Below are 71,697 nucleotides of genomic sequence, written 5' to 3'. Positions count from 1 at the left end.
GGGCAGGATTTAGTGCCTTGGCCTCGATCCCAGAACTGTCAATCAAGCAGCCCCTTCACTGGCTTGTGGCTAGTCTGATCCAATGGTGGCCACCTTTTCCCAACATTCTCCGGTCACCATAAGACCAGAAAGTCCCTAACTATCTAGCATATGCAACCAAGGTCCTTACTTAGTGTGGAAGTATTTGGGAGCCCTGTTGCCAGAGTAGGAGTTTTTCTCTCACCAACAGGCTAACCTCAGGGTTCTCGTAAACTATCTCAGGAGCAATTCTGCTCAGATATGTTCCCTCTCATTTCCTGTATTTCTTGGCATAACAGGAAACTACCCTTGACAAGGTGTTTGGGAGCTGATGATTGTCTTTCTGAATCTGCCCAACTTTGAAATGACCCCCGTTCAGGACCGGAGAATGTAGCCCCACTGACAGAATGCTCGTGTAGCGCGCATACAGCACTGGCTTAGCTTGTTCCAACTGGTCAAAGCCATTGTTCATCCCTCTGTGATGCCTGTTATGTGGCCATCCAAGAGTGAGAGGCAACTTCAGTTATTTCTGGTGAGATGGGTTTAAGCCTCAAATCACTGGAAACTCACTCTCTCAAAGCAACAACAGGAACGCCTCATTCCTCTCTATTGTATGATTCTGATGTCTCCATCTTTCTGTAAAACAATGAGGAATGGACGGTTCAGTTCATGAGTTTCAGAGATGACTGATGCAAATCATATACAAATATATCATGTCTGCTAAGGCTTGGGATAAAAAAAGAAGACTGCCCCCTCTAGCCTGTACAGCCTTCTCCTGTTACTTTTTGGTTGAATGTTCTCTTGCCTGCTCCCTATAATCCTGTGACTGGCCTTGAGGAAGTTGCAGACCCAGGGTTGTACTGAACTTGTAAGTGTGGGAAGGAGGCAATTCTGGCTGAAAGCACACCAACAGCCTACTGGGGACAACGGGGGCCTTCCGTGAACACATTTCTGCTCCGACATGGTCAGAACAGGGGTGTGGGCATCACTAGTGAGAGGTGCAAACCTCATTCCCTGCAAATAACCTGAGGCCACAGAAACTACTGTGATGTGCAGGGGCCTCTGGAGGTGACACAGGTATGCCGGCCTCCTCAAGCAGGAAGACCTCTTTGCCAATCTGTTTGCCTCTTACTTAGGGACAGTATGCAGGTTCATTGCCCATTCAGAAAGAAATACAGTGAACTTTTCATCTTTATTGCTACTGTGATACCAGTCCGGATAGAGAAACGTGACTTCCCCTCGTGAATGGCCCATCTGTGACATCATGCAGCCCATCTCCAGATGACTCCTGGACGTTTGGTACCCTAGGGCTCCTCTGGGTCCATCATGCAAATGAGGTCCTGGATCACACCTGGTATGCTCCTGGGCATTGCTTTCTTCTCACAGGCCCTCTCTTTGGCTCTCCTATTGCTAAACCACATCTGAAAGCAGAGGAGCACAGGGAATGTCTCAGCAGGCAGAGGGCTTTGATGGAAAGGACACATGCAGTCCCTGGCTTTCAAAACCACATAGCAGAAGGTGGGTCACAGTGCTCAGACTCCTTGGGCTGCATCATGCAAGATGCCTTCAGTGTTGAGAACACGACTGCCGTCTGTATAACCCGGCTTCCGCACACAAACCTGAAAAGGACAGCAGCTGTCGCTAGTTCCTACGGTCACAGCATGCCTGTTCCTTCAGATCCCACATAAACAGCAGCAGTTATGTGCTGAGTTCTGGAACTGACTGAGCAGGCCACATGGATATCGAATAGGAAATCCAAAATGCACTTTTACTGGCTTCATATTCACCCACGTGTTTGGGCCTCTCCTCGATTCAATATTGCTGGTTCTGATAATTTCCTTCGTTAGACAAGATTTTGAAGACATTTACCCTGCCCTCTTCCAGTGCTATAGCGACAATTTTGGTCGTGGGGTCAGGTGGAGGCAACATCTGAACTAAAATCAATCCTCCAAGTTAAACTGGAGTGCCGCTCTCATGCAAATTCATGAAGGAGAAGGAGTCACCACTGCCTGGGCTGCTAAGCTCGGTTTGGGTCAGTCTGGCCTTTCCACACCTGGGTCACTCTTGGAAAGGGTTCTATGGGCAAATTATTCACTTGTCCCAATAGTTAGTGATTATTCTTCCTGTAGTTAGCTCTGTGGGACTGATTGATTTTTAGCAACTTAATGAAGCTGAAGGCTTTAATGGCCCTGTTTGATCCTCCATCAACATGAATATCTCCAAGAGCGTCCTTGCCATCACAGGACTCCACTAAAGTATAGTGGACTAATGGACTGTGTAATGGACAATGGTGTAGGAGGAATTTAAGAGAAATGAATGCCTAAACATATTTGCATGCTCAGGCATGGGTCCTACTGGTATACAATTACAGAGTCTGTGCTGTGTCAATACCTTGGATTCACACAGAGAATGTTAGCAGCACATTGTTGCTTTGCTCTTCAGTTTCTTCCTGGAAATCAGGTACCCTCCGAACTAGTAAATAGCTCTAGCTAGACTGTAGGAACTGCGTTCTGATCATGAAGCCATCAGAGGAAGAGAGCAAGCACACACCTCCTGGCAAACACCCAGGACAACTCAGCCCAAGAACCGAACGAAGCACGATGTAGCTGGACTGCTCGGCACCAGGCTTTCTCAGATCTACTGACCTGTACCTCTGCTCCAGGCACATTCATGTTCCTGGCAAGTCTCCCTCCATTTAGAGAAAGCCAGAAAGATCATTAGTCCACATCAAGAGAAAGTAACAGGACAGGCATGGTGTGTGCTCCTCTCCCTGCTCCTCACAGGCAATGCCACCCACTGCTTCTGCCTCTGCCTGTTCAGATTGGGGACCGCTATCATCCTCATCATACTCTGGACCATAGTGGTAGCCCTTGGAATAGTCATAGCCCTGGGGTTCCATGGCTGCTGCTCTTCAGAAGCCCAGAGCCTGATGTCGATGGTCTATTTGGCTGCAGCATGCCTGGCGGCATTCAGCAGGTTGGGGAACACTGGCTAAGGTCCTCCTCTTTTAAGACTGCTATTGGCCCTCTGTGTGCTTCCTTTCCCAGGGGTGGGCCTCTGAAGTGTGGATGGGGTTTACTGCTTGACGTCTGGAATCATGGGTTATGTGGGAGCAGGCTGTACCTGTGCACTGAATCATTCTTTTAGGACACCTGGTCAAGGTAGTCCTGGAGACTACTCTTGGATCTCACAGACGACATTTGGAATGGGATTATGGGAGAGCTTGCCAGCTGACTTTAGCTTGCACTGTGGGGAAGAGTGCAAAATGTCACATGAGGATTGAGACTAAGGTGAAGTACTAGGGAATTTCTCATGATCCATGACTCCACATTTCAGGGTCTGTATGATTATCAGATGATTTTGAGTGGATGTGGATATCAGCTCTGTACATCTGTCCTGCAAGAGTCTTCAAGGACTAAAACACAAGCCAGTCACAGACCTCCACCTACAGCAGTGCCATCTTGCTTTTTTTGTAGTGTTTTGACCAACATGAGAGTGCATGTTACCCAATGCTGCCAGTGAGAAAGGTAACATACTCCAGATCGCTGGTAAAGATTCTTAGTCGGAGACATTGTTAAAGAAACACTAGAGTATTTCTCACATCTGCAGATGGCATCCTGCGTTGGCAAATGCCCTCTTGCTGTAGTTATGTAGATAAACACCTCAGGGCTGAAGGTATATTGACATGATATTTTTATAGAGTAGGCACTATAGACCCTTTAAGGGAACAGAGGAAGTTTTGTGTAGTTCTCAGGGCGGAGGGACTGCTCTGATTGAATGTGTTTCAGGATCCTGTGGATAATGGTGGTGTGTTACTAGGACCTGAGCCAGTAAATGTAACATTTTCCTGTGGTTTGTGTCCTTGTTTTTAATTTGTGACAGTCTCTCATGTATCCCAGCCTATCCTGAAGACTATGTGTCCCATCATTACCTTTACAACACAGTGATCTAGTGTGTGTAGTTTCCCAGCGTCTCAGCCCCCCAAATAACACGGGTGTTTATAGAGATCCCTGCTCATGATCAGTTAATTGATTAAAACGGCAGATAATAGACGTGTCCACCTGGCTGTGTATAGAGCTGTTCATGGCAGGACAGCCCTCAGGGATTATAAATATATTGGAGATCAGATCTCCGGACTTATCAATATGCACTCCAATCATCCCGAGAACTGTGAAAGCCTTGTCAATGAGCTGCAGACATAAACTGAATGAACCAGGTCAGTTTTCTTCTGGAGGAAGTAGCCAGCTTTTATCGAAGCAGGGACACAGCATTGCCACTTTTGGCTGAAACGGCTTCTGAGAAAGATCCAGGAGTTGGGATGGGACCATTGCATGGGGATATACCGTCAGCACTCTCTGGTTGTCGAAGAGTAACATTGGTCCATCAGAGCCTCTGCCAGATGTGGCACTGTCCTCAATAAAGCCAAGTCCCCAAAGAATCTCACTGGAAACAGGCCACGGACCCTTCGGGAGGAAGCGCTGTGTGGGTTTTGGATAGCCGGATGAAGCACTATTTACAAAATTTCCTCAATGATCAGCAGAAAGGTTTCCTTCTCCTCCAGTGTCAATGGAAGCTCTATCCCTCAGACAGATTCCTGGGGAGCTTTGGCATTTTGATGAGACTTGGAGAACCCTTTTGAGCACCCGATTAGCTGGTTTCCCACCCAGCTCTGCCGTATTTTATGAAAGGGCCTTTTCAGAGACACACTCAAAATGGTCCCCTGCACAGCACTGTGTGGTACAGCAAAGGGACCCCTTATCTAAAAGGTAGGAAGTTCAGTTAGACTCTGATTTAGGCCGGTGGTCCCCTAGAGCTTGCCTGAACAGGACTGGGTCTGCTGCTGGATACACATGTGCTGCAGTCTCCTCCGGGAGAGGGAGGAAAACTCCAGGAGATGTAAGACATTCCAAATGGAGGTGAAATGTCTCATGACACGGGAGAGCTAGTTACAACACAGGAAGGAAAGAGCTCAGGCCCTTCCTTTGGGCTTAGTAGACATTTGTCCACATTTCCTCCTGTCTCCACATAGAGAGTGTCAAGGGCACATCTCCATTCCACACTGTGGACTACAGCAGGGGAAGCCGAAGCCAGCGCTTGTCATTTCATGGAGTTTGGGCCCTATGAAATGGCTGACGGCACCAGAAGAGGCAGCCTGGAAGTCAAGTATTCTGAAGATAACAGTTTGTACTTGGAAGATGGGTGGCAGGTTCCCAAAAGGAACTCTCAAAGTTAATCTTTTGCTGAAATGTCAATCCAAGAGCCCGGGATCCTTCCTCTGTGTATCTCGGGGTCCCAAGTGAACCCAAGTCTCTTACTCCCTGTGCTTCCAAGGTTCTTCCCCTCCATGAGAACTTGGTGATTATCTTAGGGAAAAAGTGGTTGTAAAACGCCATGAGGAAGTCAGGTGGGAGCTGTGGCCCTGGTTTGAATGTCAGCTGCAGCTGCAGCAGGAGCAGCAGGTGGTGGTGGGTGGTCAGGAAGAAAGAGGAAGCCTCACTGGTGTGGGGTCTTTCTCCCATGGAAGGTGGAAGGAAGATGGAAGCTTTTTGGGTGTCGGGGTCCCCAAGACCACCTGAAGCCCCTGGAAACTACTGCTCCCCTCCCCCCGTCCTCCGACCACACCCTTCCAAGGCTGAGAACAGCTCTCAGAGTTTTCCAATCCCCTGTGTGATTAGGAGATAAGCCCTGGGCTCAACGGGCTGACACAGCCTGAGGGAAGAGTTCTGCTCAGACTTCATTCCTCCCTCCTGACCCTCTTCCAGCCTTCCGTGTGCAACGGCTACTTAGATCATCCGACATTTTGGCCCTGCCCGCCTTTCACATCACCAAATACAAAATGTCTCCTGACCAGCTCAGAGTACATGTCTTTTGCGGTTGGTGTTTGTTAGTGGAGAGACTCACAAGTGGACAACGTGCAGTAATTGCTGAATGGCTTCTCCTAAGACCTAATGAGTGGAACGAATGCATAGTGAAAGGCAGATTTATAGGGGCAGCTCTAGGGAAGGTTTCCTGACCTTACAGGATGGGGTCTGTGAAGTACCAAGGCTGGGCTGGGGTAGAGCTTTCTTTAAGGGGAGTGAAGGGAGTTGTGATGTGTTGGTGAGGTACTGGGGTCATAGCCTTATTTAGGGAATTTGGGGCCCTGTGGGTGGATCTTAGGTACACTGGCCACGTTGGAATCTGGAACTAGGGGCTTGCTTTCTCCAGTGCTTTGTGTGGGCTTTTGGAAAGCCGGGCTTTTGCGCGGGCTTTCGTGAATTCTGGCTTATGGGGGGTCTTTTCCAAAGCCTGGCTTCGGGGCAAGGCTTTTCGATAGCCTGGCTTTTGGGCGGGCTTGTCGATATCCTGGCTTTTGGGCGGCCTTTTTGATAGCCTGGGTTTTGCGCGGGCTTTTGTAAGTCTGGGTTTTGTGCGGGCTTTTCCAAAGGCTGGCTTTTGCGCATGCTTTTGTAAGCCTGCGTTTTGGGCGGGCTTTTCGAAAGCCTGGCTTTTGCGCGGGCTTTTTAAAATGCTGGCCTTTGCGCGGGATTTTCAAAAGCTGCAAAGCTGGACTTTTCAAAATCCTAGCCTTTCCACGGATTTTTCAAACCCCTGGCTTTCGTGTGGGCATTTAGAAAACTTGGCTTTTGGAAAGCCAGGCTTTTGCAAGCATAGTCTGCTGATCAGGAGAGAAGGGCGGGGACCTCTAAGTCCGCGCCATCTTACATCTGTCCCTAAACCTCCTGCCTAATACCCAGGTCTAAATATGATATCTCTATCATTCTCCTTGTTCACAAGGTATGGACCAGTGTGGAAGATCCTTGATATGTGGTTGAACAGAGTGTTACAAGTTCTCCGTACTGACTGATTGCGCCGGAACATTGCTAGGGGCTCATCCTTGTTTATACACCCAGAGCTGCTAAGAAGGAAAGCACCACACCCACACCCCAAACCACCAAATCTCCTGTACTGAGGGTTCTTCAAGGCCAGTGACAAAATACAGACAGAGGCCTATCTGTCATGTTATTTGCTGAGCAGGTCAGGGTGGGACCATATGCTCCCCACCGAGACCTAATGGAAGAAAGGAGACAGAAACCTCCCTCTGGCCTTCATGGACAGATTCTCCTCTGCCTTTGAGCAACAGGACCTCTGGCCAGCATGGCTCCACTAGTGCCGTGAAGGTCCACAGATAGGGCGGGCAGCACATATAATGTCCCATTCCTTCTGCCTATCGAACCATTATTATGCATTAATAGCCCCATGGATATTTCCAACACTGTCTGGGGGGGGATAGAGAGCTTATTGGAGTGTGGCTGCTCCTCCGCCTTTTGGCTAAGATCAAGTGTGGAGTGTGGTTGGGAACAGCCATGTCTAGAAACAAACTGGCCTCTCACAGGGGATTTCCCTTTCCCCTCTTATAATAACTTGTTCCCTCATTGGCAGTGATTGTACCTTGCCAGTGTCCCTTCATCGACCAAGGCCTCCCTGTCACTCTGCCTATGTGTCCCGTCTGAGAGTGACTTCTATCCTTCAAATATTTATACCCATATTTTTATAATACCAAAGACACTGGAGCCAACATACTTAGAATCCACGTCTTTATTGCTCAAATAACTGTAGGGAAGTAAAGGTAGTCATGGCCATTATGGGTGGCTCAGAAGAAGCCTTCCTCATGTGGCTCTGGGACAGGCGTTGGCACTCAAGTGCTGCTCCAAAATCTTCAGGAAGAGTTGTTCTGGGGAAATGGTTGCAGAGTGCAGAGAAGCAGCACTCTCCTGCTTCTCTGGAAAAGAGATCTTCTCATCCGGAACCAATTCTATAAGCAGGAGACAGAGATGCTTTAGTACAGCGAACAGTATCATCTTTAATGTACCTATCCTGGAGGCCTATACACCCACTTCATTTCAATAACAGTTGGGACAGTATTCTGAACATATCCCAAGGCCTGGTGTGTGCTAGGCCCATGCTCTTGCACTGAGCCACCCCCACCCCCACCCTGAAGAATCACTACATCTTTTGAATGCCCAGAAACTAATTGTTCATTGGTCTAACCCCAGGAGGAGTTGAAGGGATTCCTTGGGTGTATTGATGATTGAGTATGCTGGAGGTAACAGGGTTCATTCTTACGGAAAGAATGAAAAGATCCTCCCAAGAAGCCCCTTAGAATATGGGACACCACACCCAGTCTTTCAACCACGGAAGGGAACCAAAACATTGGCTCTCCTCTATCATTGATATTTTTGATGCATTTCTTCAGGAAAGGATTCACATGTAGCTCATGGGTGTGGTTCCTGGTCCTTGCTGTGGAAAAGTAAGAAAAACTCTTCACCCTGCCCCCTCCACTTAACAACCTTAGGAAGGCCAGAGGCAGTCTGCTGAGGTTCCAATGTATTGGCCTTATTTGAGCTCCCAGAACACATATTTTATGAGACAAAGGGCACCTCTTCCTGCTTGGTGCTTCCCTTCTGGGTTCCCAGAATAATGACTATAGGTTTTTCCCCTTGTCCCGAAGGACAGACAAAGGCCCTTAGCCTCTTAGCTTTTTGTTGGGCTCAGTTGGCATTTTCTGCATGAGAAAATGGAGGCCTGGTATCATCTTGAACGTAGCCTGGCTGTGTAGTCGTCTCGCAGCCTTGGGAGGCAACTCAGAGTCTTGTTCTTCTGCTACAATTCTAGAAAGCAACAGCCCTAGTGTGTCCTCTTTTTGGGATTCTTACCTGCACATCACATTCCTCCACTCCCATCCATCGTGCGATGTCCTTCCTAAAGGGAAAAAGTTCCAACATTTAGGCATTGTGGTGGAAATCAAGTATGTAAGGACAGGTCTTATTTGGTTTTATATATTTCAGTCCACACTGGTGAGCACGCACGTGTTTCTTACAGTCACTATTCGTAACCTTCAACCTAGCTTTAGCAATGGGTTCCTTTCAAGGACCAAATTTAAGAGTATCCCCAGAAACACAGATGCCTCTTTGGTGTAGTGAAAATGTAAAAGTCAGTAAAGAGCGCATGCGGGATGAAAAGCAATGGCGGAGGTGTAACCCGAGGTGGAATCCCTCCTGCTGTTCCCGGCCACGCCTCAGACTTCTCACCCATAGGTCTGCAAAGTCATTTAGAACACCAAGCATTGTCTAAATCTCCCGATCTTGAACAGGGCAACAAAACACATTTGTTTCCAGTCCGCATAGCTTCCATATCCCTATTCCCTGATCTAACTGCGGGCGGACCGTCCTAATTGCAGGCAGACGATCGTAATTGCAGGGCGGGTACTAATTGCATGGGGACAGTACAGGACCAGTGCCATGATTTCTACATGAAATCAGACAGGGCCAAAGGACCAGGATTCACTACCTATAAATGAGGCGCCAAGCAGGCCCATCCGCTTACCTTGTTCGCAAGCTGGGGTAGCGAGTCTCTTGGAACAGGCGCTCCAGATCACGCAGCTGAGACGGGGTGAACCTCGTGCGACTGTACCGCGGGTGAGCCAAGTTGTTCCCAGCCTGTTGACCCCTGCTGCCCTCAGGAATGGCTGCCTCTTGCTGAGGCTGCTCTTGATCATTGGGGTGTTGGTCACCTTCTTGCTGGACGTTGTTGTCCTCGGGGCCGTAAGCACCATCACCAGCATATCTTGCTTCCATTTCTTCTTCCTTCTCGTCTCCCTCCTCTCCTACTCCTGTGGCGTCCTGAGCGAGACTGAGCTCAGCAGGCTCTTCTTGAGGAAGGTTGCCTCCAGCCAACTGGCCCTGCGCGGGTTGGCCCTGATCAAGCCCACCCTGAACAAGCCCGCCCACTAAACGCTGTGATTGGTCTCCTACCTCTCTAGCCTCTGAGACCACTGCAGTCCCACCTGAAAGACAGAAAGAAGACACAGAGATAAAGATCTTAGCCTCATGGCCCAGGGATCTCTGGAAAGCCCGGAGAGGGACCACAAGCAGAGCTGGGTAACCGAACTGAAGTGCATGTCCACTGCTCTTTCTACCACCGTTTCTCCCCGAATTTCACCAAAGTCCAGTCAGAACCAGTTTACTGACCATGCTGTTGCTCCGGGTCCACCTCAGCTCCCAGACTCAGAGACTTTTGGAAACTTTGGCAGCTGTCTTGAGGAGTGTCCATGGCGAAAATCACTGGATCTGACCTTGCTCCCTAAGAAGCTTCCAACCTGGTGTCCACACGTTCCGGCACCAAAATATATAGATCTGCCCCGATCCTTGACCCGGAAGGCGCCTCACCCACATTACAGTGTGTCCAGAGATACATTCTAGCCTGGCTTCCGGCACAGTCTCAGTGGCTGTGGGCTTGTTCCGTGAGGTCCACAAGCCGAAGCAGTATATGCTACGAAGAGCAGAGTGCTTTAAAAATGGAACGCAGCCAGTGTGTGCGCGGGTGCTGATCGCGTGGCTCTAAATTGCTGCTTAGCGAACACTTGTAGCCCTGGTTAAGCCCGAAAGGTTCAGATCCATTCAGAGGGAATAACACAAAGACATGCTCAAGCTCAGCAGGCCACTGGGCCCTACCGAATAATTTTATTAAATTATTAAATAAATTAAAATTTATTAAGTTATACAAATGCCCTTCAAACCAAATGGCAAGGACACCCCCGCTAATAAAGTGGTACAAATTAGACTCCATCTTGTATGACCCACATCGTGTACTACGATCTTACTTTCCCTGGGTTGACCGTGCTGCCCTGAATAGCTCTGTGTGGTGCCAAATATTCCAGAAGGTCAGGGCAAGATCGTCCTGAGAGACTGTGTTCCCAACAGGGCTGAATCCCTCCAGTGTTCACCATTTCATTCTCATGGAGTGTTTGCGTGGGAAGAGACCTTTCTGTGCCTAGCTGTGTTTGACCCAAGGACTCGGGGTGTCCCAACGATCTGCCTTGGGTACTGGCTCCAAAGTTGTTGTCTCACAGGTATGAAGGTCAAAGGCACGTGGAGTAAGGAATTCTGGGTACAAGCTTTACCAAGAAAGAGAGAAATTGAGGAAAATTGTGAGAAATCCCCAGAGTGGGTGATGTTCCCCAAATTTAAAAATGCCATTGAGCTCTGTCATCTAGTGGGTTTTGTTTGTAATTGGACCATGTCCGTGCCTGGACAATGACTGAGGTAATTGTTAGGACATGGGTTAGTTCTCTAGGATGGCATAGACTGAGACACTGGACGATCCATTTGGTCAGGCCCAGGCAGGAAAACGATCGAGCTCTGTTCTCCTATTGCCTGTGTAGTTAGGGTGGCTGCACCAATCCTCCCGGTCCCAGGCCCTGTTTGTGGTCTTTGTTGGTATTGACTGATCAACATTAGTCACCAAGTGGCCTTGCAACCTCTGAAATGTCAGGTCCTCCAGTCTCCTTTTATTACTCCTCTCTCTTCTCTCAGCTACCAAGAAGCTGCTCTGATTGTGGGTCCCTTTCTCCGTGCCTCTCTGAGCATTGTGATGGCTTTCTAGAAACGGGGAGAGGGGCTTGCTTAGAGGGTCTCTACTTACTCTCATGATTTGCTGCTGTATAAGCCGGGCTCCATTAGGAAACAGAGTGCCATGTGTGCCTTCCTTTAGGACTTGGTGGGCTGGCTGGCCTGCTGACACTAGCTGCAAGCCTGGTTCTTCTTCTTCTTCTTGTCAGGCTGTAGCTCTCCCACTGAGCTGGCTCAATCTTTGTTTGTCATCCTTAGTGGTTCTGGTTTGACTGTTTCACTCTAACAGTCCTTGTAGCCCTAGCATCTCTCCAACATATGTGAGCAACTTGCAAATTTGAACGTGGGTGCTTTGCTCTCACTCCCAACAGAGACCTAGCCACTGCATCGGTATCAACCCTGGTTTCTGAGATAAACTTTCCAAGATGCTGCTCCCAGGGTTTGGAGGGAACAGGTAAGCAATCATGTATTCAGAGTGTCCCCAAGTCTGTTCATTGCCATTCCTTTCTGTAGAGGTCACAGGACACTGACACTGGACTTAATGTTTTATTGCTGGCACTTTCCTCCCTGGGCTTAGCACAGGAGTTATGCAGAGGTTTGGTTCACTGATGGTGGACTCAGTATGCTGTCCAGCACAGATATCCTATGGTGTCGACAATGGGACTGTCTAACATAGGTAAACACCAGGACCTGCTCTGCTTCAAGCTGTTATCTATATGAGGCTGAAAACCAGCACCTATCTCTGCCTTTCCTGTTGATCCTCCTGGCCTTGTTCCTGTTGGACCCAGGGGAGGCTCTGTACTCTATTAACTCCCTAGGAAGTCCAATGCTAACCTGCAGTCTGCTGTTTAATCCCCCTTATTCCTGCTGGAAGAGGAAACCTATGCCCATGTGCACCTTTTACAATGGAACAGCTGAGGTGTGTATGAGCTCAATTTACTGTCACAAGTGATTTTAAGTAATCTTCTGGGACTGACTCTGGAACTACATGAATTAATGAAGTCTTGTGTCTATTCCTTGTTTGGTTATATATTCAAAGCCTTAGTTCAGTGCTTATCAACCTTACTAATGCCATGACTTCATTAGTGACCTCGTTTGATACAGTTCCTCATGTTGTGGTGACCCCTAACCATAAAATTATTTTTGTCGCTACTCCATAACTGTAATTCTCCTACTGTTGTGAAGGATAATGTAAATATCTGTGTTTTACAATGGTCTTAGTTGACCTCTGTGAAAGGGCTGTTAGACTCCCAAAGGGATTGTGCCCTATACAGGTTGAGAACTGCTGCTTTAAGATAAGAAATGTGATTTTGGAGTTCCGAGCCAACTCAGCTCATCCTAGTTATTAAATGACTAGCCTACCTGAGCAGCGTTTTTTCCTGAGGGATTACCTTGTCAGCATATGCATATGCCCACACCCAGGCTTATACACAGACACATTCACATGTAATCACACATGCAGAAACATCTGTAGTCAAAACTATCCCATCCCATTGACCCATCCTCTAGACAGAAGATACTCTTCAGAATGTAAGAGTCATTCCAGAAAAATAGAATTTATAAAAGGAAAGTGGTTATAACCTAGTTATAGCCAGGAGCTGAAACGGAGTGAATTGTAAGTCTATTTTATTGACAAGCACGAGTTTAAAAACAAAACGAAAACAAAAATTTGATTCACTGCCTATCTAAAAGCCAAGACAATGCTAAGTTTACAGTAAGAGCACTAATTTAAGAGAATTCAAACTAGCAATTTTAGAAAAAAGCAAGTCACCAGCTTCAAGAAAAAGCATAATTGATGAAGAATGAATTCTTTGATAAATTTTATCCGTACTATGACATAATATCACAAACAGAAAGAATAATAATTGAGGAAGTTTTCCCAGATTTGAGCCATCTTCCACAAATCCATGGTGAGCATTAGTAGGGACTCTTGATATTTTATGACCTGGCTGTGTCCAGGTTGGCTCTCCTATGAGGCCTTTGTGGCTCACGGTACAGTAAACAGTGACCCCTGAACTTCCCAGTTAGTCACAGCTCACTATGTCATTTTTCTTTTCTCTACTTGGCACTCCATGACCATCAAGTGAAAACCAGGTCTTTCTAGAATCTTCCTAACCCCTTGACATAAAAGCCATGTGCTGCCATCTAGTGCACACAAGCTGCAACTGCAGCTTAAGTAGCAGCTGTGTGTGGGAGCTCTGTCTCTGTCTCTCTCTTCTCTCTGTCTTTGTCTCTCTGTGTCTCTGTGTCTTTTTTTGTCCTTGTCTATCTCTCTGTGCCTCTGTCTGTGTCTGTCTCTCTGTATCTGTCTGTCTGTCTGTATGTATGTCTGTCTGTCTCTTTGGGGTGTGTGTGTGTGTGTGTGTGTGTGTGTGTGCGCGCGCGCGCGTGCACGTGTATGTAGAGGAAAAATGAAATAGTAAGCCCCTCTCTGAACCAGGAAAGGAGTGGGCAGATCAGGTCCGGGATCCTACTTTTCAATCACCCGCATGTCTTTGGAGTGTTCTTACTTAATTAACTCTTCTGGTATGCTCTCTCCCAGCCACAGGCCCTGGAGCGGTCTTACTTAATCCCTTTGGCATGCTGTATCCAGGCCATAGGTCCAGCCCCTGGTCACAGGTCTCATCCGTCAGTAAGAAATCTTCTTAGTATATTTGTGAAAGACATGTGATTGAAAGAGACATGAGTGAATATAGAGGGAGGTCAGGACTAGGAGGTAGGTGGGCAGACATCTAGGAGGATAATACAGTCATGAAGGAAAGGGTGGAGTGGTGGAAGTGAGTCCAGAAAAGGATGCCTCTGATAGAAATGAAAAGGGTCTGGGGACAAGCTGGGGCAAATAGGTGTATTTCCTCTAACTAAAAGGAAATAGGGCTGGAGAGATAGGTGTACAAATGATGTGCCCCAAGGAGAAAGTTGGGGCTGGAGGCACCCAGCAGGGTCCCAGAGAAAGGCTGCTGAGTAGTCAGAAGACAATACAGGGGGATGGGGATTTCCTGTGACTGTGAGTGATTATGTGAACCAGTACAGGAGTGACACAGGCTACAGGTGTGACTGGAGGACCATGGCTGGTGATTTCTCATGTCAGGTCAGTCTTGTCAACCAGAGTTCAGTGTGCAGAAGGAAACTCAGGCCCTTATATAATCTCCAGAACCCTAAATCTACCTCTGTGAGCCTCAAAGACCAGGAAAGATGTTTCCTAGTGCTAATCGTTTTTGGTATGTGGACAGCTGACCATATAACACCCCCATGCTCACAGAGAAAGACCTGTTCTTCCTGGATGCAAGCTTAGACTGGTATACCAAGCTCCATGATAGGCCCTTGGTGTGATGGTATGAGGATTTGACTTCTTTAATGACGTCCATCAAGACAACTCACCAGTAGAGACTGATTGTGAAAGTTCAACATGTTTCAGTTTGGCAGTGATACTCACTGAGGAATTATGTCTAACCGGAAATCTAGAGAAGGCCTTGATGTCCATCATCAGGGGATTGATTCCATAGATAAAGTTCTCACTGAAGCTAGATGATCTTGCAGACCATAAGCTATCATGCTCTCACCCGTGCAGTCAGGATGATCTTCCCCCAAGCTCCAACCCAACTCACTTGCTCCCCTGCTCAGACACTGCCCACAGTTGCCCATTGCCCTTCTGCCCACTGCCCAATGATGCCCTTCCCTGACTCGTTTTCCATTTGAATTTGTTACCAGACATTGTCCTTGCCCCGCCTTTGCTCTTTCTGACTTTCTTCCTGGCATGTGCCTCTTTTAAACTCAACTCTGGGGCCCTATCCTGTGCACATTGCCTGCTTTTTCCCTCCTGTGTGTGATTCAAACCTGCTGCTGGCACATCCTATTACTGTGTTGGGGATCCCTGAGGACCTCTGAGAAGTATAGGTCTGTCTGGTACTGGATGTGTTCCTGTGGGCAGAGATTGCTGGGAGCAAGGAAGCATTTAGGCAGGTAACTTGGCCCCCACCCCAGGTAAGACAGAGGGCAGTCCACCAGTACCAGCACCAAACCTGCTAAGGCTGAGAGGGTGGGCATTTGGCTTGCTTCCAGATAACAGCAGTGTGCCAACATTTTGCTATGTGAATGAATGCCTGAGAGGCTGAAGGAGGGTTGGTGGCAAGATGAAGGCATGGATACTTACAAGAACCCTAGCATCGTCTTCTTACCAAGCTTCCAGGAGTCCCTGTGCACTGTTCTCCCAGCCTACAGCTTGCATTACCGCTGGGAAACTCTGGGGTCCCCAGCCACATGGACTCTTTAACTCCTTTTCTAGCCCCATGTCACTATCCTGGAGCAGCAGAGGCCTCCACAAGTCCCAGCTGTAGCCGCCCCCAACAACAGTCACCCGGATCAGGATGCTTTGTACTTTGGGATACCAAATCCACAAACCCTTCCTTCTCCCACACCCCCCACACTCCCGAGATGGGCTATTGTTATTTTGGTTTCTTGTCTTGCCCTCCCCCCAGGAATAAAGTGGACATTCAGTGAAGGGAATATAAAACAAAGCAAGAGGAACTTTTATTTTCCAAACGGAACACTTTAAACAGCCGAGTGGACAACTGAGTGGGGAAATAGAAAGAGGATGACAACCAATTGGGAGATGTTGGTAGTGTTTCAGCTGTAAGTTCTCAGCAGGCTTCCATGTGACTAGCCAAGCCACCAAATAGTGTCCCAACAGCACATTCTCAGAGTCTCAGTTTACCAACTGGGAGCCATCGTTTTCAGAACACATCTGCAGAGAGTGAGCCACTGTGTAGCCGAAGTGCTAGATCTCCTATCTCTAGCACTTCTGAGAGGCTGCAGGGATTGCCCTGCTTGTGACTGAAGCAACAAGTCTCAGAGGCCGTGGCTGTGATGGTGGATCTCAAATCAAGCAGTGTCTCTCAGAGCAGGAATGGGAACAGGAAGAACACCTTGGTTTGTCTCCAGTGGGCCTGTCTCTAGCAGGCCTCAGGAGCAATCTTCCTTCTCTGATGACCCTCTAGGAGGCAAGATCCCAGTTGGTGCCGAGAGCTTGAGGAGAACTGGATTCCATGTATGAGATGGATTCCGAAGTTTCTCCAGACTAGAGGCAGGAGCCAGCTGACAGTCAGGCTTTAGCCAAAAACCTGTGTGGCTTTTTATTTTTAAACAGATGTGGGGACGGGCTCATATCGGTTAGAAGAGAAGCATCAAAGGTGTGTTGTGTGTTCCTTTTCACTTTTGTTCCCCAGCCAGGTGAGGGGCTTGGTTTGGTTTGGTTTGTTCCTGATTGTCACAATCGTCCCCTAGGACCTTCCAATTGACTGTCCCTGTGAGCTGTCTAACAGCCTGTTACTGTTTGGTGACTGCTGCCCAGAAGGTAAGGCCACTGGGCCCTAGCCAGTGGTCTCCAGCCTCAGTCAGCTACTTCTTCAGCTGCAGCTGTTGCTGTAGAACTCCCATCTCCTGCCATCGGGATCACCGTTAGGTGTCCCTTTTATTCATATCAACCCCAGCCAGCCAAGCCACCTGCCTGGGCCTGCTCTCTACTCCAGTCTTTGAAAAGTTCTCTGCCTGTTTAACTCAGGATTTGGAGCAGGATTTCTGGCTCCTGATTAGGTGTCGAAGGTCTCTGCACTGCCTCTTCACTGCAAGAAAAGGCAATTTTTGCCCTTGCTCTGCTCAAGGGCCTTGATTGCAGGGCCTTCACCAGTTGGGTGACTTTTTCCGAGGAGACATAAGCCAACTATAGGGATTCACAGATTCACCTATGGTAAACCAAATATGTGGTTTACCTACTGAACCAACCGGTCAGTGTATTCTGGTTTTCAAATAGGAGAAGACGTGAGGTTACAAAAGCATGAGTCACTCAGATGTAGCTGTATCATTGAAAGTCCCACTGTAGCATGAGTGACAGCTCATGAGAGCTGTGTCCCTGGAGCTCTTTGTATAATTTGCAGGTACCTGTTCTGGAGAGTCCCCTCCCCCCAGAATTTCATTTACATATTTTACAACCCTTGGAAGGGTTCTTGTGATTGGCTTCCTGAGTACCTTTTTTTTTTTTTTTTTTTGAGAACAGGGTTTCTCTGTGTCACCCTGCCTGCCCTGGAACTCAGGGCTGGCATCAAACTCAGAGACCGGCCTGCCCCTGCCTCCCCAGTGCTGGGATTAAAGACATTCACCACCATGCGCCTCAGCTTTCTGAGTCTTTTCAGAGCCTCTGACCTCTCTGAATGTTTCCTCTGAATGTTTCAATTCAGAGTAAATAGACAGCAGCGACATAACTCTGGAGGTGCAAACATGCTCCCTTGAAAATCAAAAACAAACTGGGGAACAGCGTGCACAAAGGTGTATTCTACCACACCAGCCCAGAAAAATCTAACTCCCACTATGCAGTAACTTTTGTTGGGAACCTCCAGACCACTTTGTCTGCCTTCTCCCATCAACTGTGAACAGACTCAGGCTTCTCCTTAGAGGCACTGGAACCTACCATGTGTTGATTTCCTACCATTGGACCCACGGTGGTGAAGAGAATGCAGACTAGCCAACAGGCCCCCACATAATCTTTACCCCGCTAGAAGACACTTGGCTGAGCACTCGGGCTCCTGGGGCACACTTCTGGGCTGCCTTCTCAATGAAGCCTCCTTGGATATGAGCTTCTTGCACTTCATCATCCCGCTAGCCCTGCAAAGAACCAAGCAGGTCCCACCTACTTTCTCAACCTCCCACAGGAAGATATCCCTTTATGCTCTGACTTCCCAAGACAATGCCATTCCATATGGCCAGATGGGCTGGGAGTTTTAAGTCTGATCCAAAGAAAAGAGTGGTGTCCCAAGCATAAGGCCAGCACACAATGGTCTGGCCTTACATGGTGTACTTTCGGTGATTTACCTCCTCTTAAGGCACTGGACAGGTGTCTTAAAGCACTGCTGAAGAGGTATTAAAATCTATTCCACAATCACTACCAGTAGTGGGTAAAAGGTCTTTAGAGTTAGGTTATCTGTACCGGTTCTAATGTTTGCTTCCCAGTATGACAGCAAAGACATTAGAAAATGGGACCATTTGCTGCAAATCAAGAACTGCAGGATTCTCCCGTGCTGCCTAAGCAGCCTCCTCGAGCAAACAGAAAGCCAGAAAGCCAAGCAATTTCTTCATGTCATTGCCAGCAGCCTCGACTGCTCGGAGGACACTGAGGACATCATGGAAGGTTCCTGTCTGATTGTCCTGGCTCCTGAAAGTGCATCCCCCTATACTACTGACCTCAGCAAACTCTCAATGACTTTGAAACTTTTCCCACCTAGGGGAGATGGTGGAAAACCTCCCCCTGGAGACCTAGCTGCTTAGACTGTTGATGGCTTTACAGGAAGATACCCCTTGTTCTCTCCCCTGTGATGTTGCAGCACTAAACCCAGGAACAATTGTTTTTCCTTGCCTACTCACTATTTCTATCTGGCTAGAGTAAACGGACCCATTCAGCTTACCAGCCAGTGACATAGGATAGCAGAATCCAGGACTCAGGCCATGGACAGCTGGTCCTAAGGCCAAGCTGAATAGATGCAAAAATCCGTGTTGATCTCAACCTGTTAGCTCAGGCACGTGGCAGGGCTGATGGAGAAAGACTGGCTCTACTATAAGCACCAATGGCTGTGTGGGAAGTGATGTTGAGTACTACCGTTTCTGTCTAAGAGATGGGTAAACTGAGGTACGGGTGTTATTTGAAGTTGGAGAGGACACGCACACTCATGAGTATACCCTGCCCTTGGGGAGACCCCATGAGACCCTTTTGTGATTCCCTACATAGACTCTACCTGGCCCATACACCTAGATTTTTGAGAGATTTCCTCCCCATCCCCCAGCCTCAGAAGGCAACCCGGCTTCCATCTAGCTGCCCTTGTCCCAGAGTTGGGAAGCTTAATAGGGACCAAAGAGTTCAGTGACCCTACCATGAGGCTGTGCTCAGGGAATAGACAAAGACCACATGACTCAGAGAATGGGGAAGATTGGTTGTCAGGGACTCAGATCACAATCCTGACTGCAGCCCTGGCCAGTACCAGGCAGATAATCCAAGGGCCAGGAATCACCATCCCACTAGCAGAACTCTTATGCCAGCATTGAACTGTGCATAGCCCCACTCTGACAATCCCCCTAGCTTCACTGTGGCAACAAAGCTGGATAGTCCTGCATTTGATAGAGGTCACAGGCCCAAAATTCAGCCTCTACTCTCACCTCTTCACACAGTAGTCTGTGGTTTCCCGATACAGAATTCTCAGCTACAGTACTTGTACCCAGGTCTTCACAAGAAAACAATGGAGCAATGTTGGGGTGCTAAGACCACAATGAAGCTTGAGACAAACCCTCCTGCTGGGGCTCACTCACACCACACCCTGAGAAGCAGATGACTGCCTCAATCCGGTTCAGGCGGTGGCCTTTGTCCTTTCTTACAGTCACATATTCCCTTAGGCACCATGAGCAAAGTGGTTTCACATCACTAGGTTGCTGATAATGGGGTCTGGTCTTCTGGGAGTTTATCAGCAGACATTCCTGAGGGACAGGCACTGGAAACTCACAGTCCCTGTAGCCAACCATGGTGGGAGTGGTGCCGGTGAGTAGATATCCATCTGTACTCTGAGCAGGGGATTCTGGTACATAGTGCTGGGCTTACTCACCGGCAGACACAGACAAAGACGAACACTGCCTGCAGCAAGTTGCAGTAAGATGGAAAGGCAGCCCTTCCCCCAGTCACAGCTCTTCCACAGATTTGCATACTGGAGCACATCTGGAGGTACTATAGACCACCATCCTCCATGGAATCGGGGACAGGTCACTTTCCCACAGAGACAACACTTTTAATGTCTCATATGCTAACTTCGGGTGAACCTCTGATTCCATGGTCTGAGGAACAGCACGAGAGGCCTGGTAGAGGCCCTGCCCAGGCCCAGCCATAAATACCCTTATGTTGCAGGCAGGGAAAGTGAAACGGAGATAAAGCACCCTGAAGTCACCCAACAAGCTGAGAGAAAACACAGCAAGACAAAGGTTCTCTATAGTACACAGAAGAGGCAAAGCCAGCAAGATTAGCCTGAGTCCTGGTACTTCAGTAACTCATAACTTATCACATTGCAGGTCCAAGTGGCAGAGGGTGGTCTACCCAGGTTTCATGGCCCTTTGCCCTCTGTGTCAACAACATCCAGATCCAACATAGCCAGGTTAGCAACTACTCCATTTGGATATAGTTATTAGATACACTGGATTTTAGTTGTTTAAAAATTGTACAAAGAGTGTGTAGATGAGTTTTTAATGTAGAATGTATAGGAAGGTTAAGAAAGGCTGGGTGGTGGTAGTGGCCACCTTTAATCCCAGCACTCAGGAGGCAGAGGCAGGCGGATGTCTGTGAGTTTGAGGCCAGCCTGTTTTACAGAGCAAGTTCCAGGATGACCAGGGCTGTTACACAGAGAAACCTGTCTTGAAATACCAAACCAAAGAACAATAACAACACCACACACACACACACACACACACACACACACACACACACACACGAAAGAAATATAAAAGAAATTTGAGATGTAAAAGATAAAATCCATCCTGCAAGTTATAATCAAAACTATTTCACCTTCTATAAAGTATTGATTTGATATATTAGGAAGTCGTTTCATTCAGGTACAGCACCACCTTTCGATGATTTATTAACAGATGAGACTGAGTCTCAGTGCATATGAAGAGAATCGTGATGTGACCTAATGGTCACAGGCCGGGCCTTAATGTGAGTGGAGGAAGGATGATGTGCCTGAAACAAATTCATTAACTGACCAACAAGGCCAGAACCAGGTATCACTACTTTGGTTGTCCCTGGGAGATCCCTACCTCCGTCCTTCTTCCTCACATGCCTCACAGTGCAGATCCCTCTCATAGTTGCAAAAGCAGCTCACTTGTCTTTTTTCCCCCAGCTGCTTCTTCAGATCCTGTTTCTGACTCAGAAGGAAAATCTAAACACAATCAGAGAATCCCGTGTGCATGCGTGCAGGGAGGAGCTTGGGTACGGGGTTGAGGATCGATGCACTCTGGACTGTCAAGGTTCTGTTGTCTTCTTTTGCCTCCCGGTGCAGCATTTTGAAATCCAGGCAAGAATAAATGAAATGAAGTGGCACAAGGCCAATGTCTCTTGAGAGGAATGCTTTTGGAGGATCTCTTTTGTTGATCAAAAGACACTGGTCACTGCCGTCATCAACTTTACTGTCCACCAGTGATGCGTTCGTTGTGCATGCATGGCAGATTCGTGTGCCTGCTTCCTAACTTGCTCTCCCAAGCCAACCCCTGTCATTTATTGTTTATCCATAGAGACAGAGAAGGAAATCAGATGAGGATACTAGCATGGGAAGGAACATTCAGACCATGGGCATGACATATATGCAAATGAATGCTCTCTGTGGCATATTTGGTATGTGTATGCACCATGAGGCATCCTGCATGACATTATGAGAATGAGGAGAAAAGAACCTACATTTCAGAGATGCTAAAATACTTAATGACTAAATAGTGTGATTTGCGGATTCACCTAAAAATGTTCCAAGGGTTACTGCAAGGTGTTGGCAATTTTGGAAGGGTACTGGTCAAATTTGATTGGCCATGAATGATAATTGTTGAATGTTGACACTGTAGCTGTCTTCAGACACACCAGAAGAGGGCATCGGATCTCATTCCACAGGGTTGAGAGCCACCATGTGGTTGCTGGGCTTTGAACTCAGGACCTCTGGAAGAGCAGTCAGTGCTCTTAACTGATGAGCCATCTCTCCAGCCCATAGCTTAACTTTTACCAGCCTCGAATGTTGACACTGGAGTACTGCACGCCCATGGGATCCTCTCTGCTTGCCTCTCTTATAGGCACAGCATCTTCTACAATGGAGCAAACATGATTCAAACCATCTGAGGTAAGTAGACAAGTGATACCTGAAGGAAACAAGGGGAGGGGGCTCTGGTGTGGGGAAGACAAGGCCTCCTGCAAGCTCAGTGTTGCTGAAACACAGGAGCACATTTGAATGATGTTCCAGTTTCTCCAGGCTGGCTGGAGGGAGATATTGTATTGTATAACCCCTTCGAATCATTAAAGGCTAGCAGCTACTTAACACATTTTATGGAGAGTATTCTGGACATCAGATGGATGTCTGGGGACCAGAGTCAGAGGGCATTTGCCCACGGATAACTTGTTTCTGAGAAGCCAGCAACTCCTCTTGGGCAGCAGAATGTCTCAGAAGCCCTTTCAAAGCTGGCATTTCCAGACAGCCACCTTTCATCCATATCATGTGCCTTGATCCAATCAATACGTGTTCAGTCCTCTAACTCCACTCCTGTGTATGAGTTCCCTGATTTAATTCTTTACCCTCTTTGCCCAGCTCTGAGCCAATCTTGGCCACTGAGCACCACCACATCAAGTTTGCAACCTAGGCTCCCTCAGATTAACAACTGAGGTTTAAGGGCCACAAGCCGACTTAAAAACTCCTTTCTGACATACTTTGTGGTCTATTTTCTTGACATACAGGTAGCTTGAGGGTGTCTTAAAATCACATCAAAAGATAAACTAACAGGCTAGGTAGGAAGAACCGAGAATCCCAAAGAAACAACAAATACTTTACAATAATAATGTTTTTTTTTTCTCTCAACTTTAACAGTTCCTTGGATCTCCTATTCATTTCTCTTTTCTAAAATTCTGTTAGAATTTTCCAGGAACTAGAGAGATGGCTCAGTGGTTAAGAGCACTGGTTGCTCTTCCAGAGGACCTGAGTTCAATTCCCAGCACCCACATGACAGCTCACAGCTCACTATAGCTCCAGTTCCCCCCAGTGAGACTCCGTGGAGAAAATGAAATTTTCATTTGCCAGTGATTATCAATTGGGAATAGCTTCTCGCTTAGGGATAGGAACATGTGTTCATTTCTTCTTTCAGCTGGAGGACGCCATCTGGTGCAGGCCCAGGCAAGGCTGTATGCATGCTGCTTCAGTCTCTGCATTCAGATAAGCTTAAATCCTGTTGATTTAGGGGGCCTGTTCTCCTGGTGTCCCCTCGGGCTCTTACATTCGTTCTGCCTCCTCTTTTGCAGGCTTCCCTGAACACTGAGGGGAGGGATTTTGATGGACACATCACATTTAGCTCTGTATGTTCCAAGGTCTGTCACTCTGGGCCTAATGTTCGGCTGTGTGTCTCTGTATTTATCCATCTGCTACAGAAGGACATTTCTCTGATGGTGGTGGCTGAGTAGGACAGTGATCTATGAGGATAACACAATGTCATTAGCACTAGTTTTATTGCTACATTCTTATAGTACAACAGTAACATTTGGTTTTCCCTTAGGTCCCTGGGCGTTCTTGGGCACCCAAAAAGGGTCAGGTATAGGGTTTCATCTTGTGAAGTGAGCCTTAAGTTAAATCAGAATTTTAGGGGATTTAGCTCAGTGGTAGAGCGCTTGCCTAGCAAGCACAAGGCCCTGGGTTCAGTCCCCAGCTCCGAAAAAAAGAAAAGAAAAAAAATCAGATTTTTAAAAAGAATGACATCATGAAATTCACGTACAAATGGATGGGACTAGAAAAAATATCATTTTGAATGAGGTAATTCAGACCCAGAAAGACAAATCTGGTATGTATTCATTTATATGTGGCTAATAACTGGTAGGTGGATGATAAGCGAGCTACAGTCTGTAGGATCACAGAGTGTAGGTATTGAGTAAGGGACAAGGGAGGACAGATCTTCATAGGGGAGGGAAATAGAGCAGTTATGAATGGGGTTTGCTGGTCAAGTTGGCAGGGAGAGGGAAGAGGGGCAAATGAGAGAGGGAATAAGGAAAGAGACACCTAAAATGAAGGCCCATTTGAGCAGTCATATGGAAACCTAAGACAATAGAAGCTTCCTAAAATATGAACAGGTTTGAAGGAGATCTAACCAACGAACCCACATTGTTTCCAAGAGTATAGGTTGCTCTCCCCGAATGGATGCCAAGGCTCCGCTGCTGAAACAACGCCTACACAACTCAGTGAACATGGAGAAGTCGAGCTGCTGCCTCCATGGAGCGATTAAGCTCGTTTACAGAAGCAGGCAGACACTGCAGTTTTTAATTATCTTCAATTCACATTCTCTGGACAATGTGGCCAATTCACAGAGACAAACAAGCACATCGACAGCAAGACTTGCTCTCTGAGCAGGAACGAGGTCATTTTTCCAAGGCAGTCGGACAAAGACTTGCTTCTTCCGATAAGAAGGGGCAGCAAGTTCATGAAAGCAAAACTTCAGCAAACTTAATTTTTTTATAAAGTCAGAAGTATAACTCTATCTCCTTTGGCTCCCTATAGTGTTTAAGCTACCTGCCTTAAAGTGAGGCTCGTAGCAGAGACCCCTCAACTCCATTTATTTTTACCTAATTTAATATTTTCTGAGTATGTTTATTAAATAAATTCACGAGATCATTTTTTAGTTGACCTAAAAGCTTCTCACTTTTTCTGTCCTTCTTCACTGTCACCCGTTTGTCTTTGTAATGATAAGAATATCTGTGGGAGCCCAGAATGGAATCCCAGCACTTGGGGCAAAGAAGCAGGTGGATCTCCGTGAGTTCGGAGCCAGGCTGGTCCACATAGCAAGTTCCAAGACAGCCTGGGCTACATAGTGAGACCTGTGTCCAGCAAAATGCTACCTATGGAAGCAGAGCATGAATTTCCCCCCGACTACTTCTTTCCAACTAGACGCTCATAGGCCTGCTTTCCACTCTCACCAAGGTGACTGACTGACTCCCTTGGGCTTTACATTGACAAATTCTACCATCTGTGGCTTCAGTAACAGAAAGAGTAAAGGGATCAGTGAACAGAAATTCAAACATTGAAAAAATCAAGTTCCTCCATTATGCCAATTTTGAAACATAGGAGCTAGCACTGCACTAAGAAAAGGGAGGGGGGGAGGTTGGTAAGTATTGGGTTTCAAACCTCGGACAAATGGCTGGAGTTCTATTTAAGATATCAAAGTAGAGTCTGGTTATCAGGTTCTCTCCCAGCATCCCTCAGCCCCTACATATTACAAGGGCCCTCCTGGCTGCCATACCCTGCCCCCTACCCGAAACTCTCCAGCCCAGTAGTTGGGCTTCTCTTCCGTATATGATGCAACCATTTCGGGCCTCTTGGCTGCTTCATCATGTTCTCCTCTCCCTTCCCCTCCTTCTCTCCCCACATGGCTCAGTTCAGTCTGGTCATGACCACTCTGATTTTTGTGTCCCTTTTATCTACAATAAACCTCTCTTCCACCATATGTAGGAGCAGTTGTGGTCTTTCATTTTCTTACCTTTTTCATTTCTTTTTTTGTTCAGAGTCAACAAGCATGCTTGACATTGTCATTCCCTCTTCGTCCACTAGAGGACGCAGGACCTCTTAACATTTTGGTTTCCATTTAGTTCATGAGGAGGTAAAAGGCATTCCTGACTTTGCCTCTCACCTTTTGTTCATGAGGGGGTTAAAAACCATGAACACTGTCATTTCTATTTAGTCTGGCCTATTGTAGGTGGTTTCACCCTGGGCTGGTGGTCCTGGGTGCCTTTTGTTTTCCTTTTATTTTAATTTGTTATTTTCTTTATTTAATTTCAAATGTTGCCCCCCTTCCTGGTTTCCCCTCAGCAAATTCCTATCTCATCCCCCTTCTTCTGCTTCTATGAAGGTGCTCCCTCACCCACCCACCCACCCACCCCTTCCCACCTCCCTACCCTGATATTCCCCTACACTGTGGGGTCGAGCCTTGACAGGACCAAGGGCTTCTCTTCCCATTGGTGCCCAACAAGGCTATTCTCTGCTACATATGCAGTTGGAGCCATGGGTCTGTTCATGTGTACTCTGAATGGTGATTTAGTCCCTTGGAGCTCTTGTTGGTTGGTATTGTTCTTCCTATGGGGTTGAAAACCCCTTCAGCTCCTTCAATCCTTTCTCTAATTCCTCCAATGGGGACCCTGTTCTCAGTTCAATGGTTGGCTTCGAGCATCCACCTCTGTGTTTGTCATGGTCTGACAGAGTCTCTCAGGAGACATCCATATCAGGCTTCCATCAGCAAGCACTTCTTGGCATCAGCAATAGTGACTGGGTTTGGTGGCTGCATATGGGATGGATTCCTAGGTGGGGCAGTCTCTGGATGGCCTTTCCTTCAGTCTCTGCTCTACTCTTTGTCCCTGTATTTCCTTTAGACAGGAGCAATTCCAGGTTAAAATTTTTGAGGTGGGTGGGTGGCCCCAACCCTCAACCAGGGACCATGCCTAACCTCCGGATATGGTCTCTACAGGTTTTCTCTCCCCTTTGTTGGGTATTTCAGGTAATGCCATCTCCATTGGGTCCTGGGAGATTTTTTGCTTTCCTGGTGTCTGGGACTTTCTGGTGGCTATCCCCAGTTCCCCATCCCCATTGCTACACACCTCTGTTCAAATTCCTGATGCTCTGAACTTCTCTCCTGTCTTTTCCCACACCTGATCCTGCCCTACCCCCGTTTATCCCCCTGGGTTAAGAAAGCAGGCTAACACCAACCAGGCAGCACAAACCAACTGATATGAGGCCCGCAGACAAATACAGAGCAGAGGACTGCCTGGTCTGGCCTCAGTCAGAGAAGATGCACTTATCCATCAAGAGACTTGAGGCCCCAGGGAGTGGGGAGGCCTGGTGGAATGAGGGTAGGGGAAACATACCTCTTGGAGAGGAGGTATGGGATGAGGAACAGTCAGAGGGCAGACTGGAAGGGAGATAACGACTGTACTATAAAAAGATTAAAGATTAATATTTTATATAAAGCAGGCTGAGCAAACCCTGAAGAGAAAGCCAGCAAGCAGCACCCCTCTGTGGCCTCTATATCAGCTCCTGCCTCCAGGCTTCAGCCCTGCATGAGCTCCTGTCCTGGCTCCCTTCCCTGATAGATTATTATGTGGGAGTGTATGTGTAATAAACCCTTTTGCCACCAACTTGCTTTCGGTCATGGTTCCATCATAGCAACAGTGGCCCTAGCTAGGAGAGTCTACAGAGGCAACATTCTTGACCTCGTAATCTTCATTTATTCCACAGGGGAGTGACGGGCATCTTGACTTTGTTATACCCCTTTATATGTCCATGAGATAGTGACAGGCACTCTTGATGTAGTTGTTCCCCTTTCACCCCACAAGAGGGCGCCAGACACTCTTGCCATTGTTGTGCCCCTTTAATCCATTATGGAGGAGAGGCACTCTTGACTTTTTCCTTTTGTCCAAGAGGCAAAAGGGTAAGCCCTGCAGAGACCTGATGTGCCAGGGTAGGGGATACTCAGGGGTGGTTTCCACCCTCTCAGAGGAGAAAGGGGTTGGGGAGAAACTGTGTGAAGGGGGGACCAAGAGGAAGGGGACGGCAATCAAGATGTAAAGTGAATGAATGAATGAATGAATGAATGAATGAATGAATAGGGGGAAAGGGCACTCTGGACATGAGGCAACAGTCACTCTTGACATAGTTGTACCATTTTAATCCTGGTTAAGTGTCCAGGACAAAGGCAGAGGTGAATCTGTGATTCTTGCTTCATAAAGGACCCAGTTTGGAGTATAACAGGCCTTAGGTGGTCACCACTTAATTCTTCCTACCTCACAGCTCATCTAAATCACCTTGCAAGCATCCACCTCCTAGAGTGCTGAGATCATCCTTGGAGCACCAACTCACCTCCCAGTCACTTACATCATAACGGACTCAGAAATAGTAACAGAATTTGGCCCTGTCTGGAACACACTGATTCTCAGCACCCTGCCCTTCCTTGATATAGAGTTGTAAGGGAGAGTTGAAGGCAGCACAATGGCGGAGTGACAAAGGAGAATGTGTAGGTCCGTGCAAGCCATTCTGTAGTTGTGGCCCTTCTCTGATGTGTAGTGAATACTGCAGGAGACTTAATTATGCCATGTGTAATGGGCATTTTCATAATACTAGAATCACTAAGATATTTGTACCAATATTTTAGTAATCACAGAGGTAATGGGACAAAGATACTGAGAATCATTTCTTTATTGCTGACAGAATTGTTGAAAGGCAAGAGTTGTCATGGCTGGCATATGTGATCAAAATCTCGGTGTTGCAAAAGGACATCTTACTCCCCATCTTGCTCCAAGACAAGCAGGGCACCCAGATGTTGCTCTAAAATGTTCAGGGATTGGTGTTCTCCGCCTCCTATTTCTTCTGTATGCAGCCCTCCTAATCTTAAACCAATTCTGCATTCAGAAGAATAAGAGGTTTAGTCAATACACTAAACAAGATTCCACTAAAACAAACAAACAAAAACAAACCTTTCAACATAACCACTGATGTTTTGTTGATATTTTTTTCTCCTAGGTACTAGGAATTGAACCTAGGGCTTCATGCGTGCTAGGGTAAATGCTTCATCCCTGAGTTACATGCTCAGTCCAATCAGTGAGATCTTAGCTCACACACAAAGAAGCCCTTTGTTTTGTACTGTTTTGATTCAGTGAGGGACTAGGGGACTAGTAATTGCTTAACATGTGGGAAGTTCTGGCTTCCAGTCATAGAACTGTAGAAATAAGACCACACCCTTCCTACAGCAATGCTCCCCCCCATGAGAACCCACAGTGTTTCAGGTCCTGTAGTAGACTCGGGCTATTCAGTTTGTCTAAGGCTTCCATCCTGGGCAAGATGGAAGTCTAGATAATGGGTTGCTCCAGTCTTTGCTGTGGAGTGGTATTCCAAAGAAAGACTGGTCTATAAATACCTGTGAACTTCTACTACAAAACGAAACCTAAACAAAGACCTGTTGACCCGCTCTATTCTCTAACACTCCCTGCTTAATGAAGCCTCCATTTTACTATCGCTTTCCAGGTTTAAAATCAACAGAGCGTGAGGCAAAGGGCTCTTTTCCCTGAATGTAACCTCTTTCTCCCTATGCCACTAGTGGACGTGCTTCTCCCTTTTAAGGAGATAGTCTGCAAATTCAGTGATGCTCATAGTGAGGAGTACCAGGACAGCAGTGGTCAGAGTTTACAAACAGTTCCAGAGAGGGAAACAAGGCCCATGGTCACTCCCAGAACACTTTCAAGTTACATTTCTGGGGATGCTTAGAAACCAGAGCAGGAGGGGTCTGTGACAAGCTTCTTGGAAACACCCATGTTGAAATATCTAAGAATGCATTAGAAGGTCCTCTTTCCCCTTCATTGTGGTGTGTGGGTCACTCTACCGTCAGAAGGGCCACTGAAGCCAAGGCAAGCAAAGCAGCTTTGCAACTGTCAGCTTCTCTTTCCAGGGCTATGTTTAAATGCCGGGAAAGTGAAGGGCCTCACCCTGTGCCCTGTGCCCTGAGCAGACCTGGCTGTGAGAATGGAGTGCAGCCTTAGAACTGGAGGTAGCCTCAGGGACCTGCTGTGCTCACCCATTGTTCTAGAAGCACAATCCCCCAAATCTTCAGGGCCCTTCCATTAGTGAAGACATAGGGGGTGGGGGTGGGGAAGACACCAAGAGATAAAGCCAATGCCATTATCTGGATGTTCCCTCTGGATCTTTCGCTTCCCCTCTTCCCAAAACAACCTCTGTACTGCTTGGACCTTCCCATGCTCTCACGTGATCGCTTCTGAATCCAGTGGGCTACAGATTCCCTTACCATTGTCTGAGCAAATGGGAAAAGTATTTCAAACTACCCCATGTGACAATCTAGCCCGCACTGTGATCTAGTCCCCCTACTATCAACCAATCCCACAAAACAGTTCTTCATGATACTACCAGGGGTGGGAAGAAAAGGATCTGTGGTCAGGAGGCTATTCACTAACACATTAGGTCGTTTTGAAAACATGAATGTGTAGGTTTGAGCTGTGGGTATCTGTCTGCTTTTGAGACAGGCTCTCATGTAGCCCAGGCTGGCCTTGATTGTCCTATCTTCACCTCCAGAGTGCTGGCACTGTAGACAAGCACCATCGTATGTGGACTCCTTACAAGTCAGGAAGACACAGCAAGGTCTTTAATTGCGGTCTGCCATGCAGTCTATTGCTTTACTAAGCACTTAGCAACAAAGGAGCAGGCCTTCGCACTGCTGTCCCAGTTCTCCTCCGTCTGTTTAAACACATGCTCGTAACACTAGGATTGGGTTCAACCTGTGAGTTGTTTGCTACAATGCAATGGGCTGAAGATTTACAAATTCCCTCCTTCATCCTAGAATTGATGCTTAAACTTGCTACCGAAAATGATACCATAGAAGAGCTCATAGATTTATAAATTTGAATGACTTCTATGTCGTACTTAACCCAAACGTTGTGTAAAGGGAAGCTCTTACAGGATTTGAGCATTTTTAAGAAGTATGTCTATGTGCATACTTTATGCAAGCCTATCTTCGTATGAGGTCAAATGTATATATAATTTTAACATATGCATTTATATTTTATGTGTAATATATGGATGTATGTGAAGATTAAATTAGTTCCATAATATTCGTTGTCCCTTTAGCAAGTCGTGTTCTCCTATGCTTCCTGACTCCATTCTGTACCCACAGACTTTAAAGATGTCCCTGAAATGAAGAGGTTGCAGCAGCAGCAGCAGCAGCAGCAGCAGCAGCAGCAGCACACCAACTTCAACATAATCTAGGACAAAGGTGCCTAAGACCTCAGACGAGATTTAGAATGGCTGTCCTGCCAAATCGCTTTTCTCAAATTACCTACCTGCACTCTGGACACACTGATATCCATCCATCTATCAAGCTCCTCCCTAGAAGGAAAAAAAGTACACATGTTCAATTTGTGGTACCACGGATGAAATAAAATAAGTAAAGTATACTTCATATTCAGTTTTGAATGTGTGCCCTGTCCACCCTTCCTCCTGCCCCCAATAGTGTTCGTAACATCCACCTTGAGGTTTAATTTGCCCAGAGTTCACCCACTATTACCACCTAGTACCAACTTCAATGGGAAGCTCCCAAAATAATCATACATCAAAACAAGTCGTAATCTAACATAAGCAAAAATACGCAAAGTAATCAAGAGATGTAGAAGTGTAGGCTAATTTCAAACAAAGGCAGAACCCCACTCTGCACTTCACCAGTCAGATCTCAGGCTTCCCACCTTGCTCTAGGAGGACCGTGCATCGTTCCCTTTCCAACCAGCCTCATTTAAATGTAGCAAGAAAATAGCTTTATTAACAGCTTTCAACGTGTCCTAGGACCCACCCACAGGAGGCGGGGCTTAGGAAGTCTACAGTTCTCAAGTTCCCTTTATTTCAAGAGGGGACATTGCAGGTCCTCAGAGAAAGCCAAAAGCCACCTAGAACAAGCATGTGTCCCCTGAAAACTGGGCACTAAGCAGGACAATCTGCTTACCATGTTGGGCCACTGGAGGAACCACTGCTTAGCAAAATGCGCTCCAATTCCGCCAGCCGCCGCTGGGTGGACCCAGGGCGGCGGAGTGGCATCTGCTTATCCTCAGACTTGACACTCTCAGTGCCCTCGGCAACGGGCTCATGTTGCTCCTCCTCCATGCCACTAGCTCTGGTGCCACCATCCTTGTCCCCCTCACCCACAGGACCTGGAACACCAGGACCAAAGTGGCCTTCTCCTCCATTTAATTCTTCTCCTTCGCCTTCTGTTCCCACTGCTCCCTCTCCAGGCTGACCCTGTGCACCTTTCTCGTCTCTCCCCTCTCCAGCCTGAAAGAAAGCCTCTGCTTTCACATCTGGAAAAGAGGAAACACAGAGGGAAAGATCAGGGCAACGGAGCTCAGTGTGCAGGGAAAAGTCTGAAAGCTGCAGACTGAGCTGACACTGGCACTCCACTCACTTCTGCCAGGGCACGTTCGCTTCCCAGAGACCAGAAAAATACCAATTCAACCCAGGTACTGACCATGCTGTTCTTCCGAGTCTTCCTTGACTCCCAGGCAGAGTAAGCGGCTGATATCATGGCTAGAGCCTTGAGCCTCCATATCCTGAAAATCGTCAATGATGAAGTTATGGTTCTGCAGATTCTGAGCTTGGGCCCCTGGTGTCCTCGGGAACAGAATGAGATCTGTGATCCTCAACCTGGAAAGGATCTCCTCTGGTCTAATTCAGGTTACAATGTATCTAGCCCTAGGCTGCTTTTCGCATTTTGCTCACAGGCCGTTCCTGGGGGCTGAGCCTTTGGGGTGCACCAGTGACAGCAGTTTGGGGATGTAATGAGCACGATGTGCTTGCAAGAAGGACATAGTTTATGAGCATGAACTTAGGGTGCCCAGTTAAAGCTCGGCTGACTCCCCTGGCTTTGGTAAGATATGCAGCTAGGCATAAAGACCTCCAGAGCTCAAATGGGAGCTTTCTTCCCCCTCCCTTTAATTCAGTCTGTAGAGTTCAGCACCAACACTTTTCCTGGGAAGATATCTCACCAGGGCTTGATCAGTCATCTGAGCCAAAACATGGACGGCTATGTACTGTTCACACAGAGAGAGACAGAGAGAGAAAGAGACAGAGACAGAGTGATAGATACAGAAGTGGTATTTTAATGATCGTTGTAAAAGCCAGTATTCTGTTGCCCATCCCTGGCTCAAGCTGCAACCCTTCACCACACTTCCCCTGTGCCATAGGCATACATACTGGATGGTTCTCTTTGTGTTTCCTCTTGTCCAGCTAGGAATACAGGAGGTGATCTTGAAGGCTGGAGAGGAAATGGACAGTGTGAGCCTGTGCAGGGAGCTGGAACAGCCGCAGAAGCAGGGAGAAAGAGAACAGGAAGAAGTGAGAGGGTCGTAATGGCTCACCATTGACAATAGGAACCACAGGGAGAGTGGCCTTAGCAGTAGGGACCCAGAGACATGACTGGCAACAAAAGGAATCAACCCCCATGGGCATAAACAGTCAACACAGTGAGGGCACACGGCCTTTCACCATTATATCAGGTTCACCTCATCACAGCTGAAAGAGCATTCATGGGTGCCCTTAGAGACTAGAAGGGGGTATCAGATACTCAGGAACCAGAGTTACAGAAAACCTCCTAACCTGTATCCAGTGAGGCTGCTGACTTAAGTTGGGAAAGCACTTACTATACAAGCCTGAGGTCCTGAATTCAATCCCTGGAACTCATGGCAGAAGGGAAAAAATAGCTCCTGAATGTTGCCTCTAACTTCCATGTGTGCACCATGGCAGACATGTGCTCAAGCAAGTGAGCATGAGCGAACATGTGCTTTCACACACACAAACACACATATTGTGTGTAGCTTTAGCTACCCTGCCTTAACTCTGAAAATGGGGCAGGCTACCAACCCCCACCCAGCTTCCCTTGAATCTACAGATAAAACACATACACGCACACACACACACACACAGACACACACACACATGCACACACACACACACACATACACACACATACATACACACACACACACGCTGCTCATTTTCAACTTGCCCTCTAACACAATGTCTGGGCGTTACTGTCTCCTGCCTGGAAAAGCATGTCTTTATCAATAGTCTTATCTCCGCACCTCTCTTCATTTGCCCTAAACTTTAGTTGTTCAGTTACGTACTCCCTGCTAAACATCCCTGACCACCCGCCTGTAGGAGCGGCCATAGGCTGCCGCTCCTCCCGAGAGCTCACATGGCTGCTTGGCTTTTCTCTCTCCAAAATATGGCGAACTGTCTCTTCTCCTTGAGTCTCTTTTCCTCCAGAGATCCGGAAGTCCCGCCTATTCCTTCCACCGAGCAATTGGGCCTATAGGTTCTTTACTGACAGATCAAGAGCCAATTGGGTAACATGACCTAGCATCAGACCCACCCCTACACACACACACAGAAGAAGAAGAAGAAGAAGTAGAAGAAGAAGAAGGAGGAGGAGGAGGAGGAGGAGGAGGAGGAGGAGGAGGAGGAAGAAGAGGAGGAGGAGGAGGAGGAGGAGGAAGAGGAGGAGGAGGAGAGAAAGAGAAAGAGAAAGAAAAACACATTTTAAAAGACAAAACAAATTGAAAGAACTATTTTGAGCAATTTCCCACCTTTAAGGAAGATGAAACTCCTTAACTTTAAATATGTGCTTTGGGTTGAGTATGATGTTACACACTTACAATCCCTGACCTCTGGACATAGACAAAAGAAGAGTTAAAAGGCTAGCCTTGAGTACATGAGACCCTGGGGGATGGGGGGACACCACATGCCTTTGAAAAGTGCACACATTCCTATGTTGGACTCTGACAAGTGCAGTAGTCTGTATTTTCCTGGAACTGACGTAACAGATTTTCTTTCTTGTCTCTGATAGTATTGGGAAGAATTCGTTTTGACTATATGAAGCTATAGGAAATTACAGGTTATATAAGAGTCGTTTGGATTTTAAAAAGTTAGAGAGACCATCGGGATGATGTCATTGGTTGTGCTCCTAAGTGTCCTGGGAATGCAGAGCAGCCCAACCAGCCCCTGAGGCTCTTTCCAAAACCACGGGCTGGGATCACAAACAGGCGTGGCTCTGGGGAAAGGATAAGAATTCCAGGTTTTCAGGCTAGTAAAGTCAACTGGGGAATCAAGAAACTGAAGGTTGCTCGCTCCTCCTTCAGTTAAGCTAGTGCACTCAATATCACTGAGGGCAGTGTGACCCATACGGCACAAATAAAGGGTAAAGGCAGCATTCTCAGCTACTGTTGAACATGCATAGTTCCCAAAGGCTTCCTGAAGACTTCCAGCTGTTTTATGACTTGCAGATAAGTCATAAAAGCTTGCATTCTGGGGATGGGGGATGTGGCAATGTATCTCAGAGGCAGAGTGTTTGCCTAGCACTCACTGGGCCTCAAGTTCAGATCTCAAGCACCAACACACACACACACACACACACACACACACACACACACACACACACATATACCACTATACCACACACCACTATACCACACACACAATCCCACACACCACAAACCACAACCCACAAGCCACACACACCAAAACCCACACACCACACCACAATACATGCACATGCACTACACAATACACACACCACAACAACAAGCCACACACACACACCATAACCCACAGGGCACACACCACACACACACACACACTGCAAACCATACACCAAAACACACATACACACACACACACACACACACACAGAAATACCATACCACACAAACAACAACCCACAACACCACACCACCCACAAAGAAACATACCACACACCACAGTCCACAAAAAAAACCACCACACCCCACATAAACCACAACCCCCACACCACAGAAACACTGCAACCCACACTTCATACCATGCACACACCCCAACCCACTCACCACACCACACCACACAAAAACCACAATCCTCACAATACCACACAAAACACTCCACAACCCACACACCACAATACACACACAGAAAAAATACACCACACGACACAACATAACCCACACACCACACCACACACAAACACCATACACACACAAACACCACACCACACACACTGCAATCCACACACAACAACACACACGGAAACACCACACTGTAACACACACACACAGAAATACCAGACCACACACGCCCACACAGCACACCACAGAAACATCACACCACAACCCATACACCATACTGCACATACACCTCAAACCGCACACCACACTACAAGCACATCAAAAACCACACCACACTTACCACAAACCACACACCATACCACACCACAATGCACACCCCACACACCCCACAATGCAAGTATCACACCACAAGCACACTACAATATACACACCATACAACATATATACACCAACACACAAACCACACCACACACACCACACAAACCACAACCCACATACCACACCACTCCACACTACACACCACACACAGAGAACACCATACTACACACAGTGTAACATCACACAACACACAACACAGCACACACTCCACAGAAACACCATACAAGACAAATATCACAACCTCCACACAATACCACACACACCCAAACCCATACATCACACCAAACACATACCACAAACCACACATCATACCACATACACCCTAACATACACACCAAATCACACACACACACACAACACAAACTACACATCACACCCACACCACAACCCAAACACCGCACAACCCACACAACCCACACAACACAATACACACCTTTGCAACCTATACACCATACCATACACACATCGGTACCCACACAGCACAGCACACATACTCCACAACCTACACACCATACCACACACACCCCATAACCCACACACCACAACCCATATACCACATCACAAACATGTATTGCACCCCACACACCATACTACATACAAAGTCCAAGCCACACACCTCAGCACAAACACCCCACAAACCTCAAACCAAACCACACCACACACACATGCCACAACCCATAAACCACACAAACAACAAGACCAAAATACCACACAACACACACACCGCAAGCCATATACCATACCACATACATATTCCAACCCACATACCACAATACACAAACACCGCAAGCCATACACCATACCACATCCACACACCAACCCACATACCACAAACACCACAACCCACATATCATATCACACACACCAAAACCCATACACCAAACACACCACACCACAAACCACAAATCACACACCACAACCCACCCAACACACAAACCATAACTCACACACACTGCAACCCACACACCATACCACATACACACCCCAACCCAAACACCACACAATACACACAAGCCATGAACCACACCACTGACACTACATAACCCACAAGCCACACCACACACACCAAAACACTACAGCATACACACAACCCACACACTATGCCACACATACAGAAACACCATACCACATGACACACCACAACCTACATACCACATAGACACTCACACACCATGACACACAGCACACAGAGCATAACATACACCACACTGCACAAAGAGAAACAGAACACACACAAAACAAACCACACACAACAGGAAACACAAAGAAATACTACACATGCACTGCAACCCACACATGGCAATACACACAGAAACACCACAACATATACACCACAAAACATAGAGAAGCATCACACCATACATACACCACATGACACATAAACACAGAAAAATACTACACCACACACCACAAACTACAGACCACAATCCTCATACCATACCAGAAACACCACATAACACAACACCACACTATACAAACAACCCACACACTATACCACAAACATCAAAAAAACATACACACCATGCCACACAGACCACAACCCACATTCTGCAACCTATATATCATACCATGAACACACCCTAACCTTCATACTACACCACACACATGACACAACCCACAAAGACCATGCATACACCATGACCCAAACACCACACCATACACAAACTACAACCCTCACACTACACCACACACGGCAACCCACATACCATACCAGACACACACGCACACGCACACACACACACACACAGACACACACACACACCATAGCCCCAACATTCCATACCACAGACCATACCACAGCCCACACCACACACATTACATACACCACATACCACACCCTACACACACCATAACCCACACACAACACCACACACACACACACACACACACACACACACACAATGACCCACACACTATACCACATACACAGAAACACCATACCACAAATATACTGCAAACCCACACAGGACAACACACACAGTAAAACCACACCACACAATACTGCAACCCACAGAACATACCACACACAGACCCCAAACCACATCACACACATACCACAACCCTCAAACTACACCATACCATATACACATTGCAACATATACAAAATATACATACACATATATGTTGTAACACGCAAAACATACTACATATACCTTATAACCCACATACCACACACAACACACACCCATACTCACTGTAGTGCACACACACCACATGCACTACCCGACACACACTGCACCACATTCACACCACAATACATACACACCACCTCAGCCATGCACCACACCACACTCATACCACAATCTACATACCACACCACCCACAGAGTCCACAACCAACACACCATACCACACATAGACTGCAACATACACACCATACTACACATACCCCATCCCACAAACCACACCACATACACACACACACACTACAACCCATATACCACACCACACCACACATGCAGAAAAAGCACAGTACATCAGAACCACACAGTACACTACACAGAAACACAGTAACACAACACCACAACACATACAACACCACACATAAAACCACAACCCACACATCAAACCACAAACAGACCACAACACACATACACCACCACACACACTCCACAACCCTCATACCACACCATACACACACCAATATGGACACAACACGACATACACACACACACACACACACACACACACACACACTGCAACCCATATGCCATACCACACATACACAGTGCAAGCCACACACCATACAACCCCCCAAATGCACATACTGCACCACATACACACACTGCAACCACATACCACACAGTAACCCACACATTACACTACACACATACCACAACCCACACACCATGCAACATATACACAGCAACCCGCATACCACACCACATACCACAAGCCATGCACCATACTACACACACATCTAAACCAAAATAGCACACACAACACACATGCACACACACACTACAGTATACAGAAGATACCGCCCACACACTATACCACACATACACACTGCAACCCACACACCATTCTATATATACACCCAACCAACACATACCACACAGCCACAACTTGCACACCAAACCACACACTCACTATAACATACACACATTGTGCACAGAGTATAGCACACACACACACACACACACACACACACACACACACCACAACCTACCCCATCGCAACATACCACATCACACACATAGAAACACCACAGCACAAGACACACTACAATACACACAACACTGCAGAGGACTATGTAGTTTTGACTATCAAAAAGGAATTAATAGCAGTGTTATTAAAAAAGCTTAATAATTACTGTAAATTTAGGAACGCTTATAGGATCATCATTAAGGATAAAGAAATAATTTACATGCCTATATAGCATCACTACAAAACAGTACATCTTTATAGTTCTGCAGAGATCTGATCAAAAAGGTGGGATAATATCTAGTGATTGTTGTATATATTAAAGTAACAGGAGAAGCATGTTAATAGCAGGAATATTTCCTAAAATGAATTTCTCCTGTGCCTGGCCTATAGAAGCAAATCCGTCGTGGATTATAATCCAAGGCAGACTCATCACAGGAAGATCATCTGCTTGTTATTAGCTTCTTCTCTGTTGGCTCCTAACAGGGCAGTATTTCTGGCATTCACAACAATAGTGCTTGCTCTGTTTCAGGCATTGCTGCTGGAGCAGATTAATGATTCTATCACCACCCTAGAGAAGAACTTAGAGATGGAGATTGTCAGCTATAACCACCACACTTAGAAAACATTTGGAAAAATAAAATTGTTAGGGAAATTATTAGATGGCTCTGATGTAGAAAATCTTAGGGAACAATTTGAAGTTCAGAAAGGCACTCTTTTATTAATGTAAGCTAGGGACCTTTTATGGTCAGGGAACAATGACAATGGCAGCACTGGCTGACGTGACTCTCACTGAGGCTGGACTGGTGATATTTGATTTCTTATGTCCATTTTTACCCTCAGCTTCTTGATAGGATGTATTAAGAATTGCTGATGAGTAGATATACATTCTAAGGATTTAAGGCAGATATGACTGATTTTTATATAAGTTTAGATTTGTGATTTTTTTTAAAGATTCTTACAAGATTACTTTTAAAGATAAATAATAAAATAATTACTTCTTTCCTTGTGACCACAAATTGCTGCCAATAAAATAAACTGTGACAATAAAATAAACTGGCTGGAAAACTCCCTTGCTTGCTTACACTTTGTTACTCTATAACAAGTTGCTTAGTTATGGATGTTCATGGGTATTTTTAGAATGATTATTTTTACCTGTACTACAAAATGTTATTTCTTGCAAAGGTATTAGAAAACACATTGTGTTTTCATAATCATTCACTAAAAAAACTATAATGTAACCACATTATAATTGTATACTGCTTGAAAGATTTGCTGGGATATATAAGCTATGAAAAGAAGAATAAAGTATGCATGGTGTGGCTGGAACATTGTTTTTCCCACCTATTAGCTCTGTGTGTGTGTGTGTGTGTGTGTGTGTGTGTGTGTGTGTGTGTGTGTGTGAATTTTCTCTCTCCTCTTTCTCACTCGCCCCTTTTTGTGTGGGTTGGGATGGGTATTTGGAATGGTGTATTGTATGTGTGTTGTGGTATACGTTGGGGTGAGTGTGTGGTGTGGCATGTGGGTTGCAGTGTCTGTGGACTGCAGTGTCCACACCACTTGACACCACAATCCACATACCACACCACACAACCCTCACACCACACCACACACCGAGTGGAACCAGCGCACCATACCTCCCCAACACTACAACCCACACACCACACACACACACTGTAATCCACACATCATACTACACACAGACTATAACCTATACACCATACCACACCACACACACATTACATGCAACCCACACAACACAGCACACACAGAAACACCACAGTGCACACAGAAATGCCACAGCATACACATATTGCAACTGTTACATGATCTGCCACACAGAGAAACATGACACCACACACACAACCTTACCACACACAAAGAAACACCACACCACACCACACACAGCACAATGCACACACACCCTGCAACCCACACACCATACCACACATACACACATACCAAAACCCACACAACACACTACATACACACACTACCACCACCACCACACCATACACACACACCACAATCCACGAATCATATGACACACCCCAACCCACACAACATACACACACAGAAAGATCACACCATACACACCACACAATCCCCACACCACACACCACACTCACTCCAACACATATACCACACCACATACACACCCCAACCCTCACACAATACCATACACACCACAAACCACACACCACGCCACACCCTTACGATCTTGAATTTCTGATCCTCCTGCATCCACCTCCCAACAGATGGTATTATAGGTGTGTGCTACCGAGTCTTATAGCTTTCGATGTTCATGACACTTGGAATACTCTGTCTGTACTTGATGTGCTTTTCATCAAAGTCCACTTATGGACATAATGGCTTAGAAAGTTTGAAAATCCCATGCCCTCCTCATCCCCTCAAGCTTTACACATTTGAGAAACCGATGGAGGACATGGCCATCCTTATAACTTTGCACCTTTAATATAATTACCAGTTCACTTAATAAGAATTCGGTTCCTCCTCTACAGTGGATCTACTCTAACATTATCTTCTAGAACATGGAGAACAAACAGTCCATTCATGATAAATAATAGGCATTTGCAATACTCATTCTTGTTCCAGTTTTGAAGAAGGCTAACATCCTTAAGACAGATCTCAGTGCTTTGAGTTCTTCTGGGAGGAAATCACACAGGGAAAATGCACAGCCACCAACAGAGCTGGATTGGTGGGGGTGACAAAGAGCACTGGGTGCTCTTGCAGAGGAGCAAGGTTTGCATCCCAGCACCCACATGGCAGCTTCCAGATATCTTCAATTCCAGTTCTAAGGGATCAGACATTCTTTTGTGGTCTCATAGTACACAGACATCCACCCAGGCAAACATTCACACACATAGATTTATGAGAGATGAGTCCGTCCTAAGCAGCTTTCAGATAAGCTGACTGGAGTGATACTTTAGGAATGTGAGTCCTTAGTGGTTATCAAGTCAGTGGATTAGGAGTGAAGAGCTAGCTAGGCCTGGGATGCCCCCTGTAGTGCATCAAAATTCTCTCAAAGTCACAGCCAAACAAGCATGAAAAGAAGGCATTTGCTACATTAATCAGCAGTGGAATGGGAGGCGATATTCCCAGGGAGCTATCATGAAAAGTACAGGGAGGGGAACAGACCTCAGGGTCAGGGCTAGACTAAGGTTAAAGTGTAGCCTGCAATTGAATCCCCCATTTTAACCTAGACACTGGACTACCTACTCTGTGACCTGGGGAGAAAGGTAAGTCTAGATAATTTTTCAGTTAGGTTGTGCAGCATGGGCCACGATTGAGGTCAAGATGTAGCCTGAGAAAGTGGAATTCACAACAAGGGTAGGGATCCGTGGACAGAAAACTACTGCTGGATATCCACTTCTGTAAAGGAGAATTTGGCTGAACAAAGCTAATGGGACTTGGTTCCAGTCAGGCAGGTTGCCCTGACTTCCATTTGGTGTGGACAAGGGCTCTGGGTATCCAGAGTAGACATCAAGAGCGCTCGGTTATGTAAGAAACCTCGACTGACTGAACATGAGCTTCACTAAACCTGGACCAGGCAGGCACAAAAACTGGGAACTACAGACTCCAGGACTAGTCTCAAAGAGCTCAGGAGAGACTTGCAGAACTTGGTCCTTGAGTTTTCTGTCAGGACCAAGAATTCTAGGTGTCTGAAATTAGGGTTTTCTTCTCCATGAGCTCAGGCTAGAGGGGAATGAAAACATGCCGTCTAGCATTGTTGTTTTAGTGCAAACGCGCGTACACACAGAGATGGTGGTGGTGGTGGTGGTGGTGATGATGAATATTACATTAAAAAAGAAAATAGTTTCTGCTGTGCAGTTCAGAACATCAGTGTCCTGATGATATGTCCTTTCCATCAAAGCCCTCTGCCTGCTGAGACATTCCCTGTGCTCCTCTGCTTTCAGATGTGGTTTAGCAATAGGAGAGCCAAAGAGAGGCCTGTGAGAAGAAAGCAATGCCCAGGAGCATACCAGGTGTGATCCAGGACCTCATTTGCATGATGGACCCAGAGGAGCCCTAGGGTACCAAACGTCCAGGAGCCATCTGGAGATGGGCTGCATGATGTCACAGATGGGCCATTCACGAGGGGAAGTCACGTTTCTCTATCCGGACTGGTATCACAGTAGCAATAAAGATGAAAAGTTCACTGTATTTCTTTCTGAATGGGCAATGAACCTGCATACTGTCCCTAAGTAAGAGGCAAACAGATTGGCAAAGAGGTCTTCCTGCTTGAGGAGGCCGGCATACCTGTGTCACCTCCAGAGGCCCGTGCACATCACAGTAGTTTCTGTGGCTTCAGGTTATTTGCAGGGAATGAGGTTTGCACCTCTCACTAGTGATGCCCACACCCCTATTCTGACCATGTCGGAGCAGAAATGTGTTCACGGAAGGCGCCCGTTGTCCCCAGTAGGCTGTTGGTGTGCTTTTAGCCAGAATTGCCTCCTTCCCATGCTCACCAGTTCAGTACAACCCTGGGTCTGCAACTTCTTCAAGGCCAGTCACAGGATTAAGGGGAGCAGGCAAGAATTTTCACATTGCCTGCCCTCTGCCTTCTCCCCAAGTCCTTTCAGTGGAGCACACATGACACTAAGAGCCACTGTGGAGCAGTCCTGCTGTCTCAAAAGGAATAAGAGACTCCCTTGTAGGCTGCAGGGAGGCTTGAGCTCTCTTGCCTCCTAACTCTGAAGCATGAAGCTCACTTTAGATTTCTGTTTAAGTATTTGATTCTAATCATTTCACAAATAGACCAAGGTATTTTATTCTCATTTACTTTTATAGCCTCTTATATAATTGGACAAGACCCCCACAATGCAGTGAATACCCACTATATTACACTCATGTGTTCACCCATCTTCTGGCTCCGGGTGACAGTCCTGCACCTTCCCTTGTCTTGTAGTCAGACATGAGCAGACGGTAGCCCCAGCCACGGTACTTGCTCACTTCCCATCCTGAGAGTACAGGCTGCTCCTAGACACTTAACTGTATTAACCCTTGTCACTTTTTCTACATCAGTGGATTAATTCCGAGTGAAGATACATGGGTTCCCTGGCAGTTTGGGAGGTGGGAGGAGGCAGGCAGTACAAAATCCAATGACGTAACACCAATTGAATAGTGGGAACACTGAGTGTCCACTACTAAAAAAGCCAAATGCATTGAAGAGTGAATGAGTGGAGTAAGTTACACAGTTAACGTTGATAAGGACAGAATGATCTCCAACTGAATTTGAGCAGCAGGAATGGTTGTTTGCCAAATTGGACCAGAAAAATGATAAATAACGTAATAAATAAATTCCGGCAAAATTAATGATCTATAAAAATTTAAGAATTGTGTATGGAAATTTGTTTTTTAAGATTTCTTATATTTATTTTACGTGTGTGTGTGTGTGTGTGTGTATTTGTCTACATATGTGTCTGCGTACTATGAACATGATTTACCTCTGGAAGCCATAAGCAGGGATCAGATCCTATGGAAGGGGAGTTATAGACCACTGTTAGCCACCATACGAGTTTTGGCAATTAAACCCCAGTCCTCTGGAAGAGCTGCCAGTTCTCTTAACCACTGAGCCATCTCTCCAGCTGCTAGTACTATGAAGACTGAGGTTCCATTCCAACTATCTCTTGTCTTCCAGAAGATAGCACCTGTTATATATGTTTATTTGTGCTATGCTTGGTGGATTAAATTCAGACAAAAAAATTAAAGCCCTCCAGGACACACGAGATGTTTCAGTGGAAGAAAGTACTTGCTGCCAAGCCTGAAGACTGAGAGTTCTAGCTCCAGGACCCACATAGTGGAAGAAGAGAACCTTCTCCTGCAAGTTGTCCTCTGACTGCCACATACATGCCCTGAACTCAAACACACACACACACACACACACACACACACACACACACACACACACACACACACACACGTCTATGATTTCAAGGTTATCTGGTCTACATAGCTTCAGGCTGGTCAAGGCTACATAGTGAGGTCCTGTTCAAAAAAAATTCTCTCTCTCTCTCTCTCTCTCTCTCTCTCTCTCTCTCTCTCTCTCTCAATTAAAATATCAAATAAAATATTTAAAGCTGAAGTACTTGAACTCAAAAAGAGGTAAGAGGTACTGCTGGTGGATTTAACTACCCCTAAACCACCTCAGAAATACATGCTGACTGCTGTTGCCAAATGTCTAGACTCGTGCCTCAGCGACAGGACAATCTTTTCTTAATTATTTAAAAGATAAGAATTGGCAGTGGGCATAATCCATTTCTTCAGGTACACTCATGGCCAGTCTCTCTCTTCATATGAATCTATCCCCAGATATGCGGCAAAGAAAGAAAGAAAGGAAATGGTGGCCCTTTTAGAACTCAGGACCACCAGCCTAGAGATGGCACCACCCACAATGGACTTGACCCTCCACACTGAAGCCTTATATAAGAGAAGCAGGCACACGTCTGGATCTCCCAGGTTTACTGCTAAATCTAGACTTCAAGTAGAAACTGAAGAAAAGAATGAAAGTGCTAACAAGTTGGAAAGAGAGTCTGGTAAGGGACCGAACTCTATCGTGCACTTTCCAGATCCTGAAAGCCAGAGCGCACAGCAATATTGGCTGCCTCACAGCGGAGTTCAACTAACTTCCTCTTAATCCAAAGGGCTTGGGGAGTGCTCATGCATTCTAATTGCATAACGCCTGGGCCTTTCATTCTTTGATCCAATATTCAAATGTTATGGTAATTTTAACCTGGAAAGTTTCTTGAGTGATGAGCTTAGTTTGCGTTTCTGGTGCTGTAATAAAACACAGACCAAAAGCCACTTGGAGAAAAGGGTTTACTTACTTGGCTGGTGACTTACAACTTATCCTCAGGGGAAGCCAAGGCAGGAACCTGGAGGCAGGAGCTGATGCATGTGGAGAAACGCAGTTTACTGGCTTGCCCTCCATGGCTTGCTCAGCCTGCTTTCTTATAGAACCCAGGACCACCAGCCTAGAGATGGCACTGCCCACAATAGACTTGGCCCTCTGCCACCCACATGAAACGATAATTAAGAAAATGCCCCACTGACATGCCACCAGGCCAATTTGATGATGGCTACCCCTCAGTTGAGGTTCCTTCTTTCCAAGTGACTTTCTGTCTTCCTTTTCTTTTACTTTTTGTTTTTGTTTTCTTTTGTTTTTCGAGACAGGGTTTCTCTGTGTAGCCCTGGCTGTTCTGAAACTCACCCTGCAGACCAAGCTAACCTCAGACTCACCCACTTGCCTCTGCCTCCCGAGTGCTGGAATTAAAGCTGTGTGCTACTACTGCCTGGCTTAAAATAATTTTTTTTTTAAAAAAAAAATGGCTAGTGAGGCTGGAATCCAAAGACTCATTTACTCAGTCAGTAGTACTTGATTTCTAGGGTTAAGGCTAACAGTGCAAGTTACTTTAATCCATAACAGTGGTTCTCAACCTTCCTAATGCTGTGCTGCTTTAATAACGTCCCCCATATTATGGTGACCCCTAACCATAAAATGATCTCATTGCTATTTCATAACTTTAAGTTTGCTACTGTTAAGAATCATATTGTAGGGGTTGGGGATTTAGCTCAGCGGTAGAGTGCTTGCCTAGCAAGGGCAAGGCCCTGGGTTCGGTCCTCAGCTCTGAAAAAAAAAAGAATCATATTGTAAATGTCTGTATTTTCCGATGGTCTTAGGTGACCCCTGCTAAAGCATCATGACCCACGCACAGATTGAGAACCACGGGTCCACTAAAAGACATTTCTTATCAGAGCTGTTTTGGTAAAAGGAAAGAGTAAGCTAGAAAGAGAGTCAGGTGATGCCATTAGCTCTGCTTCTCAGTGCCCTCCCACAAGTGCAGTGATTAAAGGCCCTGCAGATCATATAAAAATGTTTCTAGACCAGTAGAGCAACATAGCCCCCCAACCCAAAACTGCACCCCAACACTACAAACCAGGATCACTGCCACACCTAACTCAGGATGCAAGCTAAGACCTCTGCTTTCATGGGCATTGAAGCCTCTGCGGGGGACCAAGAAACTAAAGATTGGGATCTGCTTTGTCAATTTACCCAGATAAGAGGCTCTAGAGGGCCTGAGCAAGGCAAACAGGACTCTGCAAGTCCTTGCTCTTCCTCCAGTCCCTTTGCCTTGATAAAAACCATTAGATTACATTCCTAAAGCTTGCTACCAAGGTCCAGTCCCTTATTTTGCCACTACCTCCTCCTGAGGCTGACCATCCAAGGTCCAGCTATCAAAGCATTGAAGTCCAGCAATAAGTAACCCCTTCTGGTTGCCCTAAAAACAAATGAACTCATCCTAACACAGGGGAGGGGGGAGGGGGAAGGAGGTTTCCCCTTTTACCTTTACAAACAGTCATTTGCCTATGAGTCACTATCCAGAGGCAGTCTTTGACCCTCCTGGGCAAATATTCCTTCCTACCCTCCCTTGCTCCCTTCCCCTTGTCCTTCCTCCTCTATCTCCTAGCTTTGTCTCTTATACTCTGCCTACTGTCCATCTGGGGCAAATAAATCTCCTTTGTGCTAAGAACTTGGACTTGGGGTATCTCATGCTAATTTCGAGGTCCCTTCAAGTATTTCCTAGCTAGAGTGACCCACATGCCACCAATAAGAGTAAAGACAACGTTCTCATCTACTCTCAACCCTTTGGACCTGAGTGTCTCCAAAAGGCTCTCCAAACAACTCCCCGTAGTCTGCTTTTTAAACATCTTAGACCTGTGCTAAGAAAAGGGACCAATTGTCAGTCCATGTCACATTCAGTTCCACTGTGACACTGAAAGCTAATTAATATTAATGAACCTTGACCCTTGCTACCTTCAAATCTCCCAAAATATACACCACAATTCAAACGTTTAATAATCTACACTTATAGGAGAAAAACCAACTCTGAATATTGGGAGGGGGAAGCCTCAAACAGGAACATGATTTCTTTGGCACAAAAAATGTCAGTTTAGGGATGTATCAAAGAAAGGCACAGTAAAAACCTCAGGAACTGGGATAGTAAGAGGGTAGGGAACTTAACAGGGTTACTATTGGCCATCTGATAACTTATGGGAGTGAAGTGGAAACTTAAGGGTTCTTTGGAAAGTCAGTTGTGTTGGGTGGTGTTTTGCTGGGGTAAACACATACAGGAATGTTTTCTGGAGGAGGACACAGGTGGAAGGCTAAGGCAGACTCCTGACAGAATGTTTCGCTGAAGCAGACATTGGAGAAAGGATGTTCTGCTAAAGCGAGCCCATGAAAGGACATGTGATGAGGGATTATTTGCTAATGCCATGCATGCATTGGTCTACCTTACATGGCATAGTTGAACTACATTTTAAAGGGACGCCATACAGAGAAATGCACTAAAAAACTCCTAGTGGTGTACTGCAGTTTCTTGCTGCTTCCATGGACTCAGGCTGATAATCAGAGTTACGTCAGCTGACGCACATTGAGTTTTCTAAGACTCACACGCTGAGGCAAGACGTGCTGAAGCAAGACCCATGAAGGGCATGTGATATTTGGAGAGGGAGTATAATAGAACTGAACGGACGGTGGAGAAGGCTGAGCTTGGCTTGCAGGTAGAATGAGCTGTGCTGGTGTTGTGTCTTCACTGATCTTTGCTTCTCTTAGAGAGACACAGTCAAAAACTTTTCCTGATGTTCCTCTTGGCCCTGGTCTCTTCTCCTGCTGACTCATGTGGAGGCTGGGACCTGGTTGTCTCTATTACGTAGTGCCACCACTGCTGATCTGTGATTGCTCTTCCAACTCTACTGAACTGGAGTGCTGGTGTATTCATGGAGTGTTTATGAGTGGGTTGAGCTGCTGCTGCTGACCTGTGAACTGAACTGCCAATTTCCTGACAGTACACATGGGAGTTGCACCAAAGAACCATTTCTAAAGAGGTCCACTTCCCCCATATCCTTTCTTTTCCACTACCTCTGGTGGGCAGTGGGCTAGAAAGGAGGTTAAAGGGAAACAAGAATAGGGAGACAAAGTTTAGAACAGAGACTGAAGGAACACCCATTCAGAGCCTGCCCCACATGTGGCCCATACATATACAGCCATCCAATTAGACAAGATGGATGAAGCAAAGAAGTGCAGGCCGACAGGAGCTGGATGTAGATCTCTCCTGAGAGACACAGCCAGAATACAGCAAATACAGAGGCGAATGCCAGCAGCAAACCACTGAACTGAGAATAGGATCCCTGTTGAAGGAATCAGAGAAAGGACTGAAAGAGCTTGAAGGGGCTCGAGACCCCTTATGAACAACAATGCCAAGCAACCAGAGCTTCCAGGGACTAAGCCACTACCTAAAGACTATACATGGACTGACCCTGGACTCTGACCTCATAGGTAGCAATGAATAGCCTAGTAAGAGCACCAGTGGAAGGGGAAGCCCTTGGTCCTGCCAAGACTGAACCCCCAGTGAACGTGATTGTTGGGGGGAGGGTGGTAATGGGGGGAGGATGGGGAGGGGAACACCCATAGAGAAGGGGAGGGGGAGGGGTTAGGGGGATGTTGGCCCAGAAACCGGGAAAGGGAATTACAATCAAAATGTAAATAAGAAATACTCAAGTTAATAAAGATAAAAAAAATAAAAAAAGAAAGGAGGTTAAACAGTTAAGAAGCATCATTAAAAGTAGGTTTTGAAAAAAATTAAACTTACACAGGAGTCCACAGTTACTCTTCCTTTGATAATTATACTTACATCCTCTCCTCAATGAAAGCATTTGAATATATTTAAAAGGTCCTATGTCTACTCCAGAGCCTGCTCCACACCTCTTGTTCAAGGAGGGTTTCATGAAGAATGGGGGGTGCAATATAAGTGTCCAAAAGGGGTTGTTGATAGATTTTGATATTTTTCAGTTCACAATATTGGGTCTAAGGCCTTACACATCGAGGCAAGGACTGCATTCTGTGTTCTACCTTCAGCCCTCACAATATTAAAGCAATAAGAAATAAAGTTCCTCTAGGGAATGTAAACATGTCACTAGCATATAAACTTATATAATTACAGCTATGAACTTAAATGTATAATTAAGCCCTTTCTGCCTCTTATTGTAGAATTGGCTTAAGAGGAGGAGAGCTAAGTTTATGAAACAACAGAAGCTGTAAATACAGAGAGCTCCTCCTGCTACCCAGATCCCATTTCCCTGAAGACTTTGAAGAAGCCCTAGGGTGCTGCCCTTATCCAGAAGCCACATGCAAATAATACCAACACTGCCTTGTTACTACATTCTTATTCCCTTGCTGCTTGTATTCACAATAAAGTAGTAGACTCTCAGATTCTCTGTTTCAAGTGTCTTCTGGATTAGTAAAATAGATATCTAAGTTATCAAAGAAATATTTAAATAAAAAAGAATGTTCCCCTCCCGTGATGTGACAACACTGACTTCCAGTCAGTAGGCCCTGTACAGCCTTAAGCTTCCAAACATGGCATAGTTAGCTTGCATTGACTCCCACTTTCTTGTTTGACGCCCCCCATGTTGTGTGACAACGTTTTGCCTTGAGGAGATAAAACAAACATGTCTACTCAGCCCAGATAGAGAACACACTGTAGACCAAAGTACAGATAACACCAAAATCCAATTTGGTGAACCAAAGAATTTTGGGGGGTTACTTCCGGGAACAGAAATGACTCGAAAAGAGCTGTATCACCAAAGCCCACCACAGGATGGGTGACAGACAGCTCACAAAACTAAGAACCTGTAGCACACTGCACATCCTGCCAGCAGCTCACCATGTTGGAAGAGTGCCTCCTTTAGTCTAAACCCCCTCCAGGAAGCTCGACTGCTTTCTGCTTCTTCCAGGCAGTTGATCTGCTCTCATCTTCTTTGCAGGTCTGTTTGTCTGAGAGAATTCTTGGCAGCACAGCTCTACTGAAAGTCTTCTTTGCAGCATGGCTCTGTTTTCTATGGCAGAGAGGGACCCAGTCAATATTGTCAGTTTCTTGAAGCTATTTGGAGTTGTTTACCTTCCTGTTTAAGGAGCTTCCTTACCGGATGGAATGTTTTCATCTCAGAGGAAACTGTTCTTTTTTGTTGTTGTTTTTTTTTGTTTTTTTTGTTTTTTTTTTGTTTTTTGTTTTGTTTGTTTGTTTGTTTTTGTTTTGGAGCTGGGGACCGAACCCAGGGCCTTGTGCTTGATAGGCAAGCGTTCTACCACTGAGCTAAATCCCCAACCCCTCAGAGGAAACTGTTACACAGCATCCCACCCCTTCCCCCAGCTCTTACAGTCTTTCTGCCCCCTCTTCCACAATGATCTCCAAGCCTTGGAGAGGTTAACGATAGATGTCTACCTGTGGCTAAGAATATGCCACCATGCCATAGTGACAGTCACTTGTTCTTAGGAGCTTCACCATGATTATGAGTTGAGGCTGCTCACAGTGACCTATGAACATAAACACATGTTTAGAAGACATTTGACAGACACATCACATCCATATAAAAATAAGTATATGTTGCTTCCCTATTGTAACCTATGGCCTCCTCAGACACAGGTTTTTGTCCTGGATTACAGTAAAAGACATGAACTCCCTTTTGTGGAGTGGCCCTTAAATCCAAGTGGAAACCTGCTACACTTACCTATGATAGCTGAGCCACTATTAGATAAGCAGATAGATCCTCCTTAGTGTGTAGGTATTTCAGCAAGCAGGGTTCATAGCCAAGCAGGAATGCTGGTGACAGATCTCCACAAACAACCTGCATAGTGCCCCTTCTGGTGATATGAAATCTGGCACTACGCTTTCCCAATCATACTAGCCTATTGGGGGAGTTCGTGACTTGGCAAGCCATCTCACACACACCACACCACCCCAGCATAACCTTTTGCTGGAGGGAAACATGACCTCAGCAGGGGGTAGGGAGGAACTAGTGAACTATGATCTTCCTGAAGCTATTTTGAGTTCTTTGTCTTCTTTCTTAAGGGGTGTCTGTATAGAATGGAATATTTCAATGTCAGGAAACTGGTACACAACATCCTATCAGGCTCTCATCCTCTTCACCCTGCCCATATCACACCATAAGACGCAAGAGGAACAGGGCTGGTTCCTAAGGAGAGATAGTGTTTGTCCAGACAGAGCTAATTTTGCCCATAGCCCACAGTTCATTCCAGTTTTGGACACTGAAACTTCCAAAGGGTTGGACAGCAAGATTGCTGGACACTCACAATCCTCTTCTCTGCCCTCCCTTTCTTTGGCACATGAGACATTGGCCAGGAGTCAGGGTGAAGTCCTAGGGCTTCCACTGTAACATGACCATCCATCATCCCATCCAAAGGGAAGTTTCCTTCTCTCTTTTGTCTCCCACTCAGAGGCAGGAGGAATATTGTCCTTCCTCCTCAGAGCAGAGGCTGACTGGTACTCCTTAAGGGATCCTTCCAAAGTATCTAATTCTTATGGGTTCGAGAACAAATTAATCCTTAAAATCTTTTTGTTCACTCTTGTAAAAGTCTTATTAAGACTAGAGATGACATAAACATTCAAGAAACACTCATTTTTTATGTTTTTTTGTGTCTACTCTTTTGCCTCTGTATGGCATCCATGAAACTGTCTAGAATCTTCCAAGGTCTCACGTGGTACAGAAGGACTGACTAGAAGTGGGATTTACATAGTTCCAAAGCCTATAGCATTCTAAGATCTTCATAGATATAAAAGTGGACATTCTTTTCTATTAGGGGCTGGAATTCCTCAGGATGTTCCTGATGAGATAGGCAATCCAAGCCCTCTGAACCAACTGCCATGCTCTGAGCCCTCACATGCAACAAAGAAAAAAATGCAAGGGAGGCACCAGCAGTTTAGGGGAGCAGAACTAGAGCCAGATTGGAGTTCTTTCCTAAGGTCCTAAAACCCAAGCAAACTAGAGAGTCAGGGGATTGAAACACCTTGTATACCAAGGAGGCTTTTATGACAAAACTATACCTTCACACAATCTTTGAAGCAAACATTATTAAATTTTAGAAATCACATCAGGCCCATTGCTCACTGCTTGACAAGAAAATGAGAAATAAGTGATAGAGCTGATAAGGTGAAATGGATATTGCTTGCTTTTTTTTAGTAGCCCAGACAGAGCTAAAACTCACTCTGCAACCAAGAATGACTTTGAAGTTATGATCTTTCTGCCTCACCTCATGAGGGCTTAGATTTCATACTGAAACACCCTGCTACTTCATGCAATTTAGGTGTTGTCAAAAATATTTAATCTCGGGGTTGGGGATTTAGCTTAGTGGTAGAGCGCTTGCCTAGCAAGCTCAAGGCCCTGGGTTTGGTCCCCAGCTCCGAAAAAAAAAGAGAAGAAAAAAATATTTAATCTCAATCTGGGGCTTCTACCCTGCCTCTGAGTATTCAGTTCCCAAATAAAAGACACACATCACCTTTATATTTATAATAAGCCTTAATCAAAACTAGAACTGGATAGATATCTAGATATCTACCCTCTATGCTATTATGTCTATTTCCATGCCAATAACCCCACTACATGATTTGCCATATTTTGTCTAGGCTACTCTTAAGTCCAATTACCCAGACCTCGTGGCCATTATTTTAAGAGTCTTGTCCCATGGCATCTTCTCCTCTCTCCACCCTTCTTTTTCTCCTCGTGCTCTCCTCAGATGCCCAGTCCGAGAACCCCAAACCCTGCCTATGTCTTTTCTGCCCAGCTATTAGCTGTTAGTGTCTTTATTTAACCAATAGTTTTAAATTAGGGAGCAAGGTCATATTGTACCTGTGGATTCTCTCCTTTCTGGGAGCACCAGGCCTTGGAGGGCACTATTTAGCATTACAATACAAGCATCATCAGACCACTATATTTGGGGTTCTCTAATCCAGGTTTCTATGAATGCTACACAAGGACTTGGTAAAATAAGCTACAACCGGTTGGGGATTTGGCTCAGTGGTAGAGCGCTTGCCTAGCAACCGCAAGGCCCTGGGTTCGGTCCCCAGCTCCGAAAAAAAGAAAAAAAAAAAAAGCTACAACCTAGGCCCAGAAATGAGGGTCTTCCTAATTATTGCCCAAAAGATAGAAAAATATTCTTAGGGCCCTGGACACTTTGCCAAAAGTTTCGGTTTATACAGTCAAATAAATAAATAAAATTAAAATTAAAAATCAGGGAACATACAAGTGCAGATTTACTCATAAGGTAGTTATCAGAACTGTGAGGTAAGTCTTATCCTGGGACAACTCCAGCACCAGGGCTCCAGAATATTCCCACCCCAAACAAGAAGCTGCCTGGACCCATAATAGTACTTTAGGGCCCCTTCTATTTTAACCTGTTGGGAAAAGGTGGCTGCCATTGGATGAGACTAGCCACATGACAGTGAAGGGGCTGCTTGACTGATTGTTCTGGGATGGAGACCTGTGGGACAGTGAAAGACCCTGGTTCCTGGTTGAGGAGGTTTGAAACCCCAGTGAACCTGAGGGATGGTAGATGCTTCTCCTGACTCCCAGGAATTCAGGCCAGTCACTAGAACACAGCCCTCCATAGATTTGTGACCATCATTTACTTAAGGACAATGCCCCCAGCCTTCACTGGAATAGAATGTGACCATAGGTCACAGAGTCTCAAAACAGATCTCCATTATAATGAGGTACATAAAGGCCTGGAGGCTTAGCCAATGAATTTCCCTTCCCAGACATTCCTCCCTGCAAAAGGGACTTTATCTCATGCCAACTCTGAGAAGTGGGGTACGGTTTTACTCACCTACCTTCTGCCATGACAAGAAATGCTTTGAGACCATGGACTGCCTCTTTTCATGGGATCTGCCGTGGAGAGCCTCAGAGAAGGCCTTCGCATACAGAGCTGCTGTCTGAACTCCTGGAGACCTGCGCTGGCAGCTGCCACCAAGCTCAAGCCTACCTCTGCTGTCAGTTGTCAAGCCAAAGACTCCCTGTGAGACCAGCCGGAGCTCCCCACCTCTTTTCCCCCTCAGCCCCAGGCTAGATTCAGCAAGGGTGGGGTGAGGGAGCACTCTATTCTCAGTTCTTCCCGGCACTCCAGAGGCACCTGGATGCCCAAGAGCCAGAGAATCAGACTGCCAGAGACCCCAGAGCCAGCTCCAACTATGTCACATGCCTCAGACTGTATTTCCCCACCCCTAGGCTTCCAACAGCCTGCCACGGGCCTGGCTGCCGAGGCCTGGGGTAAGCACAGTCAAACTTCCTGCTTCCTGCCTTCCCAGTAGCTTAAGCCCTGTGGCAGTGGGGAGGCAGACCCCTACAATTAACCTACAGAGACCAAGGCATAAAAGCCTGCTCTTGACATTTTGACCTTCAAAAAGGACATTAGAAGTGTGTGTGTGTGTGTGTGTGTGTGTGTGTGTGTGTGTGTGTGTTCTAGAGAAACGTGAGGAAGCTCAGCCCACATATGACACTTCTCACAGCTTTTACCAGAACTTATCAAAGTTTGACTTACTATAGTCCTGTGTCCCGTCCCCACCCCTCTCCTCTCTGTCCAGCACCCAGTAGACCTGGCGAAGATGATTCCAGTAGATCTGTCTGCTGAGTCGGCAGGCCCTGCAATTCTGCCCAAACTCCTGTAAAGACAGAGTGTAGAAGCGTGATATACTGTGTGAAAGTCCAAAGGAAGAGCCTCCCAGATAAACCCATTAGCTTAATATCGGTCTGTGCCAAGTACCAGGGACCCGATGTGGAGAACTAGAGCAAGAGGTATTGTCCACACACTTCTGGAAGGCTTCCGGAGCTACTGGGGGATTTTTTTTTCTTACCCCGCCCCCAACCCTCGCAAATGGGTTCCCACAATGAACCCGCCAGCCCTTCCCTAGGAAAATAATTAAGCAAGGCCGGAGGACTCAGCTGAGATGCAAAGTGAAAGGTAGAAGGGACCTTTCAAGAGCCATGATTTCCTTCAAATAAATTCCTGCTCATTTTAGCGCCAATCTGCCCTCAGTTTCGCACCTCAGGGTCTCAGCGCATAGCAACAGGAGGGCAACCGGAAGCCGGGACTGTGCGCCCACAATTGGGTGCGTAGCCCCTTTTGGTTGAGACACTCTCCTCCCGGAACTGTAGGGGGCTCCAGCTCAGAGACTGAAGGCGCTCTCGGAACTACAAACCTCAAGGGACTTCGACAGCATTCCCGTCAGGGAGCATTGAAAGAGCTACCCACCCGTCTCGTGTGGGGCCTGAGGAGGAAAAATGGGAAGGTCAGTGCTTTCTAGGAGTGGTGGGTGGGCCACATCCATGAGGGAAGGAGTGTCCCTCGGAGCTGACAGAACAGGCGCCGCGCGCTACCAGCTTCGCCGTTCTTGACATCATGGCGACTTCGCACCTCACTAGGCCCTGTCACTCAGTCTTTGTTTCCTCAGTTTCAGGGTCTAGAGCACAGATGGTCTTGCCGGATGGAGAGGGAAGAAATGAGGAAGACAGCAGACAGGGCCAGCCTGGCTCGGAAGCCACAGCAGTGGGAGGGGATGAAGCAGAAGAATTAAGTGGACAAGGTGGGCGGCCTGTTCGCACCGCAGGCCTCATGGATAACCAAGAGGACAATGGCGCCACTGGCTGTGACCAGGAGAATGAGAAGCAGCCCAAGGAGCCAGTTCTCAAGGACATGGGGACTACCGAGGATGTGCAGTCTGCACCAGAGCTGGTAACCCGTATGCACCCTATGCCACTTAGAGTGTGTCGTGTAGAGCCGATTTCAGTTAGAGTTCCCCGGGTACAGCGTATACAACGTATGGTGCCCCAGGTACAGCCTGTACCACGTATGGTGCCCCGTGTACAGGCTAGGCCACCTATGGTGCCTCGTGTCCAGGCTATGCCACATATGGTGCCCCGTGTACAGCCTAGGCCACCTATGAGGCCCCATGTACAGCCTATGCCACCTATGGTGCCCCGTGTACAGCCTAGGCCACCTATGAGGCCCCGTGTACAGCCTGGGCCACCTATGAGGCCCCATGTACAGCCTATGCCACCTATGGTGCCCCGTGTACAGCCTAGGCCACCTATGGTGCCCCGTGTACAGCCTAGGCCACCTATGAGGCCCCGTGTACAGCCTATGCCACCTATGGTGCCCCGTGTACAGCCTAGGCCACCTATAAGACCCCATGTACAGCCTAGGCCACCTATGAGGCCCCACGTACAGCCTATGCCACGTATGGTGCCCCGTGTACAGCCTATGCCACCTATGAGGCCCCGTGTACAGCCTATGCCACGTATGGTGCCCCGTGTACAGCCTAGGCCACCTATGGTGCCCTGTGTACAGACTGTGCCATGTATAATGCCTCATGTACAGGTTATGCCACGTATGGTGCCTCATGTACAGCCTATGCCACCTATGGTGCCCCGTGGACAGCCTATTCCACATATGGTGCCCTCCGTACAGCCTATGCCACGTATAGTGCCCTGTAGACAGCCTGTGCCACCTATGGTGCCTCGTGGACAGCATATTCCACATATGGTGCCCTCTATACAGGCTATGTCACCTATAGTGCCCTGTGTACCGCCTATGCCACCTATGGTGCCTCATGTGCCGCCTATGCCACCTATGGTGCCCTGTGGACACCCTCTGCCACCTATGGTGTCCCATGTACAGCCTATGCCATCTATGGTGCCCTCTGTACCACCTATGCCACCTATAGTGCCTCATGTACCACCTATGCCACCTATGGTGCCCCGTGGACAGCCTATGCCACCTATGGTGCCCCGTGGACAGCCTATGTCCCCGATAGTGCCCCGTGGACAGCCTATGCCACGTATGGTGCCTAATGTACAGCCTATGCCACGTATGGTGCCCCATATACAGCCTATGTCACCTATGATACTGCGTGGACAGCCTCTTCCATGTATGGTGCCCTGTGGACAGCCTATGCCACGTATGGTGACCTATGTACAGGCTATGCCACCTATGGTGCCCTCTGTACAATTTATGCCCCCTCTGGTGCTCTCTGTACAGCCCATTCTGCCTATGGTTCCCTCTATACAACCTATGCCACCTATGGTGCCCCATGTACAGCCTATGCCACCTGTGGTGCCCCGTGGACAGTCTATGTCACGTATACGGCCCTGTGTAAAGCCTATGTCATGTATGGTGCCCCATGTACAAGCTATGCCATCTATGGTGCCCTCTGTACAGCCTTTACCCCCTATGGTGCCTTCTGTACAGCCTATGCCACCTATGGTGTCCTGTGGACAGCCTTTGACACCTGTGATGCCCTCTTTACAGCCTATGCCACCTATAATGCTCCATGTACAGCTTGTGCCAGGCACTAGGCCCCAAGTACAGCGTGTGACAGGCACAATGCCCCGTGTACAACCTATGCCAGGTATGGTACCCAATATACAGTCTGTGGCAGTACTGGTGCTTGAAGTACAGCTTATGCCATATACGGCACCCCATGTACACCCTATGTCAGTAATAGTGACTGGTACACAGCCTATGCCCATCCCTGTGCCCCATGTACAGGCAGTGCCAATTAATAGGCCCTGGGCACAGCCCATGCCTATTCCTGTGCCTCACATACAGCCTATGCCTATTAGTAGGCCCAGGGCACAGCCCATGCCCATTCTGGCACCACATGCACAGCCTATACTAGTCATTGTGCTCTGGGCACAGTCTATTCCCATTCCTGTGCCCCATATACAGCCTATGTCACTCAGTAGGCCCTGGGCACAGCCTATGCCCATTCTTGTGCTCCATGCACAGCCTATGCTAGTCATTGTGCTCTGGACACAGCCCATGCCCATTCTGGCACCACATGCACAGACGATACTAGTCATTGTGCTCTGGGCACAGTCTATGCCCATTCTTGTGTCCCATATACAGCCTATGCCACTCAGTAGGCCCTGGGCACAAACTATGCCCATTCTTGTGCCCCATGCACAGCCTATGCTAGTCATTGTGCTCTGGGTACAGTCTGTGCCCATTCCTGTGCCCCATATACAGCCTATGTCACTTAGTAGGCCCCGGGCACAGCCTATGCCCATTCCTGTGCCCCATGTACATTATATGACAGTCACTGTGCTCTGGGCACAGTCTATGCCCATTCCTGTGCCCCATGCACAGCCTATGCCAATCAGTAGGCCCTGGGCACAGCCTATGCCCATTCCTGTGCCTCAACCACAACCTATGACAGTCACTGTGCTTTGGGCACAGCCAATACCAGCTAAGTTGCCTAGAAGACCACATATGCCAATGCCTGCTGCTCAGCCTATGCCAGCCAGGGTAGCTTGTGAACATCCCATACCACTTCCAGTGCCCAGTGTGCAGTCTATGCCACATTCTGTGAGCAATATGCAGCCTGTGCCAGTTACAAGACCGCATTCACAGCCTGTGCCAGTTACAAGACCGCATACACAGCCTGTGCCAGTTACAAGACCGCATACACAGCCTGTGCCAGTTACAAGACCGCATACACAGCCTGTCCCAGTTGCAATGCACCAGGTACAATCTATGAGATTTACAGTACCTCCTGTACAGCCTCTGCCAGTTATGATGTCTAGTGTATGGCCTAGGCCAGGCGCAATGCCCCATGTTCATCCTGTGCCAGTTATGCCCTGTGTCCAGCCTATTCCAGTTTCAGCGTCCAATGTACAGCCTGAGCCAGTGCTGGTGCCTCGCCGCCATCTCCATGACAGATTTACAGACCCAGAGCTGCAGGAGCTGGAACGCGTTTTCCAGAGGAATCACTATCTCAGTGCTGAAGAAAGGTAAGCACATGGTGTGGCTTCAGTTCTCTGAGGAGGGAGCAAGCTGTTACAGAGAAGCCTCTGACTCTCTGGTAGCTGTCCTTCTCTTCATTCATTAGAAACTTCAAATTACATTTTAAGTGACTTTGTGGGGTTGTGGACGGTTTCTTCTTGGAGTCGGGGAGCTGTGGCTAACATTTGGAGGTCAGAGGACAGCTTGAAGGACTTGGCTCTCTCCTTCCAGGCTGTGTGTCCTGAGCTTGAAAATCAGTTCAGCAGGCTTGCCTCCAGCAAGAAGGTTTAGTCTGCCTCCATTTTGCCTTCTAGAACTAAGGCTAAAACTAAGAGAATTGATCCAGCCTGCCAGACCCCAGGCTTGCTGTCCTAGGGTTCTGGGAAGGGAGTGGGAGCTATGCAGAAGGCAGTGAAGCCCTTCTCTGTGGTATCTACTTGGAGCAAGTTAAAAACTTTGTCACTGTCTGCTGATCTAAGTAAGGTCCTATTAGGACAGCCTCGGGACCCTGAGGTGTGGTAGGGATGAGATGGGGTGACAGTCAGTCAATGTGCTGATACATTTAATATCCTGTGTATTCCTTGTATAAACATGTCGGCAGCACCTTTCTCTTTACTGCCGTTTTTAGTGTTTTATGACAATTTAGTGCTCTGCCCAAAGAGAACTGTCCATAAAGATAAGCCCGTGTTGGGCACAGGCCTCTGCCTGTAATCTCATCACTGAGAAGGCCAAGCTTGGGCTAAGGTGGTGAGCTCCAGGAGGCCTGAGCTGCAGACAAGAAGCCTGAGGCAACTCAGAAAATTAATCTGTTCATCAATCCAGCCATGTCTGTACCCCACCTCTTGAAGGTGGAGGAAGGGAGGTCATTCATGGTCATTCCTAGTTTATGTAACTAAAACAGCCCACTCTCCAGGAGGTTCTTTCTGCTGCTGGTTTAGGCCTAGTTTTTGTTTTGTGCCTCTTTCCTTCTGATGGTGTTCTGCAGGGTCTCCCAGCTGTAGCAGGGGTAGCCTGGAACTTGCAGAGAACCCTTGTTTATGTCTCCCTCCTGCTGGGAACTCACAACTGTGTGGCCAGCACCTAGAGATTTTGTAACATTTCTTTTGTGTGTGGTGTGATTTATCATTTCATTAATCGGGACTCTTGAGGTGGCTCAGGACATAAAAGGTCATGAAGGCCTGGGACCCAGAGATAACCAAGTCCTTCAAGGCTTGCTCTGACCTTCACGAGTATACTGTGGCCACAAGCTGCAGCACAAATGCACATGCGAGCTCGCCCTCCCACAGTAAATGAAGCAGGGTAACATGCAGTTTTCCCGATCATCAGCACCCTGGACTTCTTTATGTGCACTGACTGTTAGGAGTCCTCGTATGAGTTCCCGGAAGCAATCCTCTTTCATTTGAGTTCATCCTTCCATCTTTGAGAGGGCCTCACACAGGTTTCTCACCTGTGCATTTGGTCCGTAGTTCTTGCGCTCGTCGGACACAGCTTTAAGCTCCACCACAGCCAGTGCTACTGCATTTCTTCAGACTGGTTTATGCCTGCGTTCGTGTTTTTAAGTGTTTTACTAGATATGTGCTTAGGCTTTTGTGTCTACTGATAGCGCCTTGCTAACGAACTAAACTCACCTGCAGAAATTGAGTGTCCTAGAGGGTTGGACATTGAGACAAATATTTTCATAAATGTAAAGTGTCTTTTACATCCTTTACCGCATCTGTGGTACTAAATAATGAACATCTGCTCTTTTTTTTTCTTTCAGAAAACAGCTGGCAAGGGGGATGGGCGTGAGTGAGGCCAAACTGCAGGTGAGTAAGAAACAAAAAAGGTGACAGCACTGTCATTAAAGAACTTTCTTCATGTCTCTGATATAGTTGTCCTGTTACTAAAGGTATAGTGTTCCTTTTGTCTTACCGTACCTATTTTTTTATATTTCTTTTAAACTCTCTCTCTCTCTCTCTCTCTCTCTCTCTCTCTCTCTCTCTCTCTCTCTCTCCCCCTCAGTGTGTGTGTGTCTGTGTTTTTGTGTGTGTGTGTGTGTGTCTGTGGTTTTTGTGTGTGTGTGTGTGTGTGTGTGTGTGTGTGTGTGTGTGTGTGTGCCACATTTCTGTGTGTAGCTGTGGCTGTCAGAGGATTCTGGGTGTTCATAGTTGGAGTCATAGATCATCGTGACCAGGAAGCATGGTTTCTGGGAATGGATTTCAGACTCTTTGGAGTCATGGGTGCTGGTAATCTTTAGGCCATCTCTGCAGGTGCCCCAAAGTAACTTTCTGGAACTCTAGTCTTGTGGGTAGAAAAGAACTTCAGAAAGCTCTCTATGCCTGCTGGGCACATTTCACAAGGAATATACCTTACGGGGGTAACTCACAGAAGAGCCCGTCACTGCGAGAGCTGATAAGCCCAACAGGCACCTGTGGGAATGTGGAAAGGAGACATTCCAAATGCCTGGTCCTGTGGCTAGTGCCTAGTGAAGCCATGAAGATAACCACACCCATCATTATAGTCTCGGGAGTGCATCTGCACTGCCCAAGGGGGTGATAAGTATCTGCAGAGGGCTCCATGGGAGAGACAGAGAAACCAGGTGTGCATTTTTTTTAGGTCAGTCCAAGAATGCTGGAGCCAGAAGTCTGGGGGCCTCTCACATTCTAGGCAAGCCCTACACCCTCTACCAGCCCTTCAGCCCCTCACAGAATTAGAACAGTGAGACACCAGGTTCTTCTGAGCAAGACAATATTAATATAAGTTATATTGATATAAATTACAGAGGGCCACTATTGTTACACGATGTGCTTTCTGATTACAGTCCTGCTTACTATTCAGAATAAATCCCTCTTCCCTCTCACTGTAGAGATGGTTTAAGAAGAGGAGAGAACACTTCAGGAGAGAACAAAGTCAGTCAGGTGGTGCTCCTCCTGGGAATACTCCACCTCTCTCTGAAGATGGCGCAGGAGCCCTAGTGTACCACCCTTGACCTAGAGCCACTGGCAGACGCCTGCTTTCTTCCACCAACATGTTATTGCCTCTTTATCCCCTAAGCACTTGTATTTGAAATAAATAGATTCTCTGTTTATTTGCTTCCTGTGTCTTCTGGATTAGTACGGCATGCGTGGCAATTATTGAGAAAATGACATTTAAATAAAAGACAAGGCCTCCTTGTGTGGGGTGATGTTGCTGAGTGACCACAGTAGCCATTTAATGTCCCAGAAGATTGTCACCTGTCACAGTGAGTTTGCATTGACCCATACATTGCTTTGTCCTCCTAGCACAATTTTCCCCCAGATGAGCTGACACTTTAAAAGGTATATTTCGGGGTTGGGGATTTAGTTCAGCAGTAGAGCGCTTGCCTAGCATGCGCAAGGCCCTGGGTTTGGTCCCCAGCTCCGAAAAAGAAGAGAAAAAAAAACAAAAAAGAACAAAAATAAAAGGTATATTTCTAAATTTTACAGTTATCAAGGTTTCAGAAACACTCTAATTCTTAAAATACTTTTCCACTCTTGTAATTTCTTAAACAGTCCCTGATAAAAGTAAACACCACTTAAAATTCCAAGAAATACCTAGCGCACTCTTATTATTCTGTCCATAGTTCTGGCTCTGGGTAGCAATCATTCAACTGTCACTTTGTAGAGTTACCAACGGTGCAAAGGCAGCACTGTGTAGGAGCTGGAAGTCTTTTGACCCTTTATCTTAGTGCTCGGGTGATTGAACTAATCCTACAGCGGATTTACCCACCTGGGCAGAGCTGGAAGGCCTCAGGACCTGCTCCATCAGACTGATGTCCCTGCCGCTGACACTCACCTCTCTTCTCAGACCCCTCACTTCCTCACCTCACATGCTGCACATGACTCAATTCCAAATAGATCAAGGAGCTCAACATAAGACCTGATTCCTCAAACCTGATAAAGGAGAATGTGGGCAATATGGTTCACCACCCTAGATTGGAAAGGTTTTCCTCAACTGGGCCCTGGTGGTAAGGGCATTGACCAATGGGACCGCAGAGGTGAAAAGCTTTAGCACAATGAAGGAAAATATCCTTCTGATAAAGAGACGGCATACAGAATGGGGGAGGGGATCTTTACCAACTGTAATTCCTTCAAAAAGTTGGTGTCTAGAATATACAAAGAACCAAAAAAATTAAACAGCAGGAAAACAAACACCCCAGTTAAACATTGGGGCTTGAATTAAATAGGGAGTACTCACAGGGGCCCTTGCATATATGAACTTACTAGCTGGGATTGCTTATAAAAGGCCTGCACAGGAACAGGTCAGCCAGAATCCTAGTACAAATAGGGGAAGGTCTCATGAATTTCCACCCAAATGGAAAAGCTGGCCTTTGATGGCTACTGGGGGAAGGAGGCTCACTGATCTTCCATCGTAAGGCCGTGAGGAGGTTATCCATCTCCAGTAATTGTCTTACATCCATGCACACACAGAAAGCAAAAAGGAGAGTGAATGGGTTGTAAAAAAAATTTTTTTGAAGAGAGTAGTAGTAAGGAAGTGGGGTGGTAACTGTAGAAAAGAGAATGTGGGGTGAATTTAATCATACTGCATTATATACGTGAATGCAATGCTCAAACACTAAAAATAGACAAAAAGTAAATCAAGTCGGCCTCTCACTGCTTGACAGGAAAATAGAGGAATGAGAATTGGTAAAAGGAAATGAATGCCTTATTTTTTAGACATAAACTCACTCACTAGTCGAGATGTTCAGATAGCAGGCACCAAGGCACTGGGACACCATGCTTGCTTCCTCAGTGCTCCAGAGAAACCAGGTATGGCTTTATACATGTTAGATAAAGACTCTGCAAACTGAACTACATCTCCACCCAGAAATGTATGTCTTTACTATTTTGGCCAGACCAGAGAGAAAAATTCTCCTATTCTTGACACTTTGACAAGAACAATGTCAGGATTTACAGCGAAGAGGGAAGAAAAAAGTAGGTAAGAGAAACATGTAGACTTTGTCGTGAGGTAGTTATCAGAACTATGAGGTAAGTCTTATCCTGGGAGAAGTACTCCAGCACCAGGGCTCCAGAATATTCCCACCCCAAACAAGGAACTGCCTGGAAACATAATAGTACTGTATGGCCTTCTATTTTAGGGGCATGAGGTGAAGAACTCTGGGAGGGGGAGACCTGAAAGGAACCTGAAAAGCAACTTTTGGAATTTGTATAGAGTGACCAGAATGTGTTGAAAAATGTGGCTGCCTTGGGACAAGTCTGACCACATTCCAGTGAAGGGGCTGCTTGACTGACAGTTCCGGGATGAAGCTCGTGGCATAAAAGGCCAAGGCTCTTGACATCTTGATTGTTCAGAGGAGACAGTAGAAAGTGTGTGTCTGTGTGTCTGTGTGTCTGTGTGTCTGTGTGTGTCTGTGTGTCTGTGTGTGTCTGTATGTGTGTGTCTGTGTGTGCGTGTGTTCAAGACAAACATGAGGAAGTTCAGCACAGGTATGACACTCCTCACAGCTTTTTCCAGCACTGGTGAAAGCTTGAGAATACTGCTAAACTTCTCCCCAGTAGTCCTGTCATAGATGAGCCCTCTGATCTGTCTGCTGCACCATCGGGCCCTGCAATTCTGCCCAAACCCCTGTAAAAGCAGAGTGTGGAAGCACAGTAGACTACGTTTGCTTCACTTTCTCTGAAAGTCCAAAGGAAGAGCCTCCCAGAGAAACCCATTAGCTTAATATTGGTCTGTGCCAAGTACCAGGGACCCAATGTGGAGAACTAGACCAAGAGGTATTGTCCACATACTTCTGCAAGGCCTCCAGAGCTACTGGGAGATTTTTTCTTAGTTACCCACCCACCCCCACCCCCACCCCCGCAAGTAGGTTCCCGCAATGAACCGCCATCCCTTTCCTAGGAAGATAATTAAGCAAGGCCGGAGGACTCAGCTGAGATGCGAAGTGGTAGGCCCCTTCTACACCTTACTTTTCAAGGGCCATGATTTCCTTTAAATATTTCCTGCTCATTGCAGCTCCAATCTGCCCTCAGTTTCACAATCTAGGGTCTCAGCCCATAGCAACAGGAGGACAACCAGAAGCAGGACTTGTGCGCCCATGATTAGATACTCTACTCACTCGGCCAGAATCTAGCCCTTGCTGGTTGAGATGCTCAGCTTTTCAGAACTGTAGGGGGCTCCAGTCCAGACTATGCAGAGACACAAGGGACAGCAAGCCACAAGCCGCGTTCACAGCTTTCGGAACATGGAGCATCAAAAGTGGGACCTGAGAAAAATGTGAATGGTCCGTGAGTGCTGGGAATGGTGGGTTCGTGATGCCCATGAAGGGAGGAGCATCCCACAGGCGCCGTGTGCCACGGGTTTCGCTGTGACTCCATGGCACCTCTGTACCAGCCTAGGCCCTGACAACTGATATTTTCCATTTCCCCACTTAAGGTGTGAAGGCACTGATTGATGGTCTTGCTGGCCGGAGAGAGAAAAAATGGCGAACAGAGTGGACTAGTCTGGGTCAGGAGCTGCAGCAGCAGAATTAACTGGACTAGGTGGGCCGGCTGCTGGGCCTCATGGATAACAGGAACCAAGAGGACCACGGCACCACAGGCTGTGACCAGGAGAATGAGAAGCAGCTAGAGGAGCCAGTCCCCCATTACATGGAGGATTTGGAAAGTGTGAAGCCTGTGCCGGGACAGTGGTCCTGTGTTAATTCTGTGAGAGTGTTGGTGCCTGAATGCCACTGTCGGCAGCACGGGTTCCCCCTGCTGCAGCTACAAGAGCTAGAGAGCATTTTGCAGCGCAATCACTACATCAGCAGTACAAAAGCTTAAGTAGATTGCCTAGATTGATTCAGTTAGTTGGGGAAATGAAGTAGTACACAGAGAGCTTCTCTGCCCTCCTGGTCCCCTCCTTGTCCACCTTTTATTATGTTTTTAAATGTACTTCTTTAATTTCTTTTATTTAACCCCCCCCCCCGTCTGTGTGTGCGTGTGGGTATGTGCTGTGTTTCTGTGTACTTGTTCACAAGACTGCACGCCTGGAGGCTAGATGACAACTTATGGGAGTTGTTGAGTTGTTTCTTTGTTTGCATCATGGGGGCCCCGGCTTTTGAACGCAGGCATGCAAGCAAGCACCTTTTCCTCTGAACTATCTTGCTACAGTAGTGAGTACCAGGCCAGCCTCAGCACAGAGTGGAAGGCCATTTTTAAAACATTAAAATAAATAAAATAAAATAAAATAAAAACAGCAACAGCAACAGCAACAGCAACAACAACAACAAAAACCAAGCTGAATGAGAATGAGGAAGTACATGTCTATAATCCCAGTACTTGGCCAGTAGATCAGAAGTTCAAGTTATCTGAGGTAATGCACTCCAGGTCAGCCCCTTCTCTGTTAGGCATTTGTGTTGCAATTGAAGTCATATTCCACCATACATTTTTTGTTTGTTTGTTTGTCTGTCTGTCTGTCTGTCTGTCTGTCTGTCTGTCTGTCTGTTTTTTCTGGCAGGGGTTGAGGTGTGTGCACCGTGTAGCATGGCTTCCCTGGAACTTGCCGGGAGTTTGTGCCTCAGCTTCGAATCATGCAAGGAATCCAGAACTGTGCGGTCAGTGTTGTGAGGTTTTCTAATCCTGATTTCCTGTCTGGTGTGACTTCTAATATTTCTTTACCTGGAGTAGAAGAGGCAGATTGGAGTACCTCGTGTGTTAATTGAATAGTAAAAGGTGTTGGATGCTTTCCCTTAAGCTTCTTTATTGGAGCTTCCTTTTATCCTGACAAAACACTTCAGGCAGCTTTGTTCCTGTTGGCATTTGTTTTGTTAGCTCTTCCCTTGTTTTGTGTTGTTTTGTTTGAAGTAGGGTCTCCTGTACCACTGTCACCAGCATTAGGAACATTTCTTTTGGGGTTTTTACTGTCTTCACTAGTGCTTTTAAAATTGCTTATTAGAGACATGCTTAGGTTTGCCTATTTATTAATGGTAGCTTGGTAATAAAATAATATTATCTGTGGCACATTTGCTCTAACCACCTCAAAATTCTCAAGGTGAATATCAGAGAAAGGAGAGAATCAGACAAACCTTTTGAAACAATGATAAGGGGTTGGGGATTTAGCTCAGTGGTAGAGCGCTTGCCTAGCAAGCACAAGGCCCTGGGTTTGGTCCCCAGCTCTGAAAAAAAGAAAAGAAAAAAAATAAAACAATGATAAAATATCTTTCTTGTATTTTATTTCACATATCCATAATTGCAAATGCTGTCTTCCATTTCTACCTTTAGAAAACATCTGGTGATATCCATGGGTGTGAGTAAAGCCAGAGTGCAGGTCAGTCCACACCAAAAAGTCATTAGTTAGGACAGCCATTCTAGAACCTGCTTTATCTGTAGGTCCTTTTGGTTCTCTGAGTTGAATTGTGTTACCTTTGAGAACATTTTCAAACCATGTTTCAAAATGACTTTTTAAAGATTTATCTCTAGTTTTTTAATGTGTTTACGCGTGTGTGTGTGTGTGTGTGTGTGTGTGTGTGTGTGTGTACATTTGTGCATGCCACATGTATGTGGCTGCTCTAGGAAGCCAGGAAAGGGGATATATTTCATGGAACTGGAAGTACACATATTTATGAGCAGCCCAAATGGATCTCAGGGGCTAAACTCAAGTCCTCTACAAGAGCAGCAAGCATTAACACTAAACCATCACTCTAAACCAATCAAAATGGTTTTTGAGATTTGTAGTCCTTGTGAGTAGAAAATGGAATAAGAAAGCCCTACCAATCAGAAATGGCTCATTTCCAGAAAACACATAACTTCTTAAGGAACAAAGAATTGTGTCAAGCTTATTTTCACTAAGTACATATATAATACACATACATGTATCCTATAGGTAAGTCGTTATATGCATTTTAACTTAGAAAGTGTGTATACATTATATGTAAAGTAGTTGTATTATATAGAGAGATATGTAGGATATATGCATACACACATTAAAAATTATATATACATGTATAAATATACATATATAAATATATATAGGCTAATATTCTTTTTTTTGTTGTTCTTTTGTTCGGAGCTGGGGACCGAACCCAGGGCCTTGCGCTTCCTAAGTAAGCGCTCTACCACTGAGCTAAATCCCCAGCCCCTAGGCTAATATTCTTCTCTCTCTCTCTCTCTCTCTCTCTCTCTCTCTCTCTCTCTCTCTCTCTCTGTGTGTGTGTGTGTGTGTGTGTGTGTGTGTGTGTGTTCTCTGTGTAGCCCTCCCTGTCCTGAACTCACTCTGTAGACCAGGTTGGCCTCCAACTCACAGAGATCCTCCTGCCTCTGTTCCCAGTGCTGGGATTAAAGTTGTGTACCACCACCACCTGGCCAAGGATAGTGTTCTTTAGAAACACTTTCTCTTGGGGGGGGGTCATACTCTGCATGTGATATATGAATTATTCAAATTACTATATCTAGAGGACCCAAAAACTATTAATGAAAACTAATCATGAATTTTATCCTTACAGGGGAATTCTCCTGGGATTTTTAAGAAATTTTATTAGTTCTTTGAAATTTTTTGTATATGTTTTGATCTTATTCATCCTCCCCCAACTCTTCCCCATCCAACTTTGTGTCCCCTGCTTTTTATAACCCATAAGGAGTCATTTGTGCTGCTCAAATAGTCTTAGGTACATGCATTCTTTTATTCACACACACACACACACACACACACACACACACATATATATATATATATATATATATATATATATATATATATACCCCCTGATGTACCAACGAAACACTGTTTCCTATGGTCATACACAGCCTCTTTGCATCCTCTTTCCCAAAATGATATCTGAGCCTTGGGAGGAGGATGTGTGGTATATATGTTCTATTTGGGAATGAGACTTCTTCTTTCTCTGTTTTCTTTTTCTTTTTCTTTTTAACTTCAAATCAGAGTTGATTTTATTCTTTTTTTTCTTCTTTTTTTTATTAACTTGAGTATTTCTTATTTACATTTCCAGTGTTATTCCCTTTCCCGGTTTCCGGGCAAACATCCCCCTCCCCCTCCCCTTCTTTATGGGTATTCCCCTCCCCACCCTCCCCCCTTGCCGCCCTCCCCCCAACAATCTAGTTCACTGGGGGTTCAGTCTTAGCAGGACCCAAGGCTTCCCCTTCCACTGGTGCTCTTACTAGGATATTCATTGCTACCTATGAGGTCAGAGTCCAGGGTCAGTCCATGTATAGTCTTTAGGTAGTGGCTTAGTCCCTGGAAGCTCTGGTTGCTTGGCATTATTGTACATATGGGGTCTCGAGCCCCTTCAAGCTCTTCCAGTTCTTTCTCTGATTCCTTCAATGGGGGTCCTATTCTCAATTCAGTTGTTTGCTGCTGGCATTCGCCTCTGTGTTTGCTGTATTCTGGCTGTGTCTCTCGGGAGAGATCTACATCCGGCTCCTGTCGGCCTGCACTTCTTTGCTTCATCCATCTTGTCTAATTGGATGGCTGTATATGCATGGGCTACATGTGGGGCAGGCTCTGAATGGGTGTTCCTTCTGTGTCTGTTTTAATCTTTGCCTCTCTCTTCCCTGCCAAGGGTATTCTTGTTCCCCTTTTAAAGAAGGAGTGAAGCATTCACATTTTGATCATCCGTCTTGAGATTCATTTGTTCTAGGCATCTAGGGTAATTCAAGCATTTGGGCTAATAGCCACTTATCAATGAGTGCATACCATGTGTGTTTTTCTGTGATTGGGTTACCTCACTCAGGATGATATTTTCCAGTTCCAACCATTTGCCTACGAATTTCATAAAGTCATTGAACCATTTGCCTACGAATTTCATAAAGTCATTGTTTTTGATAGCTGAGTAATATTCCATTGTGTACATTTTCTGTATCCATTCCTCTGTTGAAGGGCATCTGGGTTCTTTCCAGCTTCTAGCTATTATAAATAACGCTGCGATGAACATAGTGGAGCACGTGTCTTTTTTATATGTTGGGGCATCTTTTGGGTATATGCCCAAGAGAGGTATAGCTGGATCCTCAGGCAGTTCAATGTCCAATTTTCTGAGGAACCTCCAGACTGATTTCCAGAATGGTTGTACCAGTCTGCAATCCCACCAACAATGGAGGAGTGTTCCTCTTTCTATGCATCCTCGCCAGCATCTGCTGTCACCTGAGTTTTTGATCTTAGCCATTCTCACTGGTGTGAGGTGAAATCTCAGGGTTGTTTTGATTTGCATTTCCCTTATGACTAAAGATGTTGAACATTTCTTTAGGTGTTTCTCGGCCATTCGGCATTCCTCAGCTGTGAATTCTTTGTTTACTCTGAACCCCATTTTTTTTGTTTTTTTTTTGTTTTTGTTTTTTTATTTTTTTTATTTTTTGTGTATTTTTTTTACTCTTTTTTAAATTTATCTAATACTTAATAATAATTCTTTGGCTTCCGGGCAAACATCCCCCTCCCCCCTCCCCTTCCTTATGGGTATTCCCCTCCCAACCCTCCCCCCATTGCCACCCTCCCCCCAACAGTCTAGTTCACTGGGGGTTCAGTCTTAGCAGGACCCAGGGCTTCCCCTTCCACTGGTGCTCTTACTAGGATATTCATTGCTACCTATGAGGTCAGAGTCCAGGGTCAGTCCATGTATAGTCTTTAGGTAGTGGCTTAGTCCCTGGAAGCTCTGGTTGCTTGGCATTGTTGTACATATGGGGTCTCGAGCCCCTTCAAGCTCTTCCAGTTCTTTCTCTGATTCCTTCAACGGGGGTCCTATTCTCAGTTCAGTGGTTTGCTGCTGGCATTCGCCTCTGTATTTGCTGTACTCTGGCTGTGTCTCTCAGGAGCGATCTACATCCGGCTCCTGTCGGTCTGCACTTCTTTGCTTCATCCATCTTGTCTAATTGGATGGCTGTATATGTATGGGCCACATGTGGGGCAGGCTCTGAATGGGTGTTCCTTCAGTCTCTGTTTTTTTTTTTTTATTTA

General features: G+C 46.4%; 3 protein-coding genes across 8 annotated transcripts; 1 reads left to right on the top strand and 2 right to left on the bottom strand.

The window, feature by feature from the left end:
* Window positions 1-7,578: 7,578 nt before the first annotated feature.
* Rhox9l1 (reproductive homeobox 9 like 1) lies at window positions 7,579-10,114 on the bottom strand. The gene is made up of 4 exons (XM_006257483.5): window positions 10,029-10,114; window positions 9,385-9,844; window positions 8,715-8,760; window positions 7,579-7,813 (listed from the first exon to the last, which is right to left on the bottom strand). Exons 1-4 carry the CDS (start codon window positions 10,108-10,110, stop codon window positions 7,718-7,720), a joined length of 684 nt encoding a protein of 227 aa, XP_006257545.2. The 5' UTR covers window positions 10,111-10,114; the 3' UTR covers window positions 7,579-7,717.
* Window positions 10,115-28,378: 18,264 nt separating this feature from the next.
* Rhox5 (Rhox homeobox family member 5) lies at window positions 28,379-34,134 on the bottom strand. Of its 6 annotated transcripts, none has more exons than XM_039099477.2 (7): window positions 33,942-34,133; window positions 32,942-33,040; window positions 32,734-32,778; window positions 32,217-32,298; window positions 31,698-32,049; window positions 31,045-31,090; window positions 28,379-28,599 (listed from the first exon to the last, which is right to left on the bottom strand). In XM_039099477.2, the coding sequence occupies exons 3-7, from the start codon at window positions 32,749-32,751 to the stop codon at window positions 28,450-28,452; spliced, it is 648 nt and encodes a 215-aa protein (XP_038955405.1). In that variant the 5' UTR covers window positions 32,752-32,778; window positions 32,942-33,040; window positions 33,942-34,133; the 3' UTR covers window positions 28,379-28,449. The 6 variants fall into 6 exon arrangements, with proteins under 6 accessions (XP_038955405.1, XP_038955404.1, XP_063135861.1 ...); XM_039099476.2 differs by having other exon boundaries at window positions 32,942-33,002; XM_063279791.1 differs by lacking the exon at window positions 32,734-32,778 and having other exon boundaries at window positions 32,217-32,359; window positions 33,942-34,134.
* Window positions 34,135-56,151: 22,017 nt separating this feature from the next.
* Window positions 56,152-62,869, top strand: Rhoxf2b (Rhox homeobox family member 2B). Its single transcript, XM_017602099.3, has 4 exons — window positions 56,152-56,308; window positions 56,471-59,810; window positions 61,562-61,607; window positions 62,648-62,869. The coding sequence occupies exons 2-4, from the start codon at window positions 56,491-56,493 to the stop codon at window positions 62,768-62,770; spliced, it is 3,489 nt and encodes a 1,162-aa protein (XP_017457588.1). The 5' UTR covers window positions 56,152-56,308; window positions 56,471-56,490; the 3' UTR covers window positions 62,771-62,869.
* Window positions 62,870-71,697: the final 8,828 nt, after the last annotated feature.

Source organism: Rattus norvegicus, chromosome X (genome assembly GCF_036323735.1).
Source record: "Rattus norvegicus strain BN/NHsdMcwi chromosome X, GRCr8, whole genome shotgun sequence".
Taxonomy (NCBI): Eukaryota; Metazoa; Chordata; class Mammalia; order Rodentia; family Muridae; genus Rattus; species Rattus norvegicus.
This window is presented reverse-complemented; position numbering and strand designations above follow the sequence as displayed.

Bases quoted from the DNA above. Each gene is read 5' to 3' on its own strand.
- Rhoxf2b (XM_017602099.3), top strand. From the start codon at position 56,491: ATGGTCTTGCCGGATGGAGAGGGAAGAAATGAGGAAGACAGCAGACAG. The intron at 59,811-61,561 runs GTAAGCACATGG...TTTTTCTTTCAG, and splicing joins TATCTCAGTGCTGAAGAAAG to AAAACAGCTGGCAAGGGGGA. The intron at 61,608-62,647 runs GTGAGTAAGAAA...CTCTCACTGTAG, and splicing joins TGAGTGAGGCCAAACTGCAG to AGATGGTTTAAGAAGAGGAG.
- Rhox5 (XM_039099477.2), bottom strand. The intron at 31,091-31,697 runs GTAAGCAGATTG...TTTTCCTTCTAG, and splicing joins TCCTCCAGTGGCCCAACATG to GGAGGAGCTTGATAGATGGA. The intron at 28,600-31,044 runs GTAGGTAATTTG...TTCTGAATGCAG, and splicing joins TCAGTGTGTCCAGAGTGCAG to AATTGGTTTAAGATTAGGAG.
- Rhox9l1 (XM_006257483.5), bottom strand. From the start codon at position 10,110: ATGGACACTCCTCAAGACAGCTGCCAAAGTTTCCAAAAGTCTCTGAGT. The intron at 9,845-10,028 runs GTCAGTAAACTG...TCTGTCTTTCAG, and splicing joins GGACCCGGAGCAACAGCATG to GTGGGACTGCAGTGGTCTCA. The intron at 8,761-9,384 runs GTAAGCGGATGG...TTTTCCCTTTAG, and splicing joins TACCCCAGCTTGCGAACAAG to GAAGGACATCGCACGATGGA.